A 72,089-nucleotide genomic window follows, 5' to 3' on the forward strand; every position below is an offset into this window, starting at 1 on the left:
CCCCCATAATAACAGTGACATCCACAGTGCTCCCATAATAACAGTGACATCCACAGTGCTCCCATAATAACAGTGACATCCACAGTGCCCCCATAATAACAGCGATATCCACAGTGCCCCCATAATAACAGTGACATCCACAGTGCCCCCATAATAACAGTGACATCCACAGTGCTCCCATAATAACAGTGACATCCACAGTGCTCCCATAATAACAGTGACATCCACAGTGCTCCCATAATAACAGTGACATCCACAGTGCTCCCATAATAACAGTGACATCCACAGTGCTCCCATAATAACAGTGACATCCACAGTGCCCCCATAATAACAGCGATATCCACAGTGCCCCCATAATAACAGCGACATCCACAGTGCTCCCATAATAACAGTGACATCCACAGTGCTCCCATAATAACAGTGACATCCACAGTGCTCCCATAATAACAGTGACATCCACAGTGCTCCCATAATAACAGTGACATCCACAGTGCCCCCATAATAACAGTGACATCCACAGTGCTCCCATAATAACAGTGACATCCACAGTGCTCCCATAATAACAGTGACATCCACAGTGCCCCCATAATAACAGCGATATCCACAGTGCTCCCATAACAGTGACATCCACAGTGCTCCCATAATAACAGTGATATCCACAGTGCTCCCATAATAACAGTGATATCCACAGTGCTCCCATAATAACAGTGACATCCACAGTGCCCCCATAATAACAGTGACATCCACAGTGCTCCAATAATAACAGTGATATCCACAGTGCTCCATAATAACAGCGACATCCACAGTGCTCCCATAATAACAGTGACATCCACAGTGCTCCCATAATAACAGTGACATCCACAGTGCCCCCATAATAACAGTGATATCTACAGTGCCCCCATAATAACAGTGACATCCACAGTGCTCCCATAATAACAGTGACATCCACAGTGCTCCCATAATAACAGTGACATCCACAGTGCCCCCATAATAACAGTGACATCCACAGTGCTCCCATAATAACAGTGATATCCACAGTGCCCCCATAATAACAGTGACATCCACAGTGCTCCCATAATAACAGTGTCATCCACAGTGCCCCCATAATAACAGTGATATCCACAGTGCTCCCATAATAACAGTGATATCCACAGTGCTCCCATAATAACAGTGACATCCACAGTGCCCCCATAATAACAGTGACATCCACAGTGCTCCCATAATAACAGTGACATCCACAGTGCTCCCATAATAACAGTGACATCCACAGTGCTCCATAATAACAGCGACATCCACAGTGCTTCCATAATAACAGTGATATCCACAGTGCCCCCATAATAACAGTGATATCCACAGTGCTTCCATAATAACAGTGATATCCACAGTGCTCCCATAATAACAGTGACATCCACAGTGCTCCCATAATAACAGTGACATCCACAGTGCCCCCATAATAACAGTGACATCCACAGTGCCCCCATAATAACAGTGACATCCACAGTGCCCCCATAATAACAGTGATATCCACAGTGCCCCCATAATAACAGTGACATCCACAGTGCTCCCATAATAACAGTGATATCCACAGTGCTCCCATAATAACAGTGATATCCACAGTGCTCCCATAATAACAGTGACATCCACAGTGCCCCCATAATAACAGTGATATCCACAGTGCTCCCATAATAACAGTGACATCCACAGTGCCCCCATAATAACAGTGACATCCACAGTGCTCCAATAATAACAGTGATATCCACAGTGCTCCATAATAACAGCGACATCCACAGTGCTCCCATAATAACAGTGACATCCACAGTGCTCCCATAATAACAGTGTCATCCACAGTGCCCCCATAATAACAGTGATATCTACAGTGCCCCCATAATAACAGTGACATCCACAGTGCTCCCATAATAACAGTGACATCCACAGTGCTCCCATAATAACAGTGACATCCACAGTGCTCCCATAATAACAGTGATATCCACAGTGCCCCCATAATAACAGTGACATCCACAGTGCTCCCATAATAACAGTGTCATCCACAGTGCCCCCATAATAACAGTGATATCCACAGTGCTCCCATAATAACAGTGATATCCACAGTGCTCCCATAATAACAGTGACATCCACAGTGCCCCCATAATAACAGTGACATCCACAGTGCTCCCATAATAACAGTGACATCCACAGTGCTCCCATAATAACAGTGACATCCACAGTGCTCCATAATAACAGCGACATCCACAGTGCTTCCATAATAACAGTGATATCCACAGTGCCCCCATAATAACAGTGATATCCACAGTGCTTCCATAATAACAGTGATATCCACAGTGCTCCCATAATAACAGTGACATCCACAGTGCTCCCATAATAACAGTGACATCCACAGTGCCCCCATAATAACAGTGACATCCACAGTGCCCCCATAATAACAGTGACATCCACAGTGCCCCCATAATAACAGTGATATCCACAGTGCCCCCATAATAACAGTGACATCCACAGTGCTCCCATAATAACAGTGATATCCACAGTGCTCCCATAATAACAGTGATATCCACAGTGCTCCCATAATAACAGTGACATCTACAGTGCCCCCATAATAACAGTGATATCCACAGTGCTCCCATAATAACAGTGACATCCACAGTGCCCCCATAATAACAGTGACATCCACAGTGCTCCAATAATAACAGTGACATCCACAGTGCTCCCATAATAACAGTGATATCCACAGTGCTCCATAATAACAGCGACATCCACAGTGCTCCCATAATAACAGTGACATCCACAGTGCTCCCATAATAACAGTGTCATCCACAGTGCCCCCATAATAACAGTGATATCTACAGTGCCCCCATAATAACAGTGACATCCACAGTGCTCCCATAATAACAGTGACATCCACAGTGCTCCCATAATAACAGTGACATCCACAGTGCCCCCATAATAACAGTGACATCCACAGTGCTCCCATAATAACAGTGATATCCACAGTGCCCCCATAATAACAGTGACATCCACAGTGCTCCCATAATAACAGTGTCATCCACAGTGCCCCCATAATAACAGTGATATCCACAGTGCTCCCATAATAACAGTGATATCCACAGTGCTCCCATAATAACAGTGACATCCACAGTGCCCCCATAATAACAGTGACATCCACAGTGCTCCCATAATAACAGTGACATCCACAGTGCTCCCATAATAACAGTGACATCCACAGTGCTCCATAATAACAGCGACATCCACAGTGCTCCCATAATAACAGTGACATCCACAGTGCTCCCATAATAACAGCGACATCCACAGTGCTTCCATAATAACAGTGATATCCACAGTGCCCCCATAATAACAGTGATATCCACAGTGCTCCCATAATAACAGTGACATCCACAGTGCTCCCATAATAACAGTGACATCCACAGTGCTCCCATAATAACAGCGACATCCACAGTGCTTCCATAATAACAGTGATATCCACAGTGCCCCCATAATAACAGTGATATCCACAGTGCTCCCATAATAACAGTGACATCCACAGTGCTCCCATAATAACAGTGACATCCACAGTGCCCCCATAATAACAGTGACATCCACAGTGCCCCCATAATAACAGTGACATCCACAGTGCCCCCATAATAACAGTGATATCCACAGTGCCCCCATAATAACAGTGACATCCACAGTGCTCCCATAATAACAGTGATATCCACAGTGCTCCCATAATAACAGTGATATCCACAGTGCTCCCATAATAACAGTGACATCCACAGTGCCCCCATAATAACAGTGATATCCACAGTGCTCCCATAATAACAGTGACATCCACAGTGCCCCCATAATAACAGTGACATCCACAGTGCTACAATAATAACAGTGATATCCACAGTGCTCCCATAATAACAGTGACATCCACAGTGCTCCAATAATAACAGTGATATCCACAGTGCTCCCATAATAACAGTGACATCCACAGTGCTCCATAATAACAGCGACATCCACAGTGCTCCCATAATAACAGTGACATCCACAGTGCTCCCATAATAACAGTGTCATCCACAGTGCCCCCATAATAACAGTGATATCTACAGTGCCCCCATAATAACAGTGACATCCACAGTGCTCCCATAATAACAGTGACATCCACAGTGCTCCCATAATAACAGTGACATCCACAGTGCCCCCATAATAACAGTGACATCCACAGTGCTCCCATAATAACAGTGATATCCACAGTGCCCCCATAATAACAGTGACATCCACAGTGCTCCCATAATAACAGTGTCATCCACAGTGCCCCCATAATAACAGTGATATCCACAGTGCTCCCATAATAACAGTGATATCCACAGTGCTCCCATAATAACAGTGACATCCACAGTGCCCCCATAATAACAGTGACATCCACAGTGCTCCCATAATAACAGTGACATCCACAGTGCTCCCATAATAACAGTGACATCCACAGTGCTCCATAATAACAGCGACATCCACAGTGCTTCCATAATAACAGTGATATCCACAGTGCCCCCATAATAACAGTGATATCCACAGTGCTTCCATAATAACAGTGATATCCACAGTGCTCCCATAATAACAGTGACATCCACAGTGCTCCCATAATAACAGTGACATCCACAGTGCCCCCATAATAACAGTGACATCCACAGTGCCCCCATAATAACAGTGACATCCACAGTGCCCCCATAATAACAGTGATATCCACAGTGCCCCCATAATAACAGTGACATCCACAGTGCTCCTGTAGCACCCTGAGGATTCGGCTGCTACAGGGGTATTGCACCTCAACCCAGAGGTGTGATATTCCACTCCCGGGTAAGGAAGGAGTGTGGAACTGAGCTCAGATAGACTGCATGCACTACATACATCCCATTTCCGAGGAGCAGGCCGACGGTACTCCCACTTAGAAATGTGCAGGTACAACCGAGCCTGTTCCTGGCTGGAGTGGGAGGGGGGTGGTACATCCCATGTAGTGTAGGGGCAGATAGGGGGAGCAGTCTGGGTAGTGATAGGAGCTCATTGGGTGCTGGTCACCTGAGCTCACACATAGAGGGATATATAAGGAGGGCACCAACTTAGATCAGGGTCAGACGCTGAGAACAAGTCAGTTGGAGAGGAGAGAGAAGAAAACAGCAGCCCTGGAGAGAGAGAGAGGAGAAAGAAAGAGAAAGACCCAGAGGGGGACAGCAGAAGGGACCCAAGAACCCAAATTAGAGCACCGGGTGAGGAGTCAGCATCAGGGTACCGGAACCCAAGCTGGTGGGGGTAAAGACATTCCCCAGCCAGAGACCGGAGACCGTGGGCAGTGTCTGTCACGGTCACCCACCACATCCACCCTGAAGGCATACCACATGGAGGGTCAGGGAACCTAAGGCCAAGGGTTGCCCAACAGAAGGCCCGAGGGAGCTGGACCTAGGTGGATCACTGGTGGGGACGGCTGAAGAAAGGACAGAGGGAGAGCTCAGGGCCACGCTCCGGACTTGTTTGGGGGTTGGCTGTATCCAGGACCTGGTGGACGCAGCACGGCTCGGGTAGTCACTAACAGCTGGAGTGACCGAAACATCAGCAGTAAGTAAACTCCCTTAACTGCACAACCCGAGTCTGTCTTCATTGCCGGCTGCACCGCACCACCACAACCCCCATCCTCTGCGCCTGTCCCCTCTGAGGCTATACCCCTCCCGTTGGGGGTTATCCCACCAAGCTGCACATCCACCATCAGCCTCAGCGGACCCTGCTGCAGCGGCGGCCACAGTGACCGCATTACAACGGGTGGCGTAGTCGACACAAAAGAACTCTTATAACATCAGTAAGGACTGCCACATAACACATAGCTTGACGCCCTGGGCACGGGACCGGGTCTCAGCCGCTCGGAGACTACAACCCCCCATCTGATCCGGTGCCGGGTATTCCCCTCAAAAAGGAATATGTCCCAGGGGGCGCGTCAACTTTGGCGTAGTCGGCAGGATTACGTGCCCGCAACACCCGGGTACTGCGTGCCTGAAGAAAAGTGCAAGTTTACCTCAGAAAGAAGTCTCCCGCCAGTTCCGGAGGGTCCACGCCATCGGACTCCATCACCAGTCGTTTCCCGCCGATTGTCCGCCATTTCCAGCTTGTTCCCGCCATCTGCAGAGTTTCCCGCCACTGGGCGACGCTTCCCGCCAAAACCGCAGATTTCCCGCCTTGGAAGAGCAGCGGACGCCATTATGGGCGTGCCAAAGGAGGGCAGGAGGCCACCTCCCATCGTGGGCCGGGACAGAAAATGGCGCCAAAAGTGGAAACCGCCCCCACCAACAGAGACTGTGATGCTGGAGGTGTCTGTCAGCGTGAAAGAACTACCCCTGGAGCTGACAGTCACCGAGTTGCCCCGGGACCGCCCTCGAAGTGGGAGGAGACGAAAGAAAAGAACAAAGATGGGTGTCGCTTGGAGCAGTCTGGAGCGAGCGCACCCGGAGGCAAGAGGTCTAACAAGGAGTAGCGGAGGAGCTCACCCGGAGATGGAGAGAAAGCAGAACAGCACCGGCCCGCTGGCCAGGAGTCTGCTAGAGACCGAGGAAGGAGGGCAGAGCAGCACCGGCCCGCTGGCCAGGAGCCTGCCGGAAGCCGAGCAGAGCAGCACCGACCCGATGGTCAGGAGCCTGCTAGAGTCCACAACCCCGCTAGGTCTAGCGGAGATCCTAGCGCAGCTCCCCCGAGACCGGGAGTGTGCACAAACTGCCCTGGAGGGCCTCGCAAGGAGGATGGCCCGGGTACAGCGGGAGATACTGGCGGAGTGGAGCCGGGAGATGGCTCAGCACGCAGAGACCAGTCAGCGGAGCACGCTACCCTGGAAGAGGAAGCAGACCGCCTCTGAGGATGGCGCGGGAGGACCCAAGGCCGGAGACGGTGCCGAGGAGGGAGCCGAACGCATGGAGGCAGGTAAAGGGGACGCCTATACCCCAAGCCGTGACACCGCTTACCTGCCCCAGCTCCCCGTCGCAGAGCCCGAAAGTCCCCCTGCTGTGCCCGTAGCCGCCAGGTCACCGCCATGGACTAGGCCCCGACCGGAAGCCGCCGCAGCGACCCCTGTGACGTCACGCGCCCCGACCCGGAGCGTGACAAAGCAGGAAGTACCACCAGCCTGGTCGCAAGGCCTAGTACCCCCGGGCGCCGCATCGCCAACAGCGCCCCCTACCTCCGCGGAGCCTCCGGCCTGGCCGCAAGGCCAGGTAGCCCAGGGCGCCGCCGTCCTAACGGTGCCCTTCACCTTCCAGGTGCCCCAGGCCTGGCCGCAAGGCCTGGGCAACCCGGGCGCCACCACCACAGCGCCCGCGCCCGCAATACCTAGGGTGCCACACCTGGGGGAGGACCTCTTCGGCCAGCTCACATGGCCGGACGGGCGGCCCTTCATCTGGCCCGAAGGGTACCCTGTGCTGGAGCGGCAGCAAAGACTAGGGCCCTTGTGTGAGCCCCTAATCCCGGCTCCGAAGCCCGTGGCTCGGGTCTCGCCTCCTCTAGCAGAAGCCCAATTCGTGTGGGACCCCACGGGAGAAGATTTGATGGGGTTCACCGGAGAAACTCGGGCAGCCGCAGCTGAACGTACAGAGTGTTGCCGTCAACAGCTGGCAGAGTTTAAGAGAGAACGGGAGGAGAGGCGGGTCAGAGAACAACAGGCCCAAATCCAGAGCGCGGAGCAGAAGAGCCGGACTAGGAGGAACCCCCGTGCAGCGCATTGTCCCCGCACCATCGGGACAGTGATAAAGTTCAACCCGCAGCATGGGTGGGGCTTTATTCGGGACCGTAACAACCGCGGTGACGTTTTTGTGACCCGCAGAGACGTCGAGTCCCACCTGCCGGAAGGTCACAAAGGCCGTGACCTCTACGTCGGAGACGAGGTCACTTTCACCCGGCACAAGTGTGCCAAAGGACCTTATGCCCTCCACGTACACCGCCTGACGGATGAGGAGTTGCGGTGCGAGGAGGAGGAGCCAGAGGACCCGGACGGGTCTGAAGTAACAACCAGCTATAAGCAAAGAGCAGGAGGAAGACGCCGTTGAGTGCGGCAGAGAAGTGTTGTAAATAGTTACCCAATCGGGGTATATAGAAACTGAAACTGTTGCTGCTAAAATAGTCCCCGTTGGGACCAGTGAACTGTTTTACCCGTTAACCCCTTCATCCTACAGGCTGAGGACTGTGAGCAGCCATTCCCTTCCCTCTACCTGGCCGAGGACTGAGAGCGGCCAACTTCCAACTTTCCCTGTATATAGTTGCGCGTCCTAAAGCGCCCCCTACCGGTTTTATAGGAAACCATTTTTCTAGAAAGACTGTCGCACTTTTCCCGGACACACGTTGCACAGTGTCCGGAGGAGGAACCTGAAACAAGAAGAGACAAGAGAAGTCTACGAGAATGTTTATATAAAAAGTTTTATATATATATAATGTTTTATATGTTTTATATGTTCATATAAAAATTTTGTATGTTTTGGTGTTTTATGTCTTACAGCCCGAGGACGTGCTGTGATTTACCAGGGGGGAATGTAGCACCCTGAGGATTCGGCTGCTACAGGGGTATTGCACCTCAACCCAGAGGTGTGATATTCCACTCCCGGGTAAGGAAGGAGTGTGGAACTGAGCTCAGATAGACTGCATGCACTACATACATCCCATTCCAGAGGAGCAGGCCGACGGTACTCCCACTTAGAAATGTGCAGGTACAACCGAGCCTGTTCCTGGCTGGAGTGGGAGGGGGGTGGTACATCCCATGTAGTGTAGGGGCAGATAGGGGGAGCAGTCTGGGTAGTGATAGGAGCTCATTGGGTGCTGGTCACCTGAGCTCACACATAGAGGGATATATAAGGAGGGCACCAACTTAGATCAGGGTCAGACGCTGAGAACAAGTCAGTTGGAGAGGAGAGAGAAGAAAACAGCAGCCCTGGAGAGAGAGAGAGGAGAAAGAAAGAGAAAGACCCAGAGGGGGACAGCAGAAGGGACCCAAGAACCCAAATTAGAGCACCGGGTGAGGAGTCAGCATCAGGGTACTGGAACCCAAGCTGGTGGGGGTAAAGACATTCCCCAGCCAGAGACCGGAGACCGTGGGCAGTGTCTGTCACGGTCACCCACCACATCCACCCTGAAGGCATACCACATGGAGGGTCAGGGAACCTAAGGCCAAGGGTTGCCCAACAGAAGGCCCGAGGGAGCTGGACCTAGGTGGATCACTGGTGGGGACGGCTGAAGAAAGGACAGAGGGAGAGCTCAGGGCCACGCTCCGGACTTGTTTGGGGGTTGGCTGTATCCAGGACCTGGTGGACGCAGCACGGCTCGGGTGGTCACTAACAGCTGGAGTGACCGAAACATCAGCAGTAAGTAAACTCCCTTAACTGCACAACCCGAGTCTGTCTTCATTGCCGGCTGCACCGCACCACCACAACCCCCATCCTCTGCGCCTGTCCCCTCTGAGGCTATACCCCTCCCGTTGGGGGTTATCCCACCAAGCTGCACATCCACCATCAGCCTCAGCGGACCCTGCTGCAGTGGCGGCCACAGTGACCGCATTACAACGGGTGGCGTAGTCGACACAAAAGAACTTTAGTAACATCTGTAAAGCTGCCACATAACACTGAGCTTGACGCCCTGGGCACGGGACCGGGTCTCAGCCGCTCGGAGACTACAACCCCCCATCTGATCCGGTGCCGGGTATTCCCCTCAAAAAGGAATATGTCCCAGGGGGCGCGTCACTCCCATAATAACAGTGACATCCACAGTGCTCCCATAATAACAGTGACATCCACAGTGCTCCCATAATAACAGTGACATCCACAGTGCTCCATAATAACAGTGACATCCACAGTGCTCCCATAATAACAGTGATATCCACAGTGCTCCCATAATAACAGTGACATTCACAGTGCCCCCATAATAACAGTGATATCCACAGTGCTCCCATAATAACAGTGACATCCACAGTGCTCCCATAATAACAGTGATATCCACAGTGCTCCCATAATAACAGTGATATCCACAGTGCCCCCATAATAACAGTGATATCCACAGTGCCCCCATAATAACAGTGACATCCACAGTGCTCCATAATAACAGTGACATCCACAGTGCTCCCATAATAACAGTGATATCCACAGTGCTCCCATAATAACAGTGATATCCACAGTGCTCCCATAATAACAGTGACATCCACAGTGCCCCCATAATAACAGTGACATCCACAGTGCTCCCATAATAACAGTGACATCCACAGTGCTCCCATAATAACAGTGACATCCACAGTGCTCCATAATAACAGTGACATCCACAGTGCTCCCATAATAACAGTGATATCCACAGTGCTCCATAATAACAGTGATATCCACAGTGCCCCCATAATAACAGTGATATCCACAGTGCTCCCATAATAACAGTGACATCCACAGTGCTCCCATAATAACAGTGATATCCACAGTGCTCCCATAATAACAGTGACATCCACAGTGCTCCATAATAACAGTGACATCCACAGTGCCCCCATAATAACAGTGATATCCACAGTGCTCCATAATAACAGTGACATCCACCGTGCTCCCATAATAACAGCGACATCCACAGTGCCCCCATAATAACAGTGATATCTACAGTGCCCCCATAATAACAGTGACATCCACAGTGCTCCATAATAACAGTGACATCCACAGTGCTCCCATAATAACAGTGATATCCACAGTGCTCCCATAATAACAGTGATATCCACAGTGCTCCCATAATAACAGTGACATCCACAGTGCCCCCATAATAACAGTGACATCCACAGTGCTCCCATAATAACAGTGATATCCACAGTGCTCCCATAATAACAGTGACATCCACAGTGCTCCCATAATAACAGTGACATCCACAGTGCCCCCATAATAACAGTGACATCCACAGTGCCCCCATAATAACAGTGACATCCACAGTGCCCCCATAATAACAGTGACATCCACAGTGCTCCCATAATAACAGTGACATCCACAGTGCCCCCATAATAACAGTGACATCCACAGTGCCCCCATAATAACAGTGACATCCACAGTGCCCCCATAATAACAGTGACATCCACAGTGCCTCCATAATAACAGTGACATCCACAGTGCCCCCATAATAACAGTGATATCTACAGTGCCCCCATAATAACAGTGATATCCACAGTGCCCCCATAATAACAGTGACATCCACAGTGCCCCCATAATAACAGTGACATCCACAGTGCCCCCATAATAACAGTGACATCCACAGTGCCCCCATAATAACAGTGACATCCACAGTGCCCACATAATAACAGTGACATCCACAGTGCCTCCATAATAACAGTGACATCCACAGTGCTCCATAATAACAGTGACATCCACAGTGCTCCATAATAACAGTGACATCCACAGTGCCCCCATAATAACAGTGATATCCACAGTGCTCCATAATAACAGTGACATCCACCGTGCTCCCATAATAACAGCGACATCCACAGTGCCCCCATAATAACAGTGATATCTACAGTGCCCCCATAATAACAGTGACATCCACAGTGCTCCATAATAACAGTGACATCCACAGTGCTCCCATAATAACAGTGATATCCACAGTGCTCCCATAATAACAGTGATATCCACAGTGCTCCCATAATAACAGTGACATCCACAGTGCCCCCATAATAACAGTGACATCCACAGTGCTCCCATAATAACAGTGATATCCACAGTGCTCCCATAATAACAGTGACATCCACAGTGCTCCCATAATAACAGTGACATCCACAGTGCCCCCATAATAACAGTGACATCCACAGTGCCCCCATAATAACAGTGACATCCACAGTGCCCCCATAATAACAGTGACATCCACAGTGCTCCCATAATAACAGTGACATCCACAGTGCCCCCATAATAACAGTGACATCCACAGTGCCCCCATAATAACAGTGACATCCACAGTGCCCCCATAATAACAGTGACATCCACAGTGCCTCCATAATAACAGTGACATCCACCGTGCTCCCATAATAACAGCGACATCCACAGTGCCCCCATAATAACAGTGATATCTACAGTGCCCCCATAATAACAGTGATATCCACAGTGCCCCCAAAATAACAGTGACATCCACAGTGCCCCCATAATAACAGTGACATCCACAGTGCCCCCATAATAACAGTGACATCCACAGTGCCCCCATAATAACAGTGACATCCACAGTGCCCACATAATAACAGTGACATCCACAGTGCCTCCATAATAACAGTGACATCCACCGTGCTCCCATAATAACAGCGACATCCACAGTGCCCCCATAATAACAGTGATATCTACAGTGCCCCCATAATAACAGTGACATCCACAGTGCTCCCATAATAACAGTGATATCCACAGTGCTCCCATAATAACAGCGACATCCACAGTGCCCCCATAATAACAGTGATATCTACAGTGCCCCCATAATAACAGTGATATCTACAGTGCCCCCATAATAACAGTGACATCCACAGTGCTCCCATAATAACAGTGATATCCACAGTGCCCCCATAATAACAGTGATATCCACAGTGCTCCCATAATAACAGTGATATCCACAGTGCCCCCATAATAACAGTGATATCCACAGTGCCCCCATAATAACAGTGATATCCACAGTGCTCCCATAATAACAGTGACATCCACAGTGCTCCCATAATAACAGTGATATCCACAGTGCCCCCATAATAACAGTGATATCCACAGTGCTCCCATAATAACAGTGACATCCACAGTGCCCCCATAATAACAGTGATATCCACAGTGCTCCCATAATAACAGTGATATCCACAGTGCCCCCATAATAACAGTGATATCCACAGTGCTCCCATAATAACAGTGATATCCACAGTGCTCCCATAATAACAGTGATATCCACAGTGCCCCCATAATAACAGTGACATCCACAGTGCCCCCATAATAACAGTGATATCCACAGTGCCCCCATAATAACAGTGATATCCACAGTGCTCCCATAATAACAGTGAAATCCACAGTGCTCCCATAATAACAGTGATATCCACAGTGCTCCCATAATAACAGTGATATCCACAGTGCTCCCATAATAACAATGATATCCACAGTGCCCCCATAATAACAGTGATATCCACAGTGCTCCCATAATAACAGTGATATCCACAGTGCTCCCATAATAACAGTGAAATCCACAGTGCCCCCATAATAACAGTGATATCCACAGTGCTCCCATAATAACAGTGATATCCACAGTGCTCCCATAATAACAGTGATATCCACAGTGCTCCCATAATAACAGTGATATCCACAGTGCTCCCATAATAACAGTGATATCCACAGTGCCCCCATAATAACAGTGATATCCACAGTGCTCCCATAATAACAGTGATATCCACAGTGCTCCCATAATAACAGTGATATCCACAGTGCCCCCATAATAACAGTGACATCCACAGTGCCCCCATAATAACAGTGATATCCACAGTGCCCCCATAATAACAGTGATATCCACAGTGCTCCCATAATAACAGTGAAATCCACAGTGCTCCCATAATAACAGTGATATCCACAGTGCTCCCATAATAACAGTGATATCCACAGTGCTCCCATAATAACAATGATATCCACAGTGCCCCCATAATAACAGTGATATCCACAGTGCTCCCATAATAACAGTGATATCCACAGTGCTCCCATAATAACAGTGAAATCCACAGTGCCCCCATAATAACAGTGATATCCACAGTGCTCCCATAATAACAGTGATATCCACAGTGCTCCCATAATAACAGTGATATCCACAGTGCTCCCATAATAACAGTGATATCCACAGTGCTCCCATAATAACAGTGATATCCACAGTGCCCCCATAATAACAGTGATATCCACAGTGCTCCCATAATAACAGTGATATCCACAGTGCTCCCATAATAACAGTGATATCCACAGTGCCCCCATAATAACAGTGACATCCACAGTGCCCCCATAATAACAGTGATATCCACAGTGCCCCCATAATAACAGTGATATCCACAGTGCTCCCATAATAACAGTGAAATCCACAGTGCTCCCATAATAACAGTGATATCCACAGTGCCCCCATAATAACAGTGATATCCACAGTGCTCCCATAATAACAGTGAAATCCACAGTGCCCCCATAATAACAGTGATATCCACAGTGCTCCCATAATAACAATGATATCCAAAGTGCCCCCATAATAACAGTGATATCCACAGTGCTCCCATAATAACAGTGATATCCACAGTGCTCCCATAATAACAGTGAAATCCACAGTGCCCCCATAATAACAGTGATATCCACAGTGCTCCCATAATAACAGTGATATCCACAGTGCTCCCATAATAACAGTGATATCCACAGTGCTCCCATAATAACAGTGATATCCACAGTGCTCCCATAATAACAGTGATATCCACAGTGCTCCCATAATAACAGTGATATCCACAGTGCCCCCATAATAACAGTGATATCCACAGTGCTCCCATAATAACAGTGATATCCACAGTGCTCCCATAATAACAGTGATATCCACAGTGCTCCCATAATAACAGTGATATCCACAGTGCCCCCATAATAACAGTGATATCCACAGTGCTCCCATAATAACAGTGAAATCCACAGTGCTCCCATAATAACAGCGACATCCACAGTGCCCCCATAATAACAGTGATATCTACAGTGCCCCCATAATAACAGTGACATCCACAGTGCTCCCATAATAACAGTGATATCCACAGTGCTCCCATAATAACAGCGACATCCACAGTGCCCCCATAATAACAGTGATATCTACAGTGCCCCCATAATAACAGTGATATCTACAGTGCCCCCATAATAACAGTGACATCCACAGTGCTCCCATAATAACAGTGATATCCACAGTGCCCCCATAATAACAGTGATATCCACAGTGCTCCCATAATAACAGTGACATCCACAGAGCTCCCATAATAACAGTGATATTCACAGTGCCCCCATAATAACAGTGATATCCACAGTGCTCCCATAATAACAGTGACATCCACAGTGCCCCAATAATAACAGTGATATCCACAGTGCTCCCATAATAACAGTGATATCCACAGTGCCCCCATAATAACAGTGATATCCACAGTGCCCCCATAATAACAGTGACATCCACAGTGCTCCCATAATAACAGTGATATCTACAGTGCCCCCATAATAACAGTGACATCCACAGTGCTCCCATAATAACAGTGATATCCACAGTGCCCCCATAATAACAGTGATATCCACAGTGCTCCCATAATAACAGTGACATCCACAGAGCTCCCATAATAACAGTGATATCCACAGTGCCCCCATAATAACAGTGATATCCACAGTGCTCCCATAATAACAGTGACATCCACAGTGCCCCCATAATAACAGTGATATCCACAGTGCTCCCATAATAACAGTGACATCCACAGTGCTCCCATAATAACAGTGATATCCACAGTGCCCCCATAATAACAGTGATATCCACAGTGCTCCCATAATAACAGTGATATCCACAGTGCTCCCATAATAACAGTGATATCCACAGTGCCCCCATAATAACAGTGACATCCACAGTGCCCCCATAATAACAGTGACATCCACAGTACCCCCATAATAACAGTGATATCCACAGTGCTCCCATAATAACAGTGATATCCACAGTGCTCCCATAACAGTGATATCCACAGTGCCCCCATAATAACAGTGACATCCACAGTGCCCCCATAATAACAGTGATATCCACAGTGCTCCCATAATAACAGTGATATCCACAGTGCTCCCATAATAACAGTGATATACACAGTGCTCCCATAATAACAGTGACATCCACAGTGCTCCCATAATAACAGTGACATCCACAGTGCCCCCATAATAACAGTGACATCCACAGTGCCCCCATAATAACAGTGATATCCACAGTGCCCCCATAATAACAGCGACATCCACAGTGCTCCATAATAACAGTGACATCCACAGTGCTCCCATAATAACAGTGACATCCACAGTGCCCCCATAATAACAGTGATATCCACAGTGCTCCCATAATAACAGTGACATCCACAGTGCCCCCATAATAACAGTGATATCCACAGTGCTCCCATAATAACAGTGACATCCACAGTGCTCCCATAATAACAGTGACATCCACAGTGCCCCCATAATAACAGTGATATCCACAGTGCCCCCATAATAACAGCGACATCCACAGTGCTCCCATAATAACAGTGACATCCACAGTGCCCCCATAATAACAGTGATATCCACAGTGCTCCCATAATAACAGTGATATCCACAGTGCTCCCATAATAACAGTGAAATCCACAGTGCTCCCATAATAACAGTGATATCCACAGTGCTCCCATAATAACAGTGACATCCACAGTGCCCCCATAATAACAGTGATATCCACAGTGCTCCCATAATAACAGTGATATCCACAGTGCCCCCATAATAACAGTGATATCCACAGTGCTCCCATAATAACAGTGATATCCACAGTGCTCCCATAATAACAGTGAAATCCACAGTGCTCCCATAATAACAGTGATATCCACAGTGCTCCCATAATAACAGTGACATCCACAGTGCCCCCATAATAACAGTGATATCCACAGTGCCCCCATAATAACAGTGACATCCACAGTGCTCCCATAATAACAGTGACATCCACAGTGCCCCCATAATAACAGTGACATCCACAGTGCTCCCATAATAACAGTGACATCCACAGTGCTCCCATAATAACAGTGAAATCCACAGTGCTCCCATAATAACAGTGATATCCACAGTGCTCCCATAATAACAGTGACATCCACAGTGCCCCCATAATAACAGTGATATCCACAGTGCCCCCATAATAACAGTGACATCCACAGTGCTCCCATAATAACAGTGATATCCACAGTGCTCCCATAATAACAGTGACATCCACAGTGCTCCCATAATAACAGTGATATCCACAGTGCTCCATAATAACAGTGATATCCACAGTGCTCCCATAATAACAGTGACATCCACAGTGCTCCCATAATAACAGTGATATCCACAGTGCTCCAATAATAACAGTGATATCCACAGCGCTCCCATAATAACAGTGACATCCACAGTGCTCCCATAATAACAGTGACATCCACAGTGCTCCCATAATAACAGTGATATCCACAGTGCTCCAATAATAACAGTGATATCCACAGTGCTCCATAATAACAGTGACATCCACAGTGCTCCATAATAACAGTGACATCCACAGTGCTCCCATAATAACAGTGATATCCACAGTGCTCCAATAATAACAGTGATATCCACAGTGCTCCATAATAACAGTGACATCCACAGTGCTCCCATAATAACAGTGACATCCACAGTGCTCCCATAATAACAGTGATATCCACAGTGCCCCATAATAACAGTGATATCCACAGTGCTCCCATAATAACAGTGATATCCACAGTGCTCCCATAATAACAATGACATCCACAGTGCTCCCATAATAACAGTGATATCCACAGTGCTCCCATAATAACAGTGATATCCACAGTGCTCCCATAATAACAGTGACATCCACAGTGCCTCCATAATAACAGTGATATCCACAGTGCTCCCATAATAACAATGACATCCACAGTGCTCCCATAATAACAGTGATATCCACAGTGCTCCATAATAACAGTGATATCCACAGTGCTCCCATAATAACAGTGACATCCACAGTGCCTCCATAATAACAGTGATATCCACAGTGCTCCCATAATAACAGTGACATCCACAGTGCTCCCATAATAACAGTGATATCCACAGTGCTCCCATAATAACAGTGATATCCACAGTGCTCCCATAATAACAGTGACATCCACAGTGCTCCCATAATAACAGTGACATCCACAGTGCCTCCATAATAACAGTGATATCCACAGTGCTCCCATAATAACAGTGACATCCACAGTGCTCCCATAATAACAGTGACATCCACAGTGCTCCCATAATAACAGTGATATCCACAGTGCCCCATAATAACAGTGATATCCACAGTGCTCCCATAATAACAGTGATATCCACAGTGCTCCCATAATAACAGTGATATCCACAGTGCTCCCATAATAACAGTGACACCCACAGTGCCCCCATAATAACAGTGATATCCACAGTGCTCCCATAATAACAGTGACATCCACAGTGCTCCCATAATAACAGTGATATCCACAGTGCCCCCATAATAACAGTGACATCCACAGTGCTCCCATAATAACAGTGACATCCACAGTGCTCCAATAATAACAGTGACATCCACAGTGCCCCCATAATAACAGCGATATCCACAGTGCTCCCATAATAACAGTGACATCCACAGTGCTCCCATAATAACAGTGATATCCACAGTGCCCCCATAATAACAGCGATATCCACAGTGCTCCCATAATAACAGTGACATCCACAGTGCCCCCATAATAACAGCGATATCCACAGTGCTCCCATAATAACAGTGACATCCACAGTGCTCCCATAATAACAGTGACATCCACAGTGCTCCCATAATAACAGTGACATCCACAGTGCCCCCATAATAACAGCGATATCCACAGTGCTCCCATAATAACAGTGACATCCACAGTGCCCCCATAATAACAGCGATATCCACAGTGCTCCCATAATAACAGTGACATCCACAGTGCCCCCATAATAACAGCGATATCCACAGTGCTCCCATAATAACAGTGATATCCACAGTGCCCCATAATAACAGTGATATCCACAGTGCTCCCATAATAACAGTGACATCCACAGTGCTCCCATAATAACAGTGACATCCACAGTGCTCCCATAATAACAGTGACATCCACAGTGCTCCCATAATAACAGTGATATCCACAGTGCCCCCATAATAACAGCGACATCCACAGTGCTCCCATAATAACAGTGATATCCACAGTGCTCCCATAATAACAGTGACATCCACAGTGCTCCCATAATAACAGTGACATCCACAGTGCCCCCATAATAACAGTGACATCCACAGTGCTCCCATAATAACAGTGATATCCACAGTGCCCCCATAATAACAGTGACATCCACCGTGCTCCCATAATAACAGTGATATCCACAGTGCTCCCATAATAACAGTGACATCCACCGTGCTCCCATAATAACAGTGACATCCACAGTGCTCCCATAATAACAGTGACATCCACAGTGCTCCCATAATAACAGTGATATCCACAGTGCCCCCATAATAACAGTGACATCCACCGTGCTCCCATAATAACAGTGATATCCACAGTGCCCCCATAATAACAGTGACATCCACCGTGCTCCCATAATAACAGTGATATCCACAGTGCCCCCATAATAACAGTGACATCCACAGTGCTCCCATAATAACAGTGACATCCACAGTGCTCCCATAATAACAGTGATATCCACAGTGCTCCCATAATAACAGTGACATCCACAGTGCTCCCATAATAACAGTGACATCCACAGTGCCCCCATAATAACAGTGATATCCACAGTGCTCCCATAATAACAGTGATATCCACAGTGCTCCCATAATAACAGTGACATCCACAGTGCTCCCATAATAACAGTGATATCCACAGTGCTCCCATAATAACAATGACATCCACAGTGCCCCCATAATAACAGTGACATCCACAGTGCCCCCATAATAACAGCGATATCCACAGTGCCCCCATAATAACAGCGACATCCACAGTGCTCCCATAATAACAGTGACATCCACAGTGCTCCCATAATAACAGCGATATCCACAGTGCTCCCATAATAACAGTGATATCCACAGTGCTCCCATAATAACAGTGACATCCACAGTGCTCCCATAATAACAGTGACATCCACAGTGCTCCCATAATAACAGTGACATCCACAGTGCTCCCATAATAACAGTGACATCCACAGTGCTCCCATAATAACAGTGACATCCACAGTGCCCCCATAATAACAGCGATATCCACAGTGCTCCCATAATAACAGTGACATCCACAGTGCTCCCATAATAACAGTGATATCCACAGTGCCCCCATAATAACAGCGACATCCACAGTGCTCCCATAATAACAGTGACATCCACAGTGCCCCCATAATAACAGCGATATCCACAGTGCTCCCATAATAACAGTGACATCCACAGTGCCCCCATAATAACAGTGACATCCACAGTGCCCCCATAATAACAGTGACATCCACAGTGCTCCCATAATAACAGTGATATCCACAGTGCCCCCATAATAATAGTGACATCCACAGTGCTCCCATAATAACAGTGATATCCACAGTGCTCCATAATAACAGTGATATCCACAGTGTCCCCATAATAACAGTGACATCCACAGTGCTCCCATAATAACAGTGACATCCACAGTGCTCCCATAATAACAGTGATATCCACAGTGCTCCATAATAACAGTGATATCCACAGTGCCCCCATAATAACAGCGATATCCACAGTACCCCCATAATAACAGCAATATGCACAGTGCCCCCATAATTAGTTTGGCTATAGTATTCCATAGCTCCGCCTGTTTCTCCTGTTTATGCCCCGCATGGAGCTGATGTGGAGCGATGCTTTGGCGCCTGCAGATGTGACCTCTGACCTCAATCTCTCGTCTCCCCGCTGCGCAGAATATGTGAATATAGAGCAGAGCGCTGGCATCGGTTATGATTACATTTTGCCTGAATTTCCCGCAATAAAAGGATTATATGGCATATAAATCATACCACAGACAGGTATACCACACATCGTGCCCGGTTGTTTAAAGGGCCAGTACCCATATTACTTTTCTGGAATCTTAACACAACATACCAGTATAATAAGCGGCATGACCAGTTATCTGGATATTAGGAGTCTGTTATTCTTCCTGACCTGGTGCTTCTTCTACTGAAACTATTGCCTTACATATAAATGAATAAAAGCCCCGCATGCTCATCCCCGAGGGTGATAAGATCTATGGATCTAACATCCATACAGAGCAGGAGATGTGGGTAGAGAAGGCAAGGGTTCATCCTCACTCACACAAGGCAAAGAACAACAGCGTGATCCTCACACAAGGGTAAAAATATCATAAAAATAATTATAGACCAAAATGTCGACCAGAAGAACAATCCATAGCAGAGAGCAGAATGATGCTGCATGGACCAAGATAAGCAAGCACCACAAATTATACCCAGAGCATGTACATTGTAGCCTTACTGTAGTCAGACACGCTGCTTAGGTAAAGGAACCTGTTGGACTAAGGCTATGTGCCCACGTAGCAGATTTGACGCAGAGCGTTTTTGCCTCTCTCTGGCAGATTTACATGCGTTTTTTCAGCGTTTTCGCATTCGTTTTTTTAAGCACTTTTCCAAGCGATTTTGAGCATCACTTGGAAAAGTGCTCGACAAGTTGGTCACACAATATAAATCCATGTGACGCGCCCCCTGGGCCAGTGCTGTTTGGGGATTACCCGGAGCCGGATCAGATGGGGGTTGTAGTCTCCGAGTGGCGGTGACCCGGTCCGTGCCCAGGGTGTCAAACTCAGTGTGTGGCAGTCTTTACAGATGTTGTTAAAGGTCCTTAATGTCGACTACGCCACCCGTTGATTTGCGGTCACAAGGCCGCCGCTGCAGAAGGGTCCGCTGAGGCTGGTGGTGTGTGTGCAGCTCTGGTAGTATAACCCCCAACGGGAGGGGTATAGCCTCAGGGGGTCAGGTGTAGAGGATGGTGGTTGTGCAGGTGCAGGATGAATCAGCAAGAAAACTCAGAGTCGGGCTGTGCAGTTCAGGGGTTTTTACTTACGGGTGTTCTTATGGTCACTCTGGCCTGAAGCGACCACCCGAGCCGTGCTGCGTCCACCAGGTCCTGGACTCGGCCAACCCCCAAGTAATTCTGGAGCGTGGTCCTGAGCTCCTGTCTGACTTTCCCTCTCTTCTGGCCGTTCTCACCAGGGATCCACCTATGTCCGGCTCCCTCGGGTCTCTTGGTGGGTACACCTCTTCTGGGTTCCCTGACCCTATACTTGGTCTGCCTTCCTGGTGGATTTGGTGAGGGTCGTGGCAGATCCTGCCCACGACCTCCGGTCTCTGGCTAAGGTGTGCTTTTCTCTCTGCCAGCTTGGGATCCGGTACCCTAGGTGCCAACCCTTCACCCTGTTGCTTGTATTCTGGGGTCTTGGGGTTCCTTCTCCTTCTCTCTGGGTCCTTCTGACTCCTCTCTCTCTCTTGGCCTTGGAGCTGGGCCCAGCCGGAACCACAACTCCCTGTCAGCCCTTCTGGCTGAGCTTCTCTGCTCTGCTCCTCTGACTCAACAAAAGACCCTGTCCTAAGATGGTGCCCACCTTATATACTCCCTCTATGTGTGAGCTCAGGTGACCAGCACCCAATGAGCTCCTAGCATTACCCAGACTGCTCCCCCTATCTGCCCCTAACCTACTGGGATGTTCCACCCCCCTCCCACTCCAGCCAGGGACAGACACTGTCGTACCTGCACATATACCTAGTGGGAGTACCATTGATCTGTCCCCCGGAAATGGGATGTATGTAGTGCATGCAGCCTACTGAGCTCAGTTCCACACTCCATCCTTACCCGGGAGTGGAATACCACACCTCTGGCTTGAGGTGCAATACCCCTGTAGCAGCCGAATCCTCAGGGTGCTACACATGCAACCGGTATGGATTTATATTGTGTGACCAACTTAGATGCTTTAAATGCTGAATCTATAGTTAAAAAAAAAAGAATTAAAAAGTTTAAAAAAAAAAAAAAAAAACCTGTATACTCACCTCTCCGGTCTCCTCCCGGCGACGATCCTCTCTCCTCGGCGTCCTGCTGACGTCAGCGGTCGCGTGAGAGGAGACCGGAGAGGTGAGTATACAGTTTTTTTTTTCTTTTTAACTTTTTTATTTCTTTTTTTCACCGCGTGGTAGCCGGTGGATGAAGAGGAGTTGTAGTCACCTCTTCATCCCGGGTACCACACGCACCGCGATTACGCCGCAAATTCGCGGCCATTGAATTTAATTGAAACGTAGCAAATCCACATACACTTGCGGGTTTGCTGCGTTTCAATGGCCGCGAATTTGCGGCGTAATCGCGGTAGAAATGGTCGTGCTGCGTTTTGCGACGCGATGCAAATTCGGCGCGCTAATTAGCGCATCATGTGCACGGCACATCCGAATTCACATTGCTTTGCATGGCAGACCGTTTTACAAGCGTTTTCGCGGCCGTAAAAAAGCTACGTGGCCACGTAGCCTGAGGTTCCTTCGTCCCACCACTTGTAAAGTAAACAGAATATGTGTATGCCCCCAATTAATTACATCATAATCAGTAAGATTTCATAGAAAATTGTGGATTATCCCATAAGAAATAGTCTCTAGTGCAAGTGAATGAATACAGAGTCACCTCCTCATTAGGGGTTGTCTTCTGCTGGACCGGTGGGACCTATCATGGTTTCAGGTCTTGCAGGACGCTCCGGTTCTGATGAGAAATGATATCCCAGTATATATACCCTACATGTTGTCTCACTTTTATACTGACTTGAGACATTACTCCTTCCTGACAGATAGTAACAAGACCTGATGTTGTCACATTTCCGTGCGTGGCACGATGTAAAAGCACAGAGAGAATCTCATCCTCCTATAGGGTCAATAGGACGTTGTTGTACAGAATCCGTCTGTTTGTTTTACATCCAGACACGTTAACTTACCCGATCCTTCCATATTTATGGCACCTATAAAAGAGCTAATGCAACCTGCAGCACCCACGGCCATCTGTTTCCATCTTGTCTCTGGGTATTTATAACAAAAGGTCGCATTTCCACATACATCAGTAAATACACAGCTACGGAGACTGACTATACAAAGTACAAGCAGAAGGCAGAATGATGCTGCCTGGGCCAAGATAAACAGGTGCAACAAGTAACACAGAATATGAACATTGTGCACTGAACAAAAAATTAGGGGACACTTGCACAACACAATATAACTCTTCATCTTCATCATCTGGCTTTGTTGCAAATGAAAATTACGAAAAGTGAATGGTTTTGCTGGTGGTGTCCACAAAGAATTCATCTCTCCTCATCTTTGCTGGCTGATTTTTTCCTAGTTTTGCATTTTGCTTGTGTCATTGTCACTCCTGTTAAGATGAGGAGGTACCTGCTGCCCATTCAGGTTGCGCAATCCATCCGTGCCATCACAGGAATATTATCCATATCTCCCAAGACAATCTCAAGAACATGAAGCAGACACTTGGATATGGGCCATTAGATGAGCTGAGCCAGACGGGGCCGTAAAAGGGTGTCAACCCAACAGCAGGATGGGACCCTGCTCCTTTGTGCAAGGAGGAGCACTGCCATATCCCTACAAAATATCCACCAGTGGCTTCTGGTGTGCATGTGTAATGTATAGTATGCATATAATTGTGCAATATATTGAGAATGTGTGTTAATGTATTGTGACAAAATAATATAGGGAAAGAATAGGGTATAAGTATAGTAATAAGATAAGTTTAGCTAAGTACGGGGGTTCAGTAGAGGACAGGAGGTACTGTAGTGTGAGGAGTAGGTAGAAGTTGTAGTTGTTGGGTCCGGGGGTTTTCCCAGTTGGGAAGGGGAGTGAAGTTATAAATAGAAGTAGTACTTCCTGGTTTAGTCCGATAGAGGAATATAGTTGAAAGTGTTGGAACATTTAAGCATGTGCAGGAGGGAAACTGAAAGAAGTGGAGAAGTTCAGGGCCATTTGGCTGAAGGTCAACAGTGATACAGAGAGTAGAGAAGGAAAGCAGAGTAGGTCAGGAGCCTGAGAAAGTAAGAGGAGCACGCTGAAGGGTAGGAAATACAGTATGCGGACGTCCACCACTTTGAACAGAGGGATGCTGAAACGGCAGACTAGTGGGTCAGGGAGTAGTGATGAGCGAATTTGTTCGAAATTCGATCTTGCAACTTAGGTTCGACACGAATGTGGCACATTCGAATTCGTGATCGGAAATGCGAGCAAAATTTCTTAAATTCGGGAAAAATCGGCAACGTTCGATGAATAAATGTGGGAATGTGATTGCGGGGCAACGACAGCGTTTTTAACTGTTTTGCTAGCATAGTGCTTGTGTATGATGAGCGGGGGGACAAGGTAGATGAGTGGGGGGGTTGGTGATAGCTCAGAACAGGTCAGATCAGCGGCGCGCTTGTAATTATTTTTTCTTCCTATAGGCGGTAACTTTAAGTCAGGAAAGCGCGGCTAGCCAATCAGAGCGCAGGAAGCATCCACACTGTCCAGACACAAGGGCTTCTGCAATTGGCTGCTGAAATCACATGTCCTCTCTATATAAAGAGCGGCCATATTCCCTCGGCGCCATTTTATCCATGTCACTGAAGGAGATAGACGCTGCTCAGTGTGCGCCTGTGTACTGAGAGATATTAGCTAGATAGATGGGCACTTGTTTGGAAGTCAGATAGTGTAGATAAGTCCTGTGCTGTGTACCTGTTCAATTGACCTTGCAGCACTTTTTTTTTCTTGTGCAATTACTGAGATTCTGACAGAAAGAGCAGGGCCCATGCCATAGAACAATGTTGTGCATCGGTTGTACTGTGCTCCATGAATGAGTATGCCTTCAATCTATCCTTGCACTTGCTCATGTGATAAAGCAAGCAAGCCCTTGCAGGCCAATTTTTGATTTTGTGGGGTTGAAAGTCAACTATCTGCAGAGCTTGTCAGTGCAGAGCTTCTAAGTAGTGTTGAGCCACCCCCGTAGTGTTCGAGTTCGGTTCGGTTCGTCGAACACCCGTGTGTAGTGTTGAGCATTCCGATACTGAAATATCGGGTATCGGCCGATATTCGCGGTATCGGAATTCCGATACTTAATTCCGATACTATTGCAATATCGTATACCGGAATCGGAAGTTCCCATAATGCAATGAGACATTTTCATTTTATTCAGCCAATGAGGATCCTAAGAAGTGTGGGCACATCCTGTTAGGCATGTAGGCATCTTAACTAATGGCATGGCTGTGATTGGCTGCTGAAATGATGTCATGATGCACTATAAAAGCCACCGCCGCCATTTTGAGCTCACTCTGCTGTGAATTCAGTTAGGGATAGGACGCTGTTGTTCTGAGGGACAGTTTTAGCTACCTATTTGCTCTATACTGCTTTACCCAAGCTACTTTCTAAATCACTGTGCCTTGCAGTGCTAGTGCACAGTTCCCTGTGCTGTTCACCGCTATCTGCAAGGTCTGTGTGTGTGAGTGCAGCTCACCCTGTAGTGTGTGCTTCAGCCAAGTCTGGTTGTAGTGCACTCAGTGTGTGTCACTGCCTCATACATTGTCCTTTTTTGCCAATTCATAATTTTTCCTGATATCTCCTATTAGTGTGGTGGTTCCATCTGTATTCAGCTAAATTGGTTCCAAACACACTATATAGGAGTAGATAGAGAAATTTTTTTCCGTCTTGCAGCACTAGTGCACAGTGCTCTGCATCTGTACTGTTCACCGCTGTCTGCAAGGTCTGGTGTGTGAGTGCAGCTCACCCTGTAGTGTGTGCTTCAACCCCGTCTGGTTGTAGTGCACTCAGTGTGTGTCACTGCCTCATACATTGTCCTTTATTGCCAATTCATAATTTTTCCTGATATCTCCTATTAGTGTGGTGGTTCCATCCATATTCAGCTAAATTGATTCCAAACACACTATATAGGAGTAGATAGAGGAGCCTTTCTGCAGCATTGGGCCCTGCAGCCCCAGCCAGATTAGTATTAGCCTATTTTTTGCAGCCTCATCTATTGCATTGTAGGTTACCTTCCTACATTGTAATAGCTACAAAAAGTTTGTGATACTATCGTTATTACATCTTTAGGCACATCCAGTGTCTTTTTGTGACAAAAAAAACCTAAATAAAGTTCACCAAACACTCCACTTTACAGTTGTGTAGGCCACATTAGCTCATATTAAAGTCTAGTCCACACTTTATAAAATTAGTGTTTCTTATACCTGTTAGCAGCTGTTCAGGAATAAGCACACTAAGCCCTTAGTACTTTTCTGCCTATCTTTATCAGTCTACCAAGATGAAGAAGGCAGGGAGTAAGGCATGTGGTCGTGGTCGTGGGCGTGGAGTTTCTGCAGGGAGAGGACGTGAGGATTCTGTGCCTGCAGGGAGAGGACGTGGGGATTCTGTGCCTGCTGCGGGCACCAGTGACTCAGCATCCCCCAGTTTTACCAGGGAACAGTCCTTTATGCGCAGCTTTGTAGGAGCTAGCCGTACCCCACTGCTGCGCGAGGACCAAATTGAAGCCGTTGTCGGATGGATGGCAGCTAACGCATCGACTTCAATTAGTTCCAGATCCTCTCAGGTCCTGAGCACTGAAGAGCACCCATCTGTCTCTTCACCACCTGCCAAATTGCCCAGGCAGTCAGAGAGCCCTGGACAGGAGCCATCTCTACTTCTGTTCTCTGAATCTCTTGGCTTGGAAAGAGGGGGCCAGCCAAGCAGAATTCGAGAATTTGAAGAAGAGGTAGTATGCAGTGATGCGCAACCGTTTTGTCTCTCTGAATCTGAAGAGGCGGGTGGGCCAGTGCCTATGGTCAGCAGCACACCTCAGTACGCATCTGATGATGAGACTCAGGTGCCACTTTCTGGTGCGTACTGTGCTGTCGAGACTACCCAGGAGAAGCAGTTGTTTGAAGAGGGTGGTGTAGATGATGAGGTCCTTGACCCATCATGGCGTGAGGGACAGGAAGGTGGTGGGAGCAGCTCTGAGGAAGAGATTCCCCGAACGGCCCAAAAAGGAGGGAGAGGGAGGGGGCAGACTTGGTTGCCTGTAGCCTCCACTTCGGCACCCATTAGGAGCATGGCTCTTCCAAAATCCAAAGCGGGCGCTCCCAAGACTTGCAGTGCCTGGTCCTTTTTTGACACAGTTGCAGATGACATTTGCTTTGTCAAATGCAAGCTGTGTAATCAGAAGGTGAAAAGAGGGAAAAGTGTCAGCAACCTCAATACCACAAATATGTGGAAACATGTGCGGACCAAGCACGTGGTGGAGTTACACAAACACACTGAAGACCTAGGCCAACCTACAGCGCCACCTACCACCTCTTCAGCTCGTGTTGTAGCCTCTTCCTCCAGCTCACACACAGCTGGTTCGGCTTCCTCACAGGATCGCCATGGAAGAATCTCTGGCACTGTTGTACAGAGACACAGTGTAATTCCACCCACAGCACCACTTTCCCAGTCATCCTCACACTCCCAGGCCAGTCTACAGCCATCGTTAGCACAGGCATGGGAGAAAAGGCGCCCATACTCGGCAAACCACCCCCGAGCACAGGCTCTGAATGCTGGCATTGCTAAACTACTGGCCCTTGAAATGCTATCATTCAGGCTGGTGGAGACTGACACATTCCGTAACTTTATGGCATTGGCAGTCCCACAATACAACGTGCCCAGCCGCTTTTATTTCAGCAGGCAAGCCGTCCCTGCCCTGCAACATCATGTGGAGGGAAAAATTAAACATGCGCTACAAAACGCCGTCAGTAGCAAGGTCCACCTGACCACTGATGCGTGGACCAGTAAGCATGGACAGGGACGATACCTTTCCCTCACTGCCCATTGGGTAAATGTTGTGGAGCCGGGTACAGATCTTGAGAGTGGCGCTGTACGTGTTCTGCCAACTCCAAGGATTGCAGGAATCCAGTCTGTACACATTGACTCCTCCTCATACTCCAGTTCCTCTGAATCAGCGCTGCAGGAGCCGTCACGGTCTACCTCCACATCGACCCGTGAACGGTTACCTGTTATGATGACCGATATGAGCACAGCCGTGGCCAAACGTCAACAGGCCGTATTAAAATTAATTTCTTTGGGGAATCGAAGCCACACAGCGCAGGAGCTCTGGAATGCCATCAAGCAGCAGAGTGAAGTGTGGTTTGTGCCAGCGAATCTCCAGCCAGGCATGGTAGTGTGTGACAATGGCCGAAATCTGGTGGCAGCTCTGGGCCTAGGCAACCTCACTCACATCCCATGTCTGGCACATGTGCTCAACTTGGTCGTGCAGAGTTTTTTGAGGGACTATCCGGATCTTGATGCACTGCTTCACAAGGTCCGCATAGAGTGCGCTCACTTGCGGCGTTCCAGCAATGCAAGATCACGCATTGCAGCTCTGCAGCGCCGATTATGTCTTCCGGAACATCGCATCATATGTGACCTACCCACCAGGTGGAATTCAACGTTACATATGTTGGAGAGGTTGTGTGAGCAGCAGGCAGCAGTAATGGAGTACCAGCTGCAGCAGGCGCAAACAAGTCGCAGTGCGCGCCGTTCACACTTCACCACCACTGAGTGGGCCTCTATGAAGGACATTTGCCACGTTTTGCGTGCCTTCGATTATTCCACGCGGATGGCGAGTGCAGATGATGCACTAGTCAGCATGACTATCCCCCTTATCTGCCTGCTTGAAAAAACACTGCAAGCACTAAGGGACGAGGTTTTGGAAGAGGTGGAGGATGAGGAGTCACAAATGCCATCTGCTTCTCTACAGTCTGCGCAACGTGGTTCCTCACAAAGGCCTAGGCAGGGGACACTTTGTGAGGAGGATGAGGAGGAGTCAATGGATGAGGAAGACATCTGTCCAGAGGAGGGAGGTACACAATGCTCTAGTAGTCAGTATCTAGAGCGAGGGTGGGGTGATGCAGAGCAGGCAGAGATCACGCCTCAAGCAGGGGACAGCGTTTCTTGGCCAGTTGGCAGTCTGCAGCACATGGTTGATTTCATGCTGCAGTGCCTCAGAAACGACCGCCGCATCGCCCACATTCTCAACACGGCTGATTATTGGGTGTCCACCCTCCTAGATCCTCGCTACCGGGACAACTTACAAAGCCTCATAACACCATTGAACCGGGAGCGTAAAATGCGGGAGTACCAAGACGCACTGGTGCATTCCATCATGTTCTCCATTCCAACCGAGAGCAGTGCTGCTAGTGCTTTACAAAGCAGCTCAGTGCGTCGAGGCAGTGGAGGAAGCTCTGCACAAAGAGGGAGCAGAAGCAGCGCCTCAGCACAAGGCAAGACCAGTATGGCCGAAATGTGGCAAAGTTTTGTGTCCCCGCCGCCACAAATGTCTACACCATCACAGACAGCTCCAGTCAGCAGGAGGCAACGTTTCCGTCAGATGGTGACAGACTACATGTCTTGCCCTCTTAGTGTACTCCCAGACGGCTCTTCTCCCTTCAAGTTTTGGGTCTGTAAGCTGGATACATGGCCAGAGCTTAGTCAGTATGCACTGGAGGTGCTAGCTTGCCCTGCTGCTAGTGTATTATCGGAACGCGTCTTTAGTGCCGCAGGTGGTGTACTAACAGACCGTCGCATGCGACTATCCTCCGATAACGTTGACCGGCTTACTTTTCTCAAAATGAACAAGGCCTGGATCTCTCATGAATTTGCCAGTCCTCTTCCAGAATAAATAATTGGTTGGCAACAGTATCCAGGTCTCCTGTTCTGTTCATGTTTCTACCACCTGAACTGTAATCCCTGAGCTCCAACACCGCCAGTTGGCGCTCGGAAGTGCTGTCTGCACAGTCAACACTTGCTACCATGTTATTGGGGTTCAGTAACGTCAGCTGTTCCCCTGCTGTGCGGACGGCAATTTCTCCTGCTCTGTCCACATTCTCACTACTACAGATTTTAAAGTTGCTCCAATTACACCTCTGGCTCCTCTGTTTTCATTCTTATCCCTGGGCTCCAGCACCGCCAGTTGGCGCTCGGAAGTGCTGTCTGCACAGTCAACACTTGCTACCATGTTATTGGGGTTCAGTAACGTCAGCTGTTCCCCTGCTGTGCGGACGGCAATTTCTCCTGCTCTGTCCACATTCTCACTACTACAGATTTTAAAGTTGCTCCAATTACACCTCTGGCTCCTCTGTTTTCATTCTTATCCCTGGGCTCCAGCACCGCCAGTTGGCGCTCGGAAGTGCCGTCTGCACAGTCAACACTTGCTGCGGTGTTATTGGGGTTCGGTAACGTCAGCTGTTCCCCTGCTGTGTTCACGGCAATTTCTCCTGCTCTGTCCATATTCACTGTGCTACTTATTTAAAACTTGCTCCAATTACACCTCTGGCTCCTCCGTTTTTAGTATTTACCCTGGGCTCCAACACCGCCAGTTGGCGCTCGGAAGTGCTGTCTGCACAGTCAACACTTGCTGCCGTGTTATTGGGGTTCAGTAACGTCAGCTGTTCTCCTGCTGTGCGGACGGCAATTTCTCCTGCTTTGTCCACATCCACTGTACTACACATTTTAAAGTTGCTCGAATTACACCTCTGGCTCCTCTGTTTTAATTCTTATCCCTGGGCTCCAGCACCGCCAGTTGGCGCTCGGAAGTGCCGTCTGCACAGTCAACACTTGCTGCGGTGTTATTGGGGTTCGGTAACGTCAGCTGTTCCCCTGCTGTGTTCACAGCAATTTCTCCTGCTCTGTCCATATTCACTGTGCTACTTATTTAAAACTTGCTCCAATTACACCTCTGGCTCCTCCGTTTTTAGTATTTACCCTGGGCTCCAATACCGCTAGTTGCTGCTCAGAAGTGCCGTCTGCACAGTCAACGCTTGCTCCAGTGTTATTGGGATTCAGTAACGTCAGCTGATCCCCAGCTGTGTGTCCGGCAAATTCTCCTGCTTTGTCCACATCCACTGTAGTACGGATTTAAAACCTCCTCCAAATACACCTCTGGCTCTTCTGTTTTTAGTATTTACCCTGGGCTCCAGCACCGCCAGCTGGTTCTCGGCAGTTCCATTGGCTCTTGTACCTTCTGCTACCCATCCGGGTTCCAGTACCGTCAGCTGGTTCTCGGCAGTGTCTTTGGCACGGGTACTCCCTCCTGCCCAGCCTGGTTCCAGCACGCCAGCTGTTTCCGGGTAGTGTCAACGTCACTTTGCCTCCAATGCGTTGTCCTGTCGTGTTGCGGTCGGGTTAGCCGACTCTATGGTGCCTGCAGTTTAGGTGACTCCTATGTGGGCTGCGGGATCTGGCAATGAAGGCTGGTTCCATAGTGCCAATAGGACAAGCACCCTCTGTAGGACTGTGGGTTTTGGTAACTGCGGCCGGCTCGCGGCCTTGAACTTTTTTTTTACATGGGTACCTTCTGCTACCCATCCGGGTTCCAGTACCGTCAGCTGGTTCTCGGCAGTGCCTTTGGATTAGGTGCCTCCTTCTCGGTATCCAAGTTCCACCAACGTCTGCTGGTCCTTGGTAGTGCTTTCTGGCACAGGTACCTCCTGCTTAGTAACCGAGTTCCAGTAACATCAGCTGGTCCTCGGTAGTTCCATTGGCTCTTGTACCTTCTGCTACCCATCCGGGTTCCAGTACCGTCAGCTGGTCCTCGGTAGTTCCATTTGCTCTTGTATCTTCTGCTACCCATCCGGGTTCCAGTACCGTCAGCTGGTCCTCGGTAGTTCCATTTGCTCTTGTATCTTCTGCTACCCATCCGGGTTCCAGTACCGTCAGCTGGTTCTCGGCAGTGCCTTTGGATTAGGTGCCTCCTTCTCGGTATCCAAGTTCCACCAACGTCTGCTGGTCCTTGGTAGTGCTTTCTGGCACAGGTACCTCCTGCTTAGTAACCGAGTTCCAGTAACATCAGCTGGTCCTCGGTAGTTCCATTGGCTCTTGTACCTTCTGCTACCCATCCGGGTTCCAGTACCGTCAGCTGGTCCTCGGTAGTTCCATTTGCTCTTGTATCTTCTGCTACCCATCCGGGTTCCAGTACCGTCAGCTGGTTCTCGGCAGTGCCTTTGGATTAGGTGCCTCCTTCTCGGTATCCAAGTTCCACCAACGTCTGCTGGTCCTTGGTAGTGCTTTCTGGCACAGGTACCTCCTGCTTAGTAACCGAGTTCCAGTAACATCAGCTGGTCCTCGGTAGTTCCATTGGCTCTTGTACCTTCTGCTACCCATCCGGGTTCCAGTACCGTCAGCTGGTCCTCGGTAGTTCCATTTGCTCTTGTATCTTCTGCTACCCATCCGGGTTCCAGTACCGTCAGCTGGTCCTCGGTAGTTCCATTTGCTCTTGTATCTTCTGCTACCCATCCGGGTTCCAGTACCGTCAGCTGGTTCTCGGCAGTGCCTTTGGATTAGGTGCCTCCTTCTCGGTATCCAAGTTCCACCAACGTCTGCTGGTCCTTGGTAGTGCTTTCTGGCACAGGTACCTCCTGCTTAGTAACCGAGTTCCAGTAACATCAGCTGGTCCTCGGTAGTTCCATTGGCTCTTGTACCTTCTGCTACCCATCCGGGTTCCAGTACCGTCAGCTGGTCCTCGGTAGTTCCATTTGCTCTTGTATCTTCTGCTACCCATCCGGGTTCCAGTACCGTCAGCTGGTTCTCGGCAGTGCCTTTGGATTAGGTGCCTCCTTCTCGGTATCCAAGTTCCACCAACGTCTGCTGGTCCTTGGTAGTGCTTTCTGGCACAGGTACCTCCTGCTTAGTAACCGAGTTCCAGTAACATCAGCTGGTCCTCGGTAGTTCCATTGGCTCTTGTACCTTCTGCTACCCATCCGGGTTCCAGTACCGTCAGCTGGTCCTCGGTAGTTCCATTTGCTCTTGTATCTTCTGCTACCCATCCGGGTTCCAGTACCGTCAGCTGGTCCTCGGTAGTTCCATTTGCTCTTGTATCTTCTGCTACCCATCCGGGTTCCAGTACCGTCAGCTGGTTCTCGGCAGTGCCTTTGGATTAGGTGCCTCCTTCTCGGTATCCAAGTTCCACCAACGTCTGCTGGTCCTTGGTAGTGCTTTCTGGCACAGGTACCTCCTGCTTAGTAACCGAGTTCCAGTAACATCAGCTGGTCCTCGGTAGTTCCATTGGCTCTTGTACCTTCTGCTACCCATCCGGGTTCCAGTACCGTCAGCTGGTCCTCGGTAGTTCCATTTGCTCTTGTATCTTCTGCTACCCATCCGGGTTCCAGTACCGTCAGCTGGTTCTCGGCAGTGTCTTTGGCACGGGTACTCCCTCCTGCCCAGCCTGGTTCCAGCACGCCAGCTGTTTCCGGGTAGTGTCAACGTCACTTTGCCTCCAATGCGTTGTCCTGTCGTGTTGCGGTCGGGTTAGCCGACTCTATGGTGCCTGCAGTTTAGGTGACTCCTATGTGGGCTGCGGGATCTGGCAATGAAGGCTGGTTCCATAGTGCCAATAGGACAAGCACCCTCTGTAGGACTGTGGGTTTTGGTAACTGCGGCCGGCTCGCGGCCTTGAACTTTTTTTTTACATGGGTACCTTCTGCTACCCATCCGGGTTCCAGTACCGTCAGCTGGTTCTCGGCAGTGCCTTTGGATTAGGTGCCTCCTTCTCGGTATCCAAGTTCCACCAACGTCTGCTGGTCCTTGGTAGTGCTTTTTGGCACAGGTACCTCCTGCTTAGTAACCGAGTTCCAGTAACATCAGCTGGTCCTCGGTAGTTCCATTGGCTCTTGTACCTTCTGCTACCCATCCGGGTTCCAGTAACATCAGCTGGTCCTCGGTAGTTCCATTGGCTCTTGTACCTTCTGCTACCCATCCGGGTTCCAGTACCGTCAGCTGGTTCTCGGCAGTGCCTTTGGATTAGGTGCCTCCTTCTCGGTATCCAAGTTCCACCAACGTCTGCTGGTCCTTGGTAGTGCTTTCTGGCACAGGTACCTCCTGCTTAGTAACCGAGTTCCAGTAACATCAGCTGGTCCTCGGTAGTTCCATTGGCTCTTGTACCTTCTGCTATCCATCCGGGTTCCAGTACCGTCAGCTGGTCCTCGGTAGTTCCTCAGCTTTCTTGTACCTTCTGCTACATTTCCAAGTTCAAGCTTTTTGAAATGGTTCTTGGTAATCACTCTGGATCTCCCTGACGAGGACCCTGAAGACGAGGACCCTGAAGACCAACCCTAAGAAGACGAGGACCCCGAAGACAATGACCCTGAAGACGAGGACCCTGAAGACCACCCCGAAGAAGACGAGGACCCTGAAGACCACCCCGAAGAAGACGAGGACCCTGAAGACCACCCCGAAGAAGACGAGGACCCCGAAGACGAGGACCCAGAAGACCAACCAGAAGAAGACGAGGACCCCGAAGACGAGGACCCCCGAAGACGACGACCCTGAAGACCACCCCGAAGAAGACCAAGAAGATGACCCTGAAGAAGTTGACCAAGAAGACAAAGAAGAGAAGACAAGCACCAAGATACAGAAAAACAAGAGACAGAAAACCAAGAAGCAGAAATACAAGAAGCTGCAGAACAAAAAGCGGAAGAACATTAAGCATAAGACTAAAAATCAGAGCAAAAGATAATATCTAAATTATAAGCAGAAGATGACTAAGCAGTGTATGGGGGTGAGTCCGTTCCTCCTCGTGGTGCCCCTGGAAAAGACCTGCTGCTGCAGGCCAAACTGAACGCGGACAAATCCTGTTGTAAATCTTTTGTGACGGGCAGAACGAAAGGTGTAATGTCCAACCTTTTATAGATAACAACTACAGGAATGCCTGTCACAAATAAGAATATGATGAAGAAGAAGAATATGAAGAAGATGAAGAAGTAGAATATGAAGAATGTAAAAAAAAGAATAATACGAAGAAGGTGAAGAAGAAGAAGGTGAAGAAGAAGTGGATGAAAAAGATGCTGAGGATGATGAAGGAGAAAGTGTGGGAGAAGTAAAAAAGAAGGTGAAGAGCATGGAAGTAGTGAAACATAAATATCTGACAAAATATAAAAATACTTAACATAGTTAATATTTCCGTAACTCAGAACATAATAAAAAAATATTAATTCCTGCTATTCCATTTGACTGGGCTAAACCTCTATGCCTTTATTGTCTCCCCCACCTCCCCCAATACATTCTACATTATTCTTAGTTGTTTTCCTTCATGTAGAAATAACCTACAAGGAAAGAAAGGGTTTATTTTAATTCCGATATTTATGTCCCATTGACTTGCATTGGTTTCCGGTATCGGAATCGGCGATATCCGATACTTTTTCGGTATCGGTCCGATCCAATCCGATCCGATATTTCCCGATATCGGAAGGTATCGCTCAACACTACCCGTGTGTTCGCCGAACTGTTCGTCGAACTGTTCGTCGAACACCTTCGAACACCGTTAAAACCAATGGCAGGCAAACAAAAACACATAGAAACACATAGAAAACACCTTCAAAGATGTCCAAAAGCTGACAAACTGCTCAGAAGACACAACTAACACATGGAAAAGTGACAAGTACATATAGTCATGCGAAAAGAAAAGAGGTGGAGGAGTAAAAGGAGGGGGAGACACAGATATAGGCATGTGATGCCCTTCTAAAATCCAAAAAGTGAGAAGCCGACACGGCCAGTCCGTTCCTGCCCGTGCCACCTCCGTGTCGCCGGGTTTGTGCCAGAGCCGCGGTGGACCCTGACGGCCAGCCCCCCTATCCCAATACTGGTGCCTGTCCGCCGGTGGGTCGAGGCCCCCCACGGTGGGGGGGAGTAACATCTGCAGAAGAAAGACCATCTTCCGGCCAAACTAAGATGTCGACTTCTTTTCGTGGACAATGTGATAAGATCCCATTCTTACGGACACGCCCATCGCTACAAATTCCAGATGAGGCACAAAAACAGCAGGTGCTTCAACGGATATCAAGTGCTCCTTCAAGTGGGCTCTCCATCACCTCAATTTCAACATCACAAATACTCCAGTCCTCAGAGGTGTCACCCCAATCGCACTTGCTTCCTCACAGCTCCCAAGTCTCCAGCTGCCCGTCTGAGTATGGGGTAACACAGATGGTTGAGTCTGTCCAGCTGTTTACTCATACTATAGCCTGGGAAACGGAGGTCTGCTCCAGAGCTTCTGTTAATCCAGATGAGGAAATGATCTGATCTGATGCCCAGAATCTTTATAAGTCGGATCCAGGACCAGATGAAGAAGGTTCTGAGCATAATGTAGACCCTTGTTCCCAAACTGTAACTCCTGTTGGTGGAGACAATGATGAAGACGATGATGAGACTCAAATACCTGATTGGAGCGACAACTTGACTTTTCGGTCAGGGCAGGAAGAGGTTGGCTCTGAGGGCGACGGGTGTGATAACACACAGGGTGATGATGACGAGGTTGGAGATCCCACTTACTGTCAACCCACAGTCAGCCAAGAGATGAGGTCAGCAGAGGAGGTGGAGGAGGATGTGACTAGCCCTGGGGATGGGGATGACTCGGTACCCGGGCATTTGCCTGGCCTTGGGGATGTTGCGGTGGTCGGCTCCCTGGCCCGTACCCTGGGGTCTCTCTTTAAAAGGGTGGATAATTGTTAATTTTATAAGAGTTCATGACGCCACCTGTGGTATCTGGTGACAAGCACCAGCGCTGCAGCAGTCCACTGAGGCCCGTGATAAGGCAGCTCGATGGTATAGCTCCCCACAGGTGGACCTAGGTCTCAGGGCAGCGTATGCAGGGGGAATGCAGGACAGGCGAGACCCAGCTGGGTCAGAGCAAGAACGGGAACGGACACGGTAGTCACTTCAGTACCTTTTACTGGTGGAAATTCAGGCACATCCCGGAGCACTGTAGGGTGAAGGGTGCATATCAGGATCCTCCCCAATGAGCGGGTGTAGGGCCTCCTGTTTCTTGCCTCTGCGGATTAAGTTTCTGACCTGCCTGGAGCTAGGCCTAACTTTGTCTCTGTCCTGCGCTGGCTGACCTTGTGGTAGGGCCTTCTCTTGGAGTTCACGCTCCCAGTATGCGGGGCCTAAGCGTCTCCTGGCTCTGTTACATATCAGCACCTTAGCGATCCTGGGACTTGTAGTTCTCCAGGGATTCCGGTTATGCCTTACTGGGTCATAGAGATACCGGTAAGCTCGGATCCTGTGTCCGGTAAATGCTTCGGGGTGAGCTGGTTAAGCTCCTCTGCCCCTTATGTACTAACTCGCCTCTCGCCTTCGGCCTACTCGGGCCCTCACTAGGCTATACACACTAACGGCAGCTTGCCGCGCTTCACTGATCTTACGGCACCGGCACACCTTAAGCTCTATCTGGGCTCCCTGAATCTAGCAAGCAGGAGCCTCGTGCTCCACTGCTGAACTATTAACTGCGTTCTCTAGACTAGACTGAGCTCCACTGCAGACTGACCTCTCTTAGGCTTCTCTACTGCAGGAACTCTTCAGAGGAACTGAACTGCCTAGCTCCACCTTCCCTATTTATATCCCTAACGGGCTCCCTCTGCTGGTCTGAGGTGGAAGGTGGAGATGTGTGAATGTTTATGGGGGCCTCTTGTGGAGGATTCCATCAATGCACTCTTCTAGGATCTGTGATACCAAGCGCAGCGGGGCATCACAGATGCTATTGACGACGAGGTTAGGTTGCGCCTTCCTGAACAGAGACGGAGTACTGGAAGCACGTCAACAACTGCATCCTCAACCACAACTCTGCCTCTGACCACAAGTCGTAGTGGCTCTTCAGGTCACATGGGCTCTAAGCCTTGCATAGCCTGGGCATTTATTCAGATCGATAAGGATGACCCAACTCGTGTTATCTGTAATATTTGTCAGCAAAAGCTAAGTAGAGGCCAAAAAATCCATAGTTTGAGTACTTCATGCATGTACCGTCACATGGATATGAAGCATAAGTTGCAGTGGGAAGCTCACTGTGCTACAATGCGGCCTAGCCGGCTGGGCCAACCACCGTCTGCCCCATCTTGTGCATCCGCAGCCTCTTCATCCTCTGTGACTGGGGGGACAGCAGTCACACATGTTTTTGGACGCAGACCTGCCACCTCTTTACCCGCAACAGCCAGTGTGATTGGCAGGTCGTCAGTTCATTGGGAAGTGGAAACACCTGCTAGTGTTGAGCGCTCTCCGACATCGAGAGCACCACCTTTGGATCAAGGCAACCTAACATGTCCGCCTGCATCTTCCTCACAGACCGGCAGTTTGCCGGGGACACCCTACTCAACACCGTCTAAGCACAACAGCCAGCCCTCGGTCCCTCAGATGTGGAAAAGTAAAAGACCATTTCCTCCTAGCCATGAGAAAGCTAAGAGGTTGAATTTCACCATCTGCAAGCTGTTGGCTACAGAAATGCTGCCTTTCCACCTGGAGGACACAGAGGATTTTCAAGACCTTATGTCCGTCACAGTGCCCCAGTACCAGATGCCCAGTCGGCATTACTTCTCAAAGAAAGGTGTGCCTGCGCTCCACTAGCATGTCGCACACAACATCACCGCTTCTTTGAGAAACTCTGTGTGTGACAGGGTGCACTTCACCACAGACACTTGGACGAGAAGGCATGGACAGGGGCGTTACATGTCGCTGACTGGGCACTGGGTAACTATGGTGACAGCAGGACAAGGGGCTGCTGTCCAAGTCTTACCGTCCCCACGAGTTGTGCGTCAATCCTCTTTATCTCGAAGTTCCTCCACTGCTTCTGCCTCCTCAACCTCCTCTCGGTCCTCCACCTGCACCCAAAGCCTGTCTGGTAATGCCACCTGCTTTCTAACTGCACAGAAGGAATCCTGCACACCTCCTTACTATGCTGGCAGTAGGGCTCAACGGCATCAGTGTTTACTTTGAAATGTCTGGGAAATGTGAGTCACACAGCTGAGGAGTTGTGGTCAGCTCTGGAGACCCAGTTTCATGAAAGGTTGTCTCCACTGGACCTGCAACCAGGGAAGGCCATGTGCAACAATGCTGCAAACCTGGGTGCGGCACTTCGCCGGGGCAATGTCACACATGTGCCTTGTATGGCTCACGTGTTGAACCTGGTTGTCCAGCAATTTTTAGCCCACTATCCCGGACTAGATGGCCTTCTGCAGAGGGCACGGTCGCTGTGTGCTCACTTCCGCCGTTCGCATCCCGCAGTTCAACGACTTACATCTCTACAGAAGTCGTTGGGCCTGCCAGTTCACCGGCTGAAATGCGATGTGCCGACACGGTGGAATTCAACTCTGCACATGTTGCAGCGACTGTGGCAGCACCGACAAGCCCTGGTGCAATACGTTCTGACGTATAGCCTGGGCCAACGAGATTCAGAGATGGGGCAAATCACGCTGCAGGAGTGGTCTCAGATCAGGGACCTATGAAGTTGACGCGCCCCCTGGGCCATGGGGTACCCTGAGCCTGGCCGGTAGACGCTGGGGGTTGTAGTCACTGTGGCGGTGACCCAGTCCGTGACCCAGGGCGGTCAATCCAAGGGTAATTTGTATATATGGATTTTATAATGTCTGACTACGCCACCTGTGGAGTGCGGCCAAAGGGGCCGTCGCTGCGGAACAGTCCTCTGAAGCTGGTGGTTTTGCAGCAACGGTATTATTACTCCCCAAAGGAAGAGTGTAGCTTCAGGGCAGTGTGGGTGGATGATGGTGGTTGTAGTGCAGGGAGTCAGTAATGAACACAGAGTCCGTGTGATGCCGTCTCAAGATATTACTCACAGTTGTTGTAGTCCAGATTACAGGTACCAGAGCAATCTCCCCCGTCGTGCTGTGCATACTCAGTGAGGGGCTCAGTCCACCCCCAGATAGCTCCGGAGTACTTAGCAGGACCCCCTTCTGTGTGTCCTTTCTCTGGCCTTCTCCCTGCACCTCACACCCAGTGACACTTCTATCCGGTATCCTCGGGCCTTGGCGGGCGACGTGTGTTCTGTCCCCTGGGTCCTATGTGGCTACCTTCTTAGTGAGACTGGTGTGAACTTTGGCCTGCAGTACATGAAATGCAGCAGCCTCCGGTTTCTAGTTGAGCCTTGCTGTTTCTCCGCTAGTTGAGGGACCGGTTCGCCTTATCTGGCCTGACCCCTCTACCTCCTGGTAGCAGCGGGAGTAGCCGTAGGGTCCCTTCGGTTCCTGGAGCCTTCCAGCTCCCACTCCTCTCTTCTCTCCTTCAGTCCTGGGCCTCCCAGGCTAGGCCCGCCTCCGGAGCAGAGCTCATGCCTAGTCTCTGCTCCTGTCACTTTTCCTCCTCTGTCTGGCTTGCTCTTTCTAAGATGGCTTCCTATTTATACTCTCCTTGTCATGTGCTCCCCTAAGCTGCTCCCCTAAGCACCCACTACATAGGACCCTCAAACCAGCTAGGGACCTGGGACTGTGCTCTCCCTTAGGAGCAATCTCGCCCTACCCCCACTGCGGGTATGTGTTGGATGCAGAAGTCAGGGTCCCGAGCCATACACCTTCCTTACCTGAGGGTGAGATACCACACCTCTGGGTGAGATGCAGTAACTCTGTGGCGACTGAACCCTCAGGGGCGCCACACACCCTTCTGCACAGTTTTGAAATGGCGACGAAGATGTTTAGTGCTGACGACGATGCCATTATCAGCATGACTATTCCGGTCATTTACATGCTGGAGCACATGTTAAACAGAATTCAGAGTCAGGTGGTGGGACAAGAGAAGGTGGAGGAAGAGGAGGAGGAGTCGTATGCGGAAGGGATAACATCTCCAAGGTCCAGACGGTTGGCAGCACCAAGGCGGCAGGCATGGGAGGGTGGGGGAGAGGGATTAACCAGGGCGCATGGTAGCAGCCAAACTGTTGAGGAAGGTGCAGGAGCCGAGGAAGAAGTGGAGGACGAACTGGTGATGGGCATGGAAGACTCATCAGATGAGGGAGACCTTGATCACATTTCTGTTGTGCGAGGTTGGAGGGAGAGGGCAGAGGAAGGAAGCATGATTCTTACCTCGCTACCAACACAAGGACTTGGTACTTCTGGATGCGCAAGACACATGAGTGCCTTCTTGCTGCACTACCTGCAACATGACCCCCGGATTGTCAGAATTCGAAGTAATCCCGACTACTGGGTTGCCACACTCTTAGATCCCCGGTACAAAAGTATATTTGCCGAAATAATTCCTGCCATAAAAAGGTATTGACGAATGCAGGAGTATCTGTTGCAAAATCTTACATGTGCTTTTCCACAAAACACCAGTGGTGCACGTAGTGAATCTCACAGTTCTAACTTGCCAACGGTGGGACTGTCGAGTCTTCATCACTCAAACAGTAACAGTAACACAGTATCTGCTGGTAACAGCAATTTTGTGGAATCGTTTCACCACTTTTTTAGACTATCCTTTGCAAGACCACAGGAGACAAGAAGTCTGACACATAGTCAATGCCTAGAGAGGATGGTACAGGAGAATCTCCAAGTGAACATCGAAGCCATGACTGTGTCACTGGACCCTTGCTCATTTTGGTATTCCAATCTGGAATAATCGCCGGAGCTCGCCACTCACGCCTTGGAGATCTTGTCATGCCCCGCAGCCAGCGTTCTCTCTGAATGTGTGTTCAGCGCTGCTGGTGGTGTGCTGACAGATAAGCGCACGCGGCTGTCCACTGATAATGTAGACAGACTCACGTTCATAAAGATGAACAAATCATGGATTCGCAAGGACATTTCTACCCCTGTGTCATCCTTGGGAGACTAAAAGCTTGGGGATTTGGTAAAATCACCTCACCAACCGTTTTAAGCAACAGTGGGGCAATTGATGCCACTTAACCCTAGAACGCATGACCATAAAAATCTACACTTTCACATACCTGGGGCCCTTTAGGCCTGTGTGCAAGTAACATGGAATAACTCAAACTCAAATGACAAACAACTATATACATGAAGAATACCTAGAGTTTCAAAATTCTAACTAAAGTAATCTTGCAGAAAATAGAAAACAATTAACTGGGCGGGCCTGCAAGGCCACAGGTATGCGTTCTAGGGTTAAGTGGTGTCTGTGCCACAATTTTGGGAGTCCCCTTGCTGTGTCTTACGTGACGTTGGCATCGTCAATTCCAGGTGGGTTGGGTCGCACCCCCCCCTTTTAACTGTAAGAAACTACATACACTATGGCTTGGGGTAACACAGATGGTTGAGTCTGAAGAGCTGTTTACTCAGAGGTCTGCTCCAAATCTTCAGTGTCTGCTAGTCAGCGTAGAATTTTTAACTGCATCTAGCCTAGGCAATACTTTGGGCATAGTAGCCCAGCTGCGAAGCAAGCTGCACCGCCTGTGTATCTAATAAGAATTTTTAAATGAATCTAACCTAGGCAGACTGTGGGGACCCCCAACCAAACCCAGACGCTCAGCCCCCCTACCGCCCCCCTTTCATGGACAATACAATAATGTAACTCTTACAACTGGATGGGTGAGGATCGGTCACAGCTTTATTAACTCTTTATACTCATTCCATTAGAAAGGCATTTTATTTCTAAAATAATTCAGCTTGTTGCAGCATGCCCTGGGTCCCCACTCCGGCAAGTTGGCCAACAAGTGTAACTCTCCAACATGTCCTTTCTATTTCCAGGCCACGGAGGATCCAGCGTACTCGTATGCAGGACTCTGACCCCAACCCATCACTCTTAACGCTTGTTCCACTCCGTCCTGGAGTCCTGACAGGAATATGTCCAGTCCAATATCTATTAAGTGAACACCGTCGGGCCGTATGAGGCCTGCTTTATCTCCTTCCAGTTGTCGGTGTCGTATCACTACACCACCTCTGTCTCTTCTAAATTTTGCCATCCGAATATTTATTACCCGCCTTGTCCATTCGATGGCCGTGATGTCTCGCGCACCTTGCCTTACCGCTATCGGCACAATCTCTGACCATACTATAGCTAATTTTGTGAAAAATTCTCTGAAGCGCTCAGTGTCTAGTTTCATTATTGCCATTAGTTATGCGCTCTTGTGATGACCTAGGTTGTTTCCCCCGGCCTGTATAACTAAGATGACCGGACCTCTTGCCTCTCTCCCTACCTTGATTACCTCCATTAGTACCTGTGGCCATAGCAGGCCTCTAATACCTCTCCAGTTGAAATATGTGTTATGAAACTCTAATTTCCTCCCGCCTGGGCGGACTTTCGCCCTTTTTTGTGCCCAATATATATACGAGTGGCCTATCACTCACACTGTTGGCTTAGCGTCACCTGTAAAAGAAACAAACCACGTTAGGATAACAAGTCCGGTCTTATGTATCTCGCCAAACACGTGGATCGCCATCTCCCTATCCTCTGAACTTCCGTTTCTGACAGTCCTGCTCTTGCTGCTTCCGTGGCCGCACCTATTCGGAATGAGTGTGTCCCGTAATCTTTGGGGTGGTTCCCTGTCGATGTTATGCATTTGTTAAATATAGCTTGGAACAGGTATCTTGATAATGGCGTTCCATCAATGTGTGATAGGAAGAAATTACTTTGTGATCTGATGGTTAGATATGTTTTTACTATTGTTGCCCGACTCAGTGTACCGTTTGTGGGTTGTAGAAGTACCCAAGTACCCCTGCCCGCTGGAACCGTTTTCGATTGGTGTATGCGTAGACGTATTGCATTATTGGCTATGACTACGTCCTGGTGTAATAAGCCTCCACTGGTGGTAATTTTGGATTGAGGGACTAATTCGCTTATACATAGCGCCCCGAAGAAGGCGATCACAAGTGCAGTAGACATTAGTGTTGCTTCAAATTGTGAGTGTCATGTTAATGGTGTTAGGGATATGATGTGAGAAATCAGTTTAAGTGACACGGGACGGGAAGTCTACATTCCTGACTTGGCTGACCCCTTTTCCACCCTTTTATGGATTGTCTGATGATGAATCTTTGTCACATCTCCCCAATTCAGTAGTTGGAATTGAAATGCTACTCCGGTCAGACACCGCTGCGCTGACGCCCCTGATATGCCCCTCATCATTAGCTGGTGGAGAAATTCTATGGTGACTTGTGATCTGGCTTGTTCACATTGGTCAACCCGTCTGCCTGCTACTAGTCGTGTCCACTCTTCCCATGCCTTACCGTATGCTTGCCACGTTGACGGGGCAACTGACGCTCTGATTAATGGCATCAACTATTCGCCACTAGATCCCATAGGGAGGGTGGGCAACTGTTGCCCGATGGGTGGGCGTTGTGGAAGAGCTCTGTGAAAATCTGCCAATTGAATTGTTATAAAGCGTTAGCAGCAGCTTTATACCCCTCAGCATAGTGGCTAGCGCGGACCCATACATTGTGTTTTAGGCACAGGAATGCTAGCCTGCGTAGTAGGCCTAGCACTGGGAGAGACGATGATGCCATCTTATTAATGCAGTGCGCTAGGCTGGTGTTTTGTGTTATGAAGCGTATATTTTTGTTAGCCAGGCGCGCGCCCCATATTTCTATTGCTACCACTATTGGGAAAAATTATTTTCAGGGCTAGATGCAGCTAAAAATTATTATTAATTTCAAAGCTGGTGGAGCTTGGTATAGATGGCCTAATACAATGAGTCCCACACACTGCTAGAAGGCCAAATATTTTTTCAGAGCTAGATGCAGATAAAAATTATTTTTAATTTGCAACCTGATGGAGGTCAGTATAGATGAACTAATAGACCCAGTCCCACACACTGCTAGAAGCCCAAATATTTTTTCAGAGCTAGATGCAGAAAAAAATGATATTCAATTTGCAACCTGATGGAGGTCAGTATAGATGGACTAATAGAACAAGTCCCACTCACTGCTAGAAGCCCAAATATTTTTTCAGAGCTAGATGCAGAAAAAAATGATATTCAATTTGCAGCCTGATGGAGGTCAGTATAGATGGACTAATAGAACAAGTCCCACTCACTGCTAGAAGCCCAAATATTTTTTCAGAGCTAGATGCAGAAAAAAATGATATTCAATTTGCAACCTGATGGAGGTCAGTATAGATGGACTAATAGACCAAGTCCCACACACAGCTAGAAGCCCAAATACTTTTTCAGAGCTAGATGCAGATAAAAATTATTTTTAATTTGCAACCTGATGGAGATCAGTATAGATGGACTAATAGAACAAGTCCCACACACTGCTAGAAGGCCAAATTTTTTTTCTGAGGTAGATGCAGAAAAAAATGATATTCAGTTTGCAACCTGATGGAGGTCAGTATATGTAACGGGTTTGGGAGGCGGAACCTCTGAGCTACTATACAAGGGGGCAGTCCTTGTAAGGGAGCGGGTGGCGACCAGGGAAGACGGGCAGGAGGTCACAGCAGGTGACCGGGACAGTCTCTGGGTGAACGGGCTGGAGGTCACGGCAAGTGACCGGGGCAGTCTCTGGATGAACGGGCTGATGGTCACGGCAAGTGACCGGGGCAGTCTCTGAATGAACGGGCAGATGGTCACGGCAAGTGACCGGGGCAGTCTCTGGATGAACGGGCAGATGGTCACGGCAAGTGACCGGGGCAGTCTCTGGATGAACGGGCAGATGGTCACGGCAAGTGACCGGGGCAGTCTCTAGGTAAAGGGTTGGTACGACCTGTGGCGGCTGATGATAGACGTGAGCTCCCAGGTGAGCAGGCGAGAGTCTCTGGATGAACGGGCGGTCACAGCATGTGACGGCGGAGCCTCCAGGAAGACCAACAGACAGGCGGCAGATGAGCACTCCCAGGTGAGCGGGCAGAAGTCTCTGGACAGGCGGGTGGTCACGGCACGTGACGGCGGAGCCTCCAGGTAGACTAGCAGGCAGGTAGCAGGTGTGTGCTCCCAGGTGGGCGGGCAAGCTGGTCCATAGACAGACTGACAGGAGTTGGAAGACAGACCGTCGGACCTCGGGCAAGCAGGCAGGTGGCTGATGTGCGCTCCCAGGTGAGCGGGCAGGCTGGTCCTTAGACAGACTGACAGGAGTAGTAAGGCAGACCGTCGGACCTCAGACTAGCAGGCAGGTAGCAGATAATCAGGCAGGAATCTGGCAGGTAACTGGCAGGTAACTGGCAGGTAACTGGCAACGGGACCTGAGGGCTGAAGCAGAGTAGTGAACAGTGCAACAACATTGCTCGGGCACCTCCATTTTGGGGGAGGTGCCTTATATATGGTGAAGTCCTCCGGCCATTGGCCGGGGACTCCTTAGGACGGCGCGCGCGGCCCCTTTAAGAGGGAGGGAGAGCGCGCGCGCGCGCCCTAAGCACAGTGGCCGGGAAGGAGCGCGCGCTGCCAGCAGAGCGGGAGGAGGATGCCGGGCACGGAGCAGAGAGGTGAGGGGAACAGCGTCCCTGCCTAGCAGAGGGCAGGGACGCCGGCGCTACAGTACCCCCCCCTTTAGGCCCCCCCTTTTTTAGGCCAGACAGAAATTTAGCTAGGATAAGAGGGGCATGGATGTTCTCCCGGGGCTCCCACGTTCTCTCCTCAGGACCAAACCCCTTCCAATCTACTAGAAAAAAGGTCTTTCCTCTTACCCTTTTGGTGGCAAGAATGTTCTCTACCTCAAACTCGTCCTCAGCAGAAACCGGAGCAGGAGGCGTACCTGTAGACTTGGAAAAAGAGTTAAGTACCACAGGTTTGAGGAGAGATACATGGAAGGAGTTAGGGATCCGTAAGTTGGCCGGGAGTTTCAATTTATAGGCCACCGGGTTGATCTGACTGATGACCTCCAGAGGACCGATGAACCGAGGCCCTAACTTGTAAGAAGGTATCTTGAGTCGGACATATTTAGATGAGAGCCAGACTTTATCTCCAGGACGAAATTGTGGAGGATCCAGGAGTTTTTTGTCAGCGTGTCTTTTCATCCGTTCGGACGACTGAAGGAGTGCGGATCGGGTACTCTCCCAAATGGAGGAAAATTTGCTAACGTGAGATTCCGCAGCCGGGTTGTCCACAGAGGTGGAGACAGGAAAAGGAATCCGAGGATGCTGACCGAAGACTACAAAAAACGGGGATTTGGAGGAGGATTCGCTCTCGTGATTGTTATAGGAGAACTCGGCCCAAGGTAGGAGATCCACCCAGTCTTAATGGTGGGCATTAACGAAGTGCCGGAGGTAACTGGTCAGGTTCTGATTGATCCGCTCCACTTGACCATTGGACTGTGGGTGGTAAGCGGAAGAGAAGTCCAGGGTGACGTCTAGCAGTTTACAAGTGGCTCTCCAGAAACGTGAGGTGAACTGTACCCCACGATCCGACACGATGTGGAGGGGCAGGCCATGAAGACGGAAGATGTGGCGGATAAAGTCTTTAGCCAGCTCGGGTGCAGACGGGAGGCCTGGCAGAGGAATAAAGTGAGCCATCTTGGAAAAGCGGTCAGCGACCACCCAAATGACCGTACAACCGGCAGAGACGGGGAGATCAGTTATGAAGTCCATAGCAATATGCTGCCAGGGGGCAGCAGGCACAGGAAGCGGAAGAAGGCGACCGGCTGGCAGGTGTCTCGGGACTTTGTTGCGGGCGCAGGACACACAGGCAGAAACAAAGTCTATTACGTCCTTGTGCAGGGTAGGCCACCAGTAGTGCCGGGCAATAAGCTGGAGGGTCTTTTTCTGACCGGCGTGGCCAGCTAGTTTAGACGAGTGACCACAGTGTAGGATCTTCTCCCGATCAGGTACTGATACGAACGTCTTACCGGGAGGGAGACGATTTAGACTCACGGGAGCCACCTGCATTACTCTGGCGGGATCGATGATATGTTTAGGTTCTTCCTCGAGATCGGACACCAGAAAGGATCGGGACAAGGCATCTGCTTTGACGTTTTTGTCAGCTGGGCGAAAATGAAGAACAAAATCAAAGCGAGCAAAAAACAATGACCACCGGGCTTGGCGCGGGTTAAGTCTCTGGGCATGCTGGAGGTAAGCCAAGTTCTTGTGGTCAGTGTAAATTATTACCGGGTGGAGAGCCCCCTCGAGTAGGTAACGCCACTCCTCCAATGCCAGCTTGATGGCCAATAACTCTCGGTCTCCTATGGAATAGTTGCGCTCAGAAGAGGAGAAGAGTTTGGAGAAGAAGCCACAAGTTACCATTCTCCCGGAAGATGATTTTTGAGTAAGTACCGCTCCGGCTCCAGAGGAGGAGGCGTCAACTTCCAGGAAGAACTGCTTGTTGCCGTCTGGGCGATGCAGCACCGGGGCGGAAGAGAAGGCCTGTTTTAGGGAAAGAAAGGCCTCCTCTGCGTCGGGCGGCCACTCTTTGGGATTAGTACCCTTACGGGTGAGCGCGGAAATTGGGGCAGTGCGGGAAGAGAAGTGTGGTATGAAGAGGCGGTAGTAGTTGGCGAAGCCCAGGAATCGCTGAATGGCCTTCAACCCCTCCGGTCGAGGCCATTTCTCGATGGCAGACAGTTTCTCTGGATCCATTCGTAGGCCGGTCTGAGAAATAATGTAGCCCAAAAACGGAAGCGAGGTCTGCTCAAAGAGGCACTTCTCGTATTTAGCGAAGAGGTGATTCTGCCTGAGCCTGAGCAGGACCTGACGAACGTCCCTCCGGTGAGTCTGGAGATCCGGAGAGAAGACCAAGATGTCGTCCAGGTACACCACTACGCAGGAGTAGAGAAGGTCCCGGAAGATGTCGTTGACCAACTCTTGAAAGACGGCAGGAGCGTTACAGAGACCAAAGGGCATTACCAGATATTCATAGTGGCCGTCCCGGGTGTTGAATGCCGTCTTCCATTCATCCCCCTGACGGATACGAACCAGGTTGTACGCCCCACGGAGGTCCAGTTTGGTGAAGATTCTAGCCCCCCTCAGACGATCAAATAACTCCGGAATGAGCGGAAGGGGGTACTTATTCTTCACCGTGATCTGGTTAAGGCCTCTATAGTCTATACAGGGACGGAGAGAGCCGTCCTTCTTTTTGACGAAAAAGAAGCCTGCTCCCGCCGGGGAGGTAGATTTCCGGATGAATCCCCTGGCCAGATTCTCCTCAATATATTCAGACATCGACCGGGTCTCAGCAGCGGATAATGGATAAATACGCCCACGGGGAGGAGTAGTACCAGGTAACAGGTCGATAGGGCAGTCGTATGGTCTATGAGGGGGTAGTGTCTCTGCTTCCTTTTTATTAAAGACATCAGCATAAGACCAATAAGGAATCGGAAGTCAGGGTAGATTAGCTGGGGTAGGAGAAGGACGGACGGGATGGACGGGAACCAGACAGGTCTTATGGCAGTCCTGTCCCCAGCGAAGGACTTCTCCGGTCTGCCAGTCAAGCACGGGTTCATGTCTCTGGAGCCAAGGTAGGCCTAGCAAGAGGGCGTGAGAGAGTCCAGGCAGAACATGAAAGGAGATACTCTCAGAATGCAGCATTCCCACCTGCAGAGTAATGGATTCGGTGATGAGTTGGATGGGGCGTGGTAAGAGGCCCCCATCCACGGCAGCAACAGACAAGGGTACAGCCAGAGGTTTGGTGGGGATGCGGTATTTCTCTACCAGGGACTGTGAAATGAGATTTCCGGCTGCTCCAGAGTCAAGTTGGGCTAGTTCGAAATAACGGTTCTCCCCGCAGACGATTGAGACTGACAATAGCAGAGATGGAGAGGATTTATTCTTGTATAGGTCGACCTCTCTGAGCGAACCTAGACACAGGCATTTCCCGACTTCTCCGGGCAGGCACGGATCCGGTGCTCCTTACTGCCACAGTAGAAGCAGCTCCCCTCGGCACGGCGTAAGTCCTGACGGGTTTTGACCATCTTGGTCTGGTCGACCTGCATAGGCTCAGGAGAGTGTACCTGGGTAGAGACGGAGGGAGTGACGGGCTTCTGAAAAGTAGGAGCTAGACGTGGTAATCTCCTCTCACGGGTGACTTCTTTGGCACGCTCCTGGAACCGTAGGTCAATCCGGGTGGCAAGAGTTATTAGGTCATCGAGAGTGGTAGGAATGTCCCGACCGGCAAGTTCATCTTTAATACGGCCGGACAGACCCTCACAGAAGACGGATACCAGAGCGTCGTTATCCCAGGCCAGCTCCGAGGCAAGGGTACGGAACCGTATGGCATATTGGCCCACGGTGAGACTTCCCTGACGGAGGCGTAGCAGTGATGATGCGGATGAGGTCTTCCGTCCGGGTTCGTCGAAGACTTTCCGGAAAGCCGTGAGAAAAGCAGGTAAGTTGGACACCAGGGGGTCTCCTCTCTCCCATAGAGGATTTAGCCAGGCCAGGGCCTCCCCGGTGAGATGGGACATGATGAATGCAATCTTGGCCCGGTCGGAGTTAAACTGGTAGGACAATAGTTCAAAATGCAGGGTGCACTGATTTATGAAGCCCCGAGCCTGGGCGGAGTCGCCTCCGAAGCGAGGAGGTGCAGAAAGCCGGGGTCCGGGGTAGGATACCATGGTATTAGTGGGCAGCGGAGCTGCCGGACTGCGAGACATGGCACTGGTGGAGGTTGCTGGTGGAGCAGTCAGAGTGTCCAGGCGAGTATTGACATTCCGCAGGTGACCCAGGATGGACTCCTGTTGGGACCTTTGACGGGACAGTTCATGACACAGGTCCGAGAGCGAGGGAGCTTGGGTGCCACCGGGTTCCATGGCCCGAGCAAACTGTAACGGGTCTGGGAGGCGGAACCTCTGAGCTACTATACAAGGGGGCAGTCCTTGTAAGGGAGCGGGTGGCGACCAGGGAAGACGGGCAGGAGGTCACAGCAGGTGACCGGGACAGTCTCTGGGTGAACGGGCTGGAGGTCACGGCAAGTGACCGGGGCAGTCTCTGGATGAACGGGCTGATGGTCACGGCAAGTGACCGGGGCAGTCTCTGAATGAACGGGCAGATGGTCACGGCAAGTGACCGGGGCAGTCTCTAGGTAAAGGGTTGGTACGACCTGTGGCGGCTGATGATAGACGTGAGCTCCCAGGTGAGCAGGCGAGAGTCTCTGGATGAACGGGTGGTCACAGCATGTGACGGCGGAGCCTCCAGGAAGACCAACAGACAGGCGGCAGATGAGCGCTCCCAGGTGAGCGGGCAGAAGTCTCTGGACAGGCGGGTGGTCACGGCACGTGACGGCGGAGCCTCCAGGTAGACTAGCAGGCAGGTAGCAGGTGTGTGCTCCCAGGTGGGCGGGCAAGCTGGTCCATAGACAGACTGACAGGAGTTGGAAGACAGACCGTCGGACCTCGGGCAAGCAGGCAGGTGGCTGATGTGCGCTCCCAGGTGAGCGGGCAGGCTGGTCCTTAGACAGACTGACAGGAGTAGTAAGGCAGACCGTCGGACCTCAGACTAGCAGGCAGGTAGCAGATAATCAGGCAGGAATCTGGCAGGTAACTGGCAGGTAACTGGCAGGTAACTGGCAACGGGACCTGAGGGCTGAAGCAGAGTAGTGAACAGTGCAACAACATTGCTCGGGCACCTCCATTTTGGGGGAGGTGCCTTATATATGGTGAAGTCCTCCGGCCATTGGCCGGGGACTCCTTAGGACGGCGCGCGCGGCCCCTTTAAGAGGGAGGGAGAGCGCGCGCGCCCTAAGCACAGTGGCCGGGAAGGAGCGCGCGCTGCCAGCAGAGCGGGAGGAGGACGCCGGGCACGGAGCAGAGAGGTGAGGGGAACAGCGTCCCTGCCTAGCAGAGGGCAGGGACGCCGGCGCTACAGTATAGATGGACTAATAGAACAAGTCCCACACACAGCTAGAAGCCCAAATATTTTTTCAGAGCTAGATGCAGATAAAAATTATTTTTAATTTGCAACCTGATGGAGATCAGTATAGATGGACTAATAGACCAAGTCCCACACACTGCTAGAAGCCCAAACATTTTTTCAGAAGTAGATGCAGAAAAAAAATGATATTCAATTTGCAACCTGATGGAGGTCAGTATAGATGGACTAATAGAACAAGTCCCACACACTGCTAGAAGCCCAAATATTTTTTCAGAGCTAGATGCAGAAAAAAATGATATTCAATTTGCAACCTGATGGAGGTCAGTATAGATGGACTAATAGACCAAGTCCCACACACTGCTAGAAGCCCAAATACTTTTTCAGAGCTAGATGCAGATAAAAATTATTTTTAATTTGCAACCTGATGGAGATCAGTATAGATGGACTAATAGACCAAGTCCCACACACTGCTAGAAGCCCAAATATTTTTTCAGAGCTAGATGCAGATAAAAATTATTTTTAATTTGCAACCTGATGGAGGTCAGTGTAGATGGACTAATAGACCAAGTCCCACACACTGCTAGAAGCCCAAATATTTTTTCAGAAGTAGATGCAGAAAAAAATTATATTCAATTTGCAACCTGATGGAGGTCAGTATAGATGGACTAATAGAACAAGTCCCACACACTGCTAGAAGCCCAATTTTTTTTTCTGAGGTAGATGCAGAAAAAATGATATTCAGTTTGCAACCTGATGGAGGTCAGTATAGATGGACTAATAGAACAAGTCCCACACACAGCTAGAAGCCCAAATATTTTTTCAGAGCTAGATGCAGATAAAAATTATTTTTAATTTGCAACCTGATGGAGATCAGTATAGATGGACTAATAGACCAAGTCCCACACACTGCTAGAAGCCCAAACATTTTTTCAGAAGTAGATGCAGAAAAAAATGATATTCAATTTGCAACCTGATGGAGGTCAGTATAGATGGATTAATAGATCAAGTCCCACACACTGCTAGAAGGCCAAATATTTTTTCAGAGCTAGATGCAGACAAAAAATTATTTTGAATTTGCAACGTGATGGAGGTCAGTATAGATGGACTAATAGAGAAAGTCCCACACACTGCTAGAAGGCCAAATATTTTTTCAGAGCTAGATGCAGACAAAAAATTATTTTGAATTTGCAACGTGATGGAGGTCAGTATAGATGAACTAATAGAACAAGTCCCACACACTGCTAGAAGGCCAAATATTTTTTCAGAGGTAGATGCAGACAAAAAATTATTTTGAATTTGCAACCTGATGGAGGTCAGTATAGATGGACTAATAGAACAAGTCCCACACACTGCTAGAAGGCCAAATATTTTTTCAGAGCTAGATGCAGAAAAAAATTATATTCAGTTTGCAACCTGATGGAGGTCAGTATAGATGGACTAATAGAACAAGTCCCACACACTGCTGGAAGCCCAAATATTTTTTCAGAGCTAGATGCAGAAAAAAATTATATTCAATTTGCAACCTGATGGAGGTCAGTATAGATGGACTAATAGAATGATGCTATGCCCAAAAGATTTTACTTCACTAGGTGCAGTAAAAAAATTGGTATTCTATACACAGGTGGTATATCTTGCAACACAGATAGGCTACTCCACTGACTAACACACTCTGCAATAGGCCAAAAAGGATTAGCTTTGCTAGATTCAGCCAAATGCTGTGAAAAAAACTTGCACAGCACTGGCACAGACCTGCCTGGCAAAAACTGATAGGAACTGATGTAACCTAGTCCTGAAAAGGACTGCAATTACAATTAGTCTTTACTCCCACAATCTATCTATTTAAGAGCACAGACCTGCCTGATAAAAGTCGTAGGAAATGCTGTAACCTAGTCCTTAAAAGGACTGCAATCACAACTATTCCCTACTCCCAAGCTATCTGTAGATTTGTGCGAAAATTGGCTTGAAATTAACAAGGTATAGCGCACACAGCAACAGCGGTGCCGTCTAACACGCAGCTGCAGCAGTGAGAAAATGGTGGCGACGGGGAAAATGGCTGGGTCTTATAGGGCAAGGACATGTGACATACACTGCCAATGACACATGCCCTTGCTTGTGTGAAAAAAAGCACTTCGCTCCGTGTGTGCGCTGCTGATAGGCTGACAGATTGCACCTCTCCACTGTAAATGCGGGAAAGAGAAAAAAAAATGGAGATCTTCATTGTTCCTGCAGAGATCCATCCCCTGCCCCTCCCCCCACCCCGCTGTACACTCAAACTGCGTATTAACATTAATTTTCATCATTACTGAGAAAAAATCCAGTTATGATTTTGGTGCACGAACAGTTATCGAACATAACCTCGAACAGCCGAATTTTTCTCAAATCGTTCGTGTTCGCCGAACGGCTCGAACACCGCCCAAAACAGCTCGAATTTGAGATTGGCGAACAGTTCGAGTAGAACAACGCTCATCTCTACTTCTAAGTGCAGAGCACAAAAAACTTTTTTTTTTCATTTGCTAATGTGATAGTGCAAGCTGTGTTGGCCCAGTTTGTCATTTTTTTGGTGGGTGAACTTCAGCTGTATGCGCAGTAAAACAAATATTTTTTTTCTGTTGGCAGACAGAGTCCACAAAAGTTTTTTTTGTGTGGCAAACGTCATACACTCTGCTATACGTCAGCTACTACGTTAGTGACGATGAACTTCAGCTGTTTTCAGAGTAAAAAAAATTGTTTTTTTGTCTTGCTAGGCAGAGTCCATCAAAGATTTTTTTGGTGTGGCAAACGTCATACACTCTACTTACTATACGTCAGCTACTACGTTAGTGGCGGTGAACTTCAGCTGTTTCCATAGTAAAAATAAAAAGATTTTTTTCTGTTGCTAGGCAGAGTCCAAAAATATTTTTTTTCCGTCGCAAACGTGTTACACTCTGGTACAAGCCACCTAGTCCTTTTAGTGGCGGTGAAGTTCAGCTGCATGCAGAGGTTATGCAGAGTAAAAAAATCTATATTTTGCTGTTACTAACGTGATACAGCAGGCTAGATCTGAGTTTGAAATAGTTTAGAGAATATCTCCTATGTTATACAGGCATCATCCACACTAAAAAAAAATACTTTGCTTGGTTCTAACGTTATACAGCAGGGACATCTCAGTTTGAAATAGTTTGGAGAATATCTCCTATGTTATACAGGCCTCATCCACACTAAAAAAAAAAGTGTGTTCTGTTAGTAAATAGTAACGTTATAAAGCAGGCCATATCTTACCTTGTCATTTAGTGCTGCTGAAATTCAGGTGTGTGCAGAGGTGTTGCAGAGGAAAAAATCTAATTTTGTTTTGCTAATAGCGTGCGCCTTCCACAGTATCTGGGCAACATGAGTGGGAAAAAGAGAGATAGGAGTGGAAGGGGGAATAGGCTTGGTGTTCAAGGTATATGTGGGGTAGGTGGTAATGTTAGTGAACGCACTAGTGAACCAACACCGTCATGTCCTATCCGAAGACAACTGACAACTTATGTTAGTGGACGGGCTACTCCACTCCCTTTCTTTGGCAGCCGCACAGCGATACACCTTGTTGATGAGGGTCAGAAAGAGCAGGTGCTCTAATGGATGGCAAGATCTGCTTCAAGTGCCCTCTCCTCATCTTTCTCCACCTCAACATCACACACAGTACAGTCCACAGAGGTGGTACCAAAATTACCCTTGCTTCCCTCCACGTCACAACTGTTCAACTGCCCAACTGACTGCAGTGAACCACAGATGGGCGAGTCTGTAGAACTGTTGATCCTTTCTATACTATGGGCATCAGAAGTGTACTCCAAACATTCACAGAGTCAAGAGGAGGAAAGCATCTGCAATTTTTTTAGGTTGGATTCGGGGCAGGACGGACTAGGGTCCGAGCAGGTTCCTGACCCTCATCACCAGAAACTAACCACTGGGGAGGGAGGTTATCCTAATGAGACTGAGATACACGAGGCTCATGCAGACTGTACTGTGCTGTCAGGGCAATAAGAGGAGAAGGGTCACTCTGAGGGCAAGGAATGGGATAACATATTGGATGATGACGAGGTTGAAGTTCCTACTTGGTGTGAACCCAGAGTCATGCAGCCGAGTAGGTCATCTGAGGAGGTGGAGGAGGAAGAGGAGGAGGTTACCTTCCGCCCTACGGCGCAGACAAGGAGTGATGCAAGCACGAGGAGTACTGCAAGCATGAGGAGTACTGCATCTTTAGCCACAACCATGGCTGTGGCCAGCAGCGGTCACGGGTCTGTAGCTCACAGGGGCGGCAAGGGTTGCCTAGCATGGGCCGTTTTTGAGACCGCAAAGGATGAGCCAACTCACGTTATCTGCAAACATTGCGCTAAAAAACTCAGTAGAGGTAAAAGGTGCAATCATTTGACTACTACATGCATGAACCTTCACATGCGCAATCAACATGTGTTACTCTGGCAATCTCACTGCGATAAAATGCAGACCAGTGGACCGGAAGAACCATCAGATGCCCCATCAACCGCATCCGCTGCTTCTTCCTTCTCCTCTGTTACCATGCCAAGTATTGTCACGCAGGTCTCCCACCGCAGAGCCTCTGCTTCTCTACGATTTCCGAACTGAACATTGAAATGTTCGCTCATCTCTATCAGGGAGCATGAAAACTGTATTGGAAGAGGAAGGCATTACAGAGCCTGAGGTAACAGAGAATGCAGGAAGAGCTCTGGATGAGCAACTGAACATGTGCTGTACTGTATCTGCTATTGAATCTGTGACTGCTATATCACAATGTGTTGTGACCGAAACTGAACTGGAAGAGTTAAGTAAAGTTGTTCTGTTGAAAAAGTGTGGCGCCCCTGCGGGTCCAGTTGCCACAGAGGTACCACATCTCACCCAGAGGTATGGTACCCCACTCTCAGGTAAGGAGGGAGCACTACCCAGAACCCACACACCCACATCCAACACTACAGCACTCCAGACCAGCAGGCGGGGCAAGATGCACTTGTCCACTGCTGAGTCCTGTCCCTGGCTGGAAGGGGGGAACCAAGAGAGGGGGAACCATGTAGTGGATGTGGGTGAAGGAAGAAGTTCAGTGGAGCAAAGACAGAAAGGGTATAAAAGACAGAGAGAAACATCTATAAGAGTCCAGTCCTGCTCAGGAGAGCAGTGCAGAAGGGTCCACGCTCCTAGCTCCAGTTCTTGGAGCAGGAGTTCAGTAGAGTGAGAGGAGCAGGGAGGAGTGAGAGGCCCAGGAGAAGGAAAGAGAGGAGCAGAGGGAAGGCTCCAGGAGAAAGAGAAGGGATCCCTGGGGCAAGGCGAGTGCAGAGGCCACCCGTGCGCCCGAATCCACGCTGATGTGGAGGGATCAGGCCGCAGAAGGGGACCGGCCCCTAAACTAGTGGAGAACAACCAGGCTCAGCTAGACAACCGGAGGCTGCTACATTTTCAAGGTGTCGCAGCCAAAACCCACAATTACATTGCGGAAAAGGTGGTCACACAGGGTCCAGGGGACTGCATGTCGCCCGACAAGGCCCGAGGCCACTGGCTTGGGACACTGATTGTGAGGCACAGGGCCAGAGGGCGAGAGCCAGTGCAGTGAGACGACCGGGAAAGGTACATAGAACGGGGTCTCGTTTAAGTGCTCCTTAGGTACCTGTGAGATTGCTGGATCCCTACCCCGGTGGACACAGGACGACGTGGGCGGTCATCACCGGCTGCAGCGGTGACCAGGAACTGCCTTGAACTGTGAGTAAAGTCTGAAGACTGCACCCCACTGTGTCCTTGACTCATTACTGCGCCACCAGCCCTGCACTACACTGCACAGCAACATCTACCTCATCAAATCATCACTACACTGCCCTGGAGCTTAGCTCTGCCTGTGGAGAGCTGAACCAACTCAGCTGCGTCACCATCAGCTCCAGAGGATCTGCACCGCAGCGGCAGCTCCATATAGCCGCATACCACAGGTGGCGTCACAAACATTATCTCTAAAAACTATATTCCCTTTTCTACTTTCCCTTTAATTGACCGCCCTGGGTCACGGACCGGGTCACTGCCACTGTGACATCCCCCAGCATCGACCAGCCCGGCTACCGAGTACCCCACGGCCCAGAGGGTGCGTCAAAAGGAACAAGAGTCTGTGCTTGATTGTCTGCCTGCAGCTGAGACTGGAACCCTGGAGCGGATGGGACCCTCAAGGAAAACTGTTATTCAGTACACACAGATTATAAGACAGACTGAACACTATTTTATCTTTGTGGGGGGTCAGGGTGTGGTAGCACAGCAGCAGCCCCTCGCCACAACTACCACCTTGTACCCCTCACACATGACTAAACTGTCAGAAACAGACTCCATAAGGGGGACACAAGGGCCCAACTACCTGTAGTGGAATTTGTGCTCACAATCCAGCACCATGCAGCTCAATCGACAGTCGCTAGAGAAAACCAGAATTGACAGATAGTTACACGCACGCCGCTAGGTTCAGATAGGGGCGAGACAGGTTACATGAATTCTTTGGAATCCTATGGGAACCGTTACTCAGGGCGACCATAGACCATGTGCTGCAGCTTCTCTCAGGCACACAGGGGTATTGACCCTCAGGCACAGACACGTAGGTTGTTTCACTTGCTGACCAGACACACTTGACAAGAGTCCTCATAAACGGTAGAACAGTAGCATTTATTAACCGGTTCAGGACCGCCCACTGTACATAAACGTCGGCGCTGCCTGGGCTCTGTGCAGCGCCGACGTTTAAAAACGGTGGGTGGTCCCGCAGCGCTCAGGACCCCCAGGGTCCTGCTAGCGCTGCGGTACCGGTTCAGAGCGATAGCTCTGACATGTGGCATCATGGGGACCTGATTGGATCAGGTCCCCATGATGTTAACCTGTTCCTATCTTCTAGATGCCGCGATCCATAGCGATCGCGGCATTTAAAAGATAGGGACAGCCGGTGGTCGACGATCGGGACCCCCCACATACCTGTCAGCGGCGGGGATCCCGGTGCTGTGACCTCTGACATCATCGAGACCTGATTGGCTCAGGTCTCGATGATGTCAGCGTCACACCAGCCAATCAGAGAGATCACCAGGGAAGTTTGTTTTAGCAACAAACTCCCGGGCGATCTGCCTGATAAATGCAGTTTCTCCTCCGATCTCAGTGAGAGAGCAGAGGAGAAACAGTGTGACAAGAGCTGTCAGCCTTGCCACTGTGAAAGTAAAAAAAAAATAAAATAAAAAAGAAAGTAAGAGTTAGGGTTAGTGAGTCTGTCAGATCAGTCAGTCCTGTCAGATCAGTCCAGTCAGATCTGTCAGTCAGTCAGTCCTGTCAGATCAGTCCAGTCAGATCTGTCAGTCCTGTCAGATCTGTCAGTCAGATCTGTCAGTCCTGTCAGATCTGTCAGTCAGTCAGTCCTGTCAGATCTGTCAGTCAGTCCTGTCAGATCTGTCAGTCAGTCCTGTCAGTCCTGTCAGATCTGTCAGTCAGTCCTGTCAGATCTGTCAGTCAGTCAGTCCTGTCAGATCTGTCAGTCAGTCAGTCCTGTCAGATCTGTCAGTCAGTCAGTCCTGTCAGATCTGTCAGTCAGTCAGATCTGTCAGTCAGTCAGATCTGTCAGTCAGTCAGTCCTGTCAGATCTGTCAGTCAGTCAGATCTGTCAGTCAGTCAGTCCTGTCAGATCTGTCAGTAAGTCAGTCCTGTCAGATCAGTCAGTCAGTCCTGTCACATCAGTCAGTCAGTCCTGTCAGATCAGTCCGGTCAGTCCAGTCCGGTCCCGTCCTTTCAGTCCGGTCCGTTCAGTCCAGTCAAAAAATATAAAAATAAAATGGCCCGTCAGACTTATACCGCAGAGGAGGTGTATGCCCTGCTGTGTTCTGACACTGATGACAGTGCAATCTCAGATGGAGATGTGGATTTTGAGGGCTTTAGTAGCGGCGACACTGAGAGCTCAGAAATGAGCAGTGATTCTGTTCCATCCTCAAGCCCAAGGACCAGTACAACAATAGGGGCAAATAGCGCTACTGGAGAAACGTCTCCAAATCAGGGAACACTGCCCAGTACAAGCGCTGTCCCTGCTACTAGTGAATTGGCGCACGCCAGTGTACAAGGGGCGTTGCCACATGATCCAGCATTTCCCAGATGGGAGGCTTCGGATTCGGCTGCTCCATTCAGCCCTGATTTCAACGCCACTTGTGGTATAAATGTAGAGGTGGAAGATTTTGGACCAATTCATTTTTTTAATTTGTTTTTTACAGACAGCTTGCTAGAGCATATTGTCGTGCAAACAAATTTATATGCATCCCAATTCATAAGCCAGAATCCCCGATCTTACTATGCTAGGGCAAATTTATGGACACCAACTAATGTCCCGGAAATAAAAAAAATTTTAGGACTTACATTTGCCATGGGGCTTGTTAAAAAACCGAGCATTCGATCCTACTGGTCCAACCACCCTGTTCAAGCCACCCCTATGTTTTCAGTCGTTCTGCCTAGGACCCGTTATGAAATGCTCATGCGGTTTTGGCATTTTAACGACAATAGTCAATGCCTGCCCAGAAATGCCCCAGAACATGACAGGTTATATAAAATTAGACCCATCATTGAAAATTTGTCAGAAAAATTCTTAAGGCTCTACACCCCAACACAAAATATTTCTATAGATGAGTCCCTTGTAAAATTCAAAGGAAGACTGCACCTCAAGCAATTTATCCCATCTAAAAGGGCAAGGTTTGGAATAAAGCTCTATAAAATGTGCGAAAGTTCAACCGGATACACATCCGCTTTTCGCATATATGAGGGGAAAGATAGCCAACTAAACCCACCAGGATGCCCTACTTATCTGGGGACATCTGGAAAAATTGTTTGGGAGCTGATAAGTAGAGATGAGCGTTGTTCTACTCGAACTGTTCGCCAATCTCAAATTCGAGCTGTTTTGGGCGGTGTTCGAGCCGGTCGGCGAACACGAACAATTTGAGAAAAATTCGGCTGTTCGAGGTTATGTTCGATAACTGTTCGTGCACCAAAATCATAACTGGATTTTTTCTCAGTAATGATGAAAATTAATGTTAATACGCAGTTTGAGTGTACAGCGGGGCGGGGGGAGGGGCAGGGGACGGATCTCTGCAGGAACAATGAAGATCTCCATTTTTTTTTCTCTTTCCCGCATTTGCAGTGGGGAGGTGCAATCTGTCAGCCTATCAGCAGCGCACACACGGAGCGAAGTGCTTTTTTTCACACAAGCAAGGGCATGTCTGATTGGCAGTGTATGTCACATGTCCTTGCCCTATAAGACCAAGCCATTTTCCCCGTCGCCACCATTTTCTCACTGCTGCAGCTGCGTGTTAGACGGCACCGCTGTTGCTGTGTGCGCTATACCTTGTTAATTTCAAGCCAATTTTCGCACAAATCTACAGATAGCTTGGGAGTAGGGAATAGTTGTGTAGCACCCTGAGGATTCGGCTGCTACAGGGGTATTGCACCTCAACCCAGAGGTGTGGTATTCCACTCCCGGGTAAGGATGGAGTGTGGGACTGAGCCCAGAAAGCTGCATGCACTACACACATCCCATTTCCGAGGAACGGACCAACGGTACTCCCACTTAGAAATGTGCAGGTACGACCGAGTCTGTTCCTGGCTGGAGTGGGAGGGGGGTGGTACATCCCAAGTAGTGTAGGGGCAGATAGGGGGAGCAGCCTGGGTAAAGATAGGAGCTCATTGGGTGCTGGTCACCTGAGCTCACACATAGAGGGAGTATTTAAGGTGGGCACCATCTAAGGTCAGTCAGTCAGTCTTTGCAGAGGAGTCAGTCAGCCACAGTCAGTCAGTCTGTGAGAAGCCAGAGGAGGAGAGCAGAAGAGCAGCCCCAGCCCAAGAGAGAGAGTGAGAGAGGAGAGTCAGAAGGACCCAGAGAAAACAAGCAGGAACTCTGAGAACCCATATACAAACCTAGGGTGAAGAGTTGGCAAAAGGGTACCGGATCCCAAACTGGTGGGGGCTCAAGCACACCTCAGCCAGAGACCGGAGGCCGTGGGCAGGATCTGCCACGGCCACCCACCACATCCACCCTGAAGGCAAACCACGTGTAGGGTCAGGGAACCCAAGGCCAAGGGTTTCCCAACAGAAGGCCCGAGGGAGCTGGACCTAGGTGGATCCCTGGTGGGGACGGCCAGAAGACAGGACAGGAAGGAGGGCTCAGGGTCACGCTCCGGACTTGCTTGGGGGTTGGCTGAATCCAGGACCTGGTGGACGCAGCACGGCTCGGGTGGTCACTTGAAGCTGGAGTGACCGGAACATCAGCAGTAAGTAAATACCCTAAACTGCACAACCCGACTCTGTCTTGAATTACCATCTATGCTGCACCACCACAACCCCCATCCTCTGCACCTGACCCCCTGAGGCTATACCCCACCCGTTGGGGGTTATACTATCAAAAGCTGCACCAACACCATCAGCCTCAGCGGACCCTGCTGCAGCAGCGGCCGTAGTGACCGCAATACAACGGGTGGCGTAGTCGACATAAAGAACTTTATAACATCTGTAGGACTGCCACATACTCTGAGCTTGACACCCTGGGCACGGACCGGGTCACAGCCACTCGGAAGACTACAACCCCCATCTGATCCGGCTCCGGGTATTCCCCTAAAGAATATGGCCCAGGGGGTGCGTCAGTTGTGATTGCAGTCCTTTTAAGGACTAGGTTACAGCATTTCCTACGACTTTTATCAGGGAGGTCTGTGCTCTTAAATAGATAGATTGTGGGAGTAAAGACTAATTGTAATTGGAGTCCTTTTCAGGACTAGGTTACATCAGTTCCTATCAGTTTTTGCCAGGCAGGTCTGTGCCAGTGCTGTGCAAGTTTTTTTCACAGCATTTGGCTGAATCTAGCAAAGCTAATCCTTTTTGGCCTATTGCAGAGTGTGTTAGTCAGTGGAGTAGCCTATCTGTGTTGCAAGATATACCACCTGTGTATAGAATACCAATTTTTTTACTGCACATAGTGAAGTAAAATCTTTTGGGCATAGCATCATTCTATTAGTCCTTCTATACTGACCTCCATCAGGTTGCAAACTGAATATAATTTTTTTCTGCATCTAGCTCTGAAAAAATATTTGGGCTTCTAGCAGTGTGTGGGACTTGGTCTCTTAGTCCATCTATACTGACCTCCATCAGGTTGCAAATTAAAAATAATTTTTTTCTTCATTTAGCTCTGAAAAAATATTTGGGCTTCTAGCAGTGTGTGGGACTTGTTCTATTAGTCCTTCTATACTGACCTCCAGCAGGTTGCAAATTGAATATAATTTTTTTCTGCATCTAGCTCTGAAAAAATATTTGGGCTTCTAGCGGTGTGTGGGACTTGGTCTATTAGTCCATCTATACTGACCTCCATCAGGTTGCAAATTAAAAATAATTTTTTTCTGCATCTAGCTCTGAAAAAATATTTGGGCTTCTAGCAGTGTGTGGGACTTGGTCTATTAGTCCATCTATACTGACCTCCATCAGGTTGCAAATTAAAAATAATTTTTTTCTGCATCTAGCTCTGAAAAAATATTTGGGCTTCTAGCAGTGTGTGGGACTTGGTCTATTAGTCCATCTATACTGACCTCCATCAGGTTGCAAATTGAATAAAAAAAATTTCTGCATCTAGCTCTGAAAAAATATTTGGGCTTCTAGCGGTGTGTGGGACTTGGTCTATTAGTCCATCTATACTGACCTCCATCAGGTTGCAAATTAAAAATATTTTTTTTCTGCATCTAGCTCTGAAAAAATATTTGGGCTTCTAGCAGTGTGTGGGACTTGGTCTATTAGTCCATCTATACTGACCTCCATCAGGTTGCAAATTAAAAATAATTTTTTTCTTCATTTAGCTCTGAAAAAATATTTGGGCTTCTAGCAGTGTGTGGGACTTGTTCTATTAGTCCTTCTATACTGACCTCCAGCAGGTTGCAAATTGAATATAATTTTTTTCTGCATCTAGCTCTGAAAAAATATTTGGGCTTCTAGCGGTGTGTGGGACTTGGTCTATTAGTCCATCTATACTGACCTCCATCAGGTTGCAAATTAAAAATAATTTTTTTCTGCATCTAGCTCTGAAAAAATATTTGGGCTTCTAGCAGTGTGTGGGACTTGGTCTATTAGTCCATCTATACTGACCTCCATCAGGTTGCAAATTAAAAATAATTTTTTTCTGCATCTAGCTCTGAAAAAATATTTGGGCTTCTAGCAGTGTGTGGGACTTGGTCTATTAGTCCATCTATACTGACCTCCATCAGGTTGCAAATTGAATAAAAAAAATTTCTGCATCTAGCTCTGAAAAAATATTTGGGCTTCTAGCGGTGTGTGGGACTTGGTCTATTAGTCCATCTATACTGACCTCCATCAGGTTGCAAATTAAAAATAATTTTTTTCTGCATCTAACCCAGCCAATAGTTTTGGCCTAATACCACAGTTTGGCCACTCAGCTCTGCTCGGTTACCATCCATTGTTTTTTTGTGCAAACAACTCCAGAGTTGTGAATTAGTTAACCACCAAAATGAGTGGAAAAAGGCCTGCTGCTGGTGGAAAGGGGAATAGGCGTGTTGGGAAGGGGAAAAAAGGTTGTGTCCGTGGGGTAGGTGCAGAAGAAAGACCATCTTCCAGCCAAACTAAAATGTCTACTTCTTTTAGCGGACAATGTGATAAGATCCCTTTCTTACGGCCACGCCAATCGCTACAAATTCCAGATGAGGCACAAAAACAGCAGGTGCTTCAACGGATATCAAGTGCTCCTTTAAGTGGGCTCTCCTCCACATCAACTTCAACATCACAAATACTCCAGTCCTCAAAGGTGTCACCCAAATCGCACTTGCTTCCTCACAGCTCCCAAATCTCCAGCTGCCCGTCTGAGTATGAGGTAGAACAGATGGTTGAGTCTGCAGAGCTGTTTACTCATACTATAGCCTGGGAATCAGAGGTCGACTCCAGCGCTTCTGTGAATCCAGACGAGGAAATGATCTGCACTGATGCCCAGAATCTTTATGAGTCGGATCCAGGACCAGACGCAGAAGGTTCTGACCATAATGTAGACCCTCATTCCCAAACTGTAACTCCTGTTGGTGGAGACAATGAGGAAGACGATGATAAGACTCAAATACCTGATTGGAGCGACAACTTTAGTTTTTTGTCAGGGCAGGAACAGGTTGGCTCTGAGGACGACGGGTGTGATAACGCACAGGGTGATGATGATGAGGTCGGAGATCCCACTTACTGTCAACCCACAGTCAGCCAAGAGATGAGGTCAGCAGAGGAGGTGGAGGAAGATGCTAGTGACGACGAGGTCAGGTTGCGCCTTCCTGGACAGAGACGTAGTACTGGAAGCACGTCAACAACTGCATCCTCAAACACAACTCTGCCTCTCACCACAAGTCGTGGTGGCTCTTCAGGTCGCATGGGTGCTAAGCCTTGCATAGCCTGGGCATTTTTTCAGATCGATAAAGATGACCCAACTCGTGTTATCTGTAACATTTGTCAGCAAAAGCTAAGTAGAGGCCAAAAAATACATAGTTTGAGTACTTCATGCATGAACCGGCACATGGACATGAAGCATAAGTTGCAGTGGGAAGCTCAGTGTGCTACAATGCGGCCTAGCCGGCCGGGCCAACCGCCGTCTGCCATATCTTGTGCATCCGCGGCCTCTTCATCCTCTGTGACTGGGGGGACAGCAGTCACACCTGTTTTGGGGCGCAGACCTGCCACCTCTTTACCCGCAACAGCCAGCGTGATTGGCAGGTCATCATTTTCTTTGGAGGTGGTAACACCAGCTGGTCTTGAGCGCTGTCCGACATCGATAGCACCACCTTTGGATCAAGGCAACCTAACATGTCCGCCTGCATCTTCCTCACAGACCGGCAGTTTGCCGGGGACACCCTTATCAACCCCGTCTAAGCACAATAGCCAGCCCTCGGTCCCTCAGATGTGGACAAGTAAAAGACCATTTCCTCCTAGCCATGAGAAAGCTAAGAGGTTGAATTTCACCATCTGCAAGCTCTTGGCTACAGAAATGCTGCCTTTCCGCCTGGTGGACACAGAGGATTTTCGAGACCTTATGTCCGTCGCAGTGCCCCAGTACCAGATGCCCAGTCGGCACTACTTCTCAAAGAAAGGTGTGCCTGCGCTCCACCAGCATGTCGCACACAACATCACCGCTTCTTTGAGAAACTCTGTGTGTGACAGGGTGCATTTCACCACAGACACTTGGACGAGTAGGCATGGACAGGGGCGTTACATGTCGCTGACTGGGCACTGGGTAACTATGGTGACAGCAGGACAAGGGGCTGCTGTCCAAGTCTTGCCGTCCCCACGAGTTGTGCGTCAATCCTCTTTATGTCAAAGATCCTCCACTGCTTCTGCCTCCTCAACCTCCTCTCGGTCTTCCACCTGCACCCAAAGCCTGTCTGGTCATGCCACAAGCTTTCTAACTGCGCAGAAGGGATCCTGCACACCTCCTTACTATGCTGGCAGTAGGGCTCAACGTCATCAGGCGGTTTTTACATTGAAATGTCTGGGAAATGTGAGTCACACAGCTGAGGAGTTGTGGTCAGCTCTGGAGAACCAATTTCATGAATGGTTGTCTCCACTGGACCTGAAACCAGGGAAGGCCGTGTGCGACAATGCTGCAAACCTGGGTGCGGCCCTTCGCCGGGGCAATGTCACACACGTGCCTTGTATGGCTCACGTGTTGAACCTGGTTGTCCAGCAATTTTTAGCCCACTATCCCAGACTAGATGGCCTTCTGCAGAGGGCACGGTCGCTGTGTGCTCACTTCCGCCGTTCGCATCCCGCAGCTCAGCGACTTACATCTCTACAGAAGTCGTTGGGCCTGCCACTTCACCGGCTAAAATGCGATGTGCCTACCCGGTGGAATTCAACTCTGCACATGTTGCAGCGACTGTGGCAGCACCGACAAGCCCTGGTGCAATACGTTCTGACGTATAGCCTGGGCCAACGAGATTCAGAGGTGGGGCAAATCACGCTGGAGGAGTGGTCTCAGATCAGGGACCTATGCACCCTTCTGCACAGTTTTGAAATGGCGACGAAGATGTTTAGTGCTGACGATGCCATTATCAGCATGACTATTCCGATGATTTACATGCTGGAGCACATGTTAAACAGAATTCGGAGTCAGGTGGTGGCACAAGAGGAGGTGGAGGAAGTAGAGGAGGAGGAGTTGTATGCGGAAGGGCTAACATCTGCAAGGTCCAGACGGTCGGCAGCACCAAGGCGGCAGGCATGTGAGGGTGGGGGAGATGATTTTACCAGGGCGCATGGTAGCAGCCAAACTAGTGAGGAAGGTGCAGGAGCCCAGGAAGAAGTGGAGGACGAACTGATGGAAGACTCATCAGATGAGGGAGACCTTGATCACATTTCTGTTGTGCGAGGTTGGGGGGAGAGGACAGAGGAAGGAAGCATGATTGTTACCTCGCCACCAACACAACAGGGACTTGGTGCTCCTGGATGCGCAACACACATGAGTGCCTTCTTGCTGCACTACCTGCAACATGACCCTCGAATTGTGAGAATTAGAAATAATCCTGACTACTGGGTTGCCACACTGTTAGATCCCCGGTACAAAAGTAAATTTGCAGAAATTATTCCTGCCATAGAAAGGGATGCACGCATGCAGGAGTATCAGCAGAGACTGTTGCAGAATCTTACATGTGCTTTTCCACAAAATACCAGTGGTGCACGTAGTGAATCTCACAGTTCCAACTTGCCAACCGTGGGACCGTCAAGTGTTCAGCACTCAAACCGTAACAGAACCACAGTATCTGCTGGTAACATCAATTTTGCGGAATCATTTCACCACTTTTTTAGCCCATCCTTTGCAAGGCCACAGGAGACAAGAAGTCTGACACATAGTCAACGCCTAGAGACGATGGTACAGGAGTATCTCCAAGTAAACATTGAAGCCACGACTGTGTCACTGGACCCTTGCTCTTTTTGGGCTTCCAATCTGGATAAATGGCCGGAGCTAGCCACTTACGCCTTGGAGATCTTGTCATGCCCCGCAGCCAGCGTTCTGTCTGAACGTGTGTTCAGCGCTGCTGGTGGTGTGCTGACAGATAAGCGCACGCGGCTCTCCACTGATAATGTAGACAGACTCACGTTCATAAAGATGAACAAATCATGGATCCGAAACGACTTTTCTACCCCTGTGTCATCCTGGGGAGAGTAAAAGCTTGATGATTGGTTAAAATCACCTCACCAACCGTTTTAAGCTTTCAAATTACTAATCATGTTTATCTGTATCTTGACTGGAAAATAATTTGGGCTTTGTAGCAGTGTGCAGCACTGATCCTATTAGGCCATCTATAATAAGCTTCACCAGATTTAAAATTAAAAATAATTTTTAGCTGCATCTAGCCCGGAAAATAATTTTTTGGGGCTCCGAGATGCGCAAGACACATAAGTGCCTTCTTGCTGCACTACCTGCAGCATGACCCTCATATTGTCAGAATTCGAAGTAATCATGACTACTGGGTTGCCACACTCTTAGATCCCCCAAACTTTTCGATCAACCTTTTCATTTTAATAAAGACAAAAAAAATGGTCATTTTTGAAATTATAAGCATTAGCAGGTTGTTAGAAACTGAAATCAAACAGTTTTCAACTCAAAACTTTATTCTAGGTGATGTTACATTTTCACATAGGACCCCTTGTTCGAAAGGAGCTTCTGAACTCTCTCGTCCATTGAATTTGTCAGGTTTTGGATGGTTTCTGCTTCAATTGTTTTGCATGAGGACAGAATACCCTCCCAGAGCTGTTGCTTAGATGTGAACTGCCTCCCGCCATCATAGACACTCCTTTTAATGATGCTCCAAAGGTTCTGAATGGGGTAGAGGTCAGGGGAGCATGGGGGTCACACCATAAGTTTGTCCCCTTTTATGCCCATATCAGCCAGAGATGCAGATGTTTTATGTGCAGCATGAGATGGTGCATTATCATGCAGAAAAATGATCTTGCTGTGAAATACATGGTTCTTCTTCTTGAACCATGGCAGGAAGTGCTGTTTGAGAAAATCCACATACATTATGGAGTTCATCTTTAGCGCCTTCAGGGATCCTAAAGGGGCCGACAATCTCTCTCCCCATGATTCCAGCCCAAAACATTACTCCACCTCCTCCTTGTTGGCGCTGTAGCCGTGTTTGCGTGGGGTGTCCATCAACCAGCCATCCTCCACTCCACTCCAGGGCGGTCAAACCAGTGGCGGAACTATTTATGTGGTTTTGATGTTTAAATGTCCGACTACGCCACCCGTGGATTGCGGTCAGAGTGAACCGCCGCTACAGGGCAGACCGCTAAGGCTGGTGTTGTGGGTGCAGCAGAGCGTAGCATAACTCCCCACGGGAGGAGTATAGCCTCAGGGCAGTGTATGCGGAGGATGGGGGTGATGGTGCAGGGCAGCAGCAGTAACGACACGGAGTCAGTGATGCAGTTCAGGGCCTTTACTCACAGTTCTTATTATCCAGACCACGTCTGCAGGTAACGGCTGCCCACGTCGTACTGTGCTCACCAGGTGAGGGGCTCAGACAACTCCCAGATAACTTTGGAGCGCTTCACAGGACCCCCTTTGTGTGTCCTTTGTCTGGCCTTTCTTACCAACACTTCTGTCCGGCTGCCTCGGGCCTCCTCTTGGTAAACTTGGCGCCAGTTTCCCTGACCCTATGTGGTGCCTTCCTAGCGGGTGGAGCAAGGGGCTGCGCCACATAAAATGTCAGAGCCTCCGGTTTCTAGCTGAGGGTCGTTTCCTGCCTCCACTAGTTCGGGGACCGGTCTCCCCCTTTGGCCTGACCCCTCCATGCAGGTGGATTCGGGCGTGCGGTGGCGACTCGCCCGTCCGCACCCCTGGGATCCCTTCATTCCTCGTTCCTGGAGCCTTCTCCGCTCCTCTTCCTTCCTTCTCCCTCTTGCAGGCCTGGGCCTCTGTTACTAGGCCCGCCTCCGGAGCAGAGCTCATGCAGAGCCCCTGCTCCCTGCCACTTCTGCTCAGACTTCTCTGCACTGAACTAAGATGGTGCCCACCTTTTATACTCCCTTCTCAATGCACCCAGGAACTGCTTCCTCCCTGCTCCTGCACTGCAGGGTTCCCCTTCCTCAGTGTTCCCTCCCCCCACTCCAGCCAGGGACAGGGACTGTCGTGCCCATCTCAGGGGCATATTGGTCGCCCTGCCCCACGGCAATGTGGTGTAATGCATGCAGGTGTCGGGTCCTGATCCACACTCCATCCTTATCTGAGAGTGAGATATCACACCTCTGGGTGAGGTGCAATACGTCTGTAGCAACCGAGCCCTCGGTGCTACAGTTCCATTTATCTTCAGCCTAGGTGACGTATTGTGATACAGGGCCGTGATTTTGGCTATAAAAGGGTCCCCTAGACCCCTACCCCAAGCTTTTTAAGAGAATCATATATGGCGTGCCAGGAGACTCTATGGAATGCTTTCTCAGCATCCAACGAGAGTATCTACTTACAAATTTTTAACTGCATCTAGCCCAGGAAATACTTTGTGCCTAGTAGCAGTGTCTGCTAGTCAGCGGATTATCCCGGCTGTTAAGCAAGCTACACCACCTGTAGTTTGGACACTTAATTTTTTCAAAGGAAATGCTTCGGGACCATGGGATACTCAGTGAAGAGCATCAGGAGGCACCCCAAGGCATAGGGGCTGGGACTGGCACTAGGATGCCTTGCGGTGGACAGCCGAGCTCGATCCTTATAAAAGCTTTTTAACTGCAGCAGCTTTAGTGGACGCTACTGGAGCTGGAATTACGCGCTGCTGGCATGAGACTTGCCCTCCAATAGATCCTTGTAAATGGATTTAAAGTGTATTCATTCAAATTAGAGGGACAATTTAAATTAAAAAGCTTAGAGCTGCCTCCACCACAGGGGGGCTCTCTCGACCCACCAGCGGACAGGCACCAGTATTGGGAGAGGGGGGCTGGCCGTCAGGGTTCACCGCGGCTCTGGCACAAACCCGGCGACACGGAGGTGGCACGGGCAGGAGCGGACTGGCCGTCTCGGCTTCTCACTTTTTGGATTTTAGAAGGGCATGACATGCCTATATCTGTGTCTCCCCCTCCTTTTACTCCTCCACCTCTTTTCTTTTCGCATGACTATATGTACTTGTCACTTTTCCATGTGTTAGTTGTGTCTTCTGAGCAGTTTGTCAGCTTTTGGACACCTTTGAAGGTGTTTTCTATGTGTTTCTATGTGTTTTTGTTTGCCTGCCATTGGTTTTAACGGTGTTCGAAGGTGTTCGACGAACAGTTCGACGAACAGTTCGGCGAACACACGGGTGTTCGACGAACCGAACCGAACTCGAACACTACGGGGGTGGCTCAACACTACTGATAAGTCCATTTTTTCAAAAAGGCTACAATCTATATGTGGACAATTATTACACCAGCATACCCCTATTTAAAAGTCTGGTTGAACACAACATCGGGGCTTGTGGGACCATCCGTAAAAACCGTCAGGGGTTTCCACAACCATTGGTCAACCAAAAGTTTCAAAAGGGGCAGTCAGGGGCTGTACGCAACGGAGAGCTGCTTGCCCTGAAATATAGGGATAAGAGGGATATTTTTGTCCTCAGCTCGATCCACACAGATGCCACAAGGGCCACTGTAGAACTAGGATCCACCACTCCGAAGCAAAAACCTGTGTCAGTCATTGACTACAACAAACACATGGGGGGTGTGGACCTTGCAGACCAGGTTCTACAGCCATACCAGGTATCAAGAAAGTCCTATACCTGGTATAAAAAGTTGGTTATTTATTTGTTTAAGGTGGCCACATACAATTCTTTTGTGTTGTACAAAAAAGCAGGAAATTCAGATCCTTTTCTTGATTATCAAGAAAAGGTA

The sequence above is a fragment of the Phyllobates terribilis genome, unplaced genomic scaffold (assembly GCF_046119375.1).
Source record: "Phyllobates terribilis strain yellow unplaced genomic scaffold, ASM4611937v1 Scaffold_5__5_contigs__length_657084704, whole genome shotgun sequence".
Lineage (NCBI taxonomy): Eukaryota > Metazoa > Chordata > Amphibia > Anura > Dendrobatidae > Phyllobates > Phyllobates terribilis.